Source organism: Erigeron canadensis, chromosome 9 (assembly GCF_010389155.1).
Source record: "Erigeron canadensis isolate Cc75 chromosome 9, C_canadensis_v1, whole genome shotgun sequence".
Lineage (NCBI taxonomy): Eukaryota > Viridiplantae > Streptophyta > Magnoliopsida > Asterales > Asteraceae > Erigeron > Erigeron canadensis.
This window is the reverse complement of record NC_057769.1, coordinates 15,086,534-15,158,622: the sequence shown is the minus strand read 5'-3', so window position 1 is coordinate 15,158,622 and position 72,089 is coordinate 15,086,534. Positions and strand designations below refer to the sequence as shown.

Sequence of the window (72,089 nt, the reverse complement as noted above, 5' to 3'; positions counted from 1 at the left end):
ACAGCCTAGACCTTGATGTGAGGCGTCATAGTACACCACAAAGTCTTCAGTGCCATCTGGTAAAGTTAGGACAGGTGCTTTACACAATTTGTCCTTTAAGGTTTGGAATGCTTGTTCTTGCTGATCACCCCAAATGAAATCTCGAGTCTTTTGCGTCAATTGTGTCAAGGGTAGTGCGATCTTAGAAAAATTTTCGATGAAACGACGATAATAACCAGCTAATCCGAGGAAACTACGAACTTCAGTGGGAGTTATCGGGGCCTCCCACTTCTTGATGGCTTCAATCTTGGCCGGATCAACATGAATGCCCTCCTCGTTTACAATGTGACCTAAGAACTGTACTTGGCGAAGCCAGAACTCGCACTTAGAAAATTTGGCATATAACTCTTCTTTTCGTAGGAGTTGAAGAACAGAACGTAAGTGTTGCTCATGGTCGGTCTTGTTTCGGGAGTATACGAGAATATCGTCAATGAACACGATCACAAATTTGTCTAAGAACGGACGACAGACACGATTCATCAAGTCCATGAAAATAGCTGGAGCATTAGTCAGACCAAATGGCATAACGAGGAACTCGTAATGACCATAGCGAGTACGAAAGGCTGTCTTTGGGACATCACCATCTTGAACACGAATCTGGTGATAGCCCGAACGTAGATCGATCTTAGAAAAGCACGAGGCACCATGCAATTGATCAAATAGATCGTCTATGCGAGGCAAAGGATACCGGTTCTTGATGGTTAGTTTGTTCAGTTCTCGATAGTCTATGCACATTCTCATTGAGCCATCTTTCTTTTTAACGAACAAGATCGGTGCACCCCAAGGGGATGAACTGGGACGGATAAAGCCTTTGCTCAAGAGTTCTTGTAATTGGTTGGACAGTTCTTGCATTTCAGGAGGAGCCAGACGATACGGTGCTTTAGCGACAGGTGATGCACCGGGAACAAGATCAATATTGAACTCGACTTGTCTCACAGGTGGCACACCTGGTAAATCGTCAGGAAAGACATCTGGAAAGTCCCGTACAATGGGGATGTCTTGAACTTTAAGTTCTTTAGCACTTTTGTCGATGACATGAGCTAAGTACACGAGATGGTCTTTCTTTTCTAAGTACTTGCGGAATTTCATGGCTGAGACAATCTTTAGCTCGTTCGTGGACTTATCGCCTTGTACTATCAGGATCTTACTGTTCTGGAGTGGTATGTGAACTGTTTTCTCATGGCAACAAATAGTCGCGTGGTGTTTGGATAGCCAGTCCATTCCCACGATAATATCAAAACTACTCAGTTCAACAGGAATTAGGTCAATCGTAAAAGTCTTGTCTACTAAAACCAAGGGACAATCTAGGCAATCTCATTAGTGTCGTACTGTTGGCCATTAGCGTACTCTACTACATACTTATCATTTAGTCTGCCAGTTTTCATGTCAGTCTTAGCTTTAAAGTCTAATGCAACAAAGCTACGTTCAGCACCGGAGTCAAATAGTGCTGAAGCGTAATGATCGTTCAGAAGAAAAGTACCTGTCACAACCCGTGGGTTCTGACGAGCTTCTTCAGCGTTCAGAGCGAAAACTCGAGCGTTAGCAGGGCCCTGTCGGTTTTGCTGGTGTTGGCGGTTCTGGTTCTGCTGTCTTGGTCCGCGTGGATGAGCATCACGCTGAACATGGGCGTTCTGAATCTGATTCTGATTTCTTTGAACTGGTGCAGGAGGTGGTGGAGGAAGTCTGTCATTCCTCATCTGAAGATTTCTGTTCATTGGCGGAGGATTAGCTCTGATCATGTTTGTCGACACAACATTGCAGTACTTAGCCAAGTGCCCAATGCCTTGGCACTTGTAACAGGTGGGACAAGCACCAGTGTGGTGAAGATAGCACTGGGAACACTTAGGAGCAGTTCCAGAATACCTAGGCGGCTCAGGTGCTGTTGTCACAGCATAATTCTTCAATATCTTCCCCTTCTTACTTGGGGGCTCAACTTTCTTCTCAACAACCTCTTCAGCTTTTCTCTTTCCCCTCTCAACACTCTCCAACACATCCCCGGATCTGATGATGTCCTTGGTCAAAGTCTTAGCCAATACAGTGGCTCTGGACATAGTCTTGGGACCCTTGCTAGTGAGAGCACGACGAACTTCCGGGATCAAACCCCAGATAAAGCGGTCAATCTTCTTCTCCTCAGTAGATGCTAGGTGTGGTACAAGTCTGGCAAGCTCATTGAACCTCAAGATATACTTCTCAATCTCCATTCCCTTCATCTTTAAGTCCCAAAACTCCTGCTCTAACTCTTGCAATGCATCCTTGGTGCAGAACTCAGCTCTCATCATCTTCTGGAGTTCTTCCCAAGTGTGAGCATATGCAGTCTTTCTGCCATCAGTAGAAACAACGCCAGTCCACCATGACCTGGCAGCACCATCGAACTGACTAGTGGCATGCTCAACCATCTTCTCCTCTGCAGTCTCAGTGTGATATAAAGCCTCCTCCATGTTCTCAAACCACATCAACAACTCCGAAGCTCCCTTTTCTCCGGTATAAACTGGGGGTTTGCACTGAGTGAAGGTTCTGAATGAACAACCTCTGCTGCGGGTAACTCTGCCCTCAGTAGCATCTTTGGTGTTAATCTGACTGGCACCTTCAGAATCACTGTGCCCTACTTGGTTCTGCTCTTGTTCTTCCTGCGTCTTCTTGGTGCCTTCAGTCAACGGGATCGCTAACATCTGAGCAACTTGAGTAGCAATGTTGGGTATCATCGCATTCATGCGGTTGGTGATAAGATCTGCTACATCTTCTAGAGTAAAGTTGATAGTAGTATTAGGTTGAGGCTCGGGCTCAACGACGGTTTCGGCAGTGGGTACGGCTCTTGGCTTTCTCCCTCTCTTAGGCGGCATTCTTCCTTATGCCCCTAAAAGATAGAAATAAGAACTTGATTACGATTCGTATAAGTCTGTAACTCCAAGCACGTGGTACGTATATACAATGATCATTGATAGCACGTTATATAAATAAGAACAGTCGTCGATCGTACGTCAAGGACCTATAATCGTATAAGCTCTAAGGCCTATAGATGATGTACTAGTACGTAAGTCTTTCAAGCACGAATGAACCAGAAGAGAACAAATGGACATGAACGATATTGAACAAAGTTCCTAATTGAGCTCTAAGAATTGGATGACACCCTCAATAACGCACCTTGAGGTCCTAGGTGCTTTTATCTTAGTTATATGTAGTTGATCAGGTTACATATAATTATGATAAAAGTACCTACTACTCAAACCGGTCGTCAAAGGATCACCTCAGAGTGGAATCAAGTTATAGCTCGAGTTTTCCTTAGGGAAAAACTCGGTGTTCACTATAACCATGGGCTCTGATACCAACTGTAACACCCAGCTAAAGCGGAATATACGGGATGCACAGACAAGTACAAATGCACACAGTACAAGTTCAACACAGCCATTAAGATTAATCAAAGATCAGGAGAACAAAGTCATTACGAATCATAATTAAGTCTAGATCAGAAGTACGAATGTTATTACAGAATATAACTGAATCAGGATAGTCAAATTCATGGGACAGAACAATTGTCTCATAGAACAGTACTTGAACTAGAATAGCAATAAGGCCTTCGCAGCTCCAGGACTTGTACGCACGAACCGTCACCAAAAGGATGCGCTTAGAACGGAAGACTCTTATGCTAAAGATCTAGTACCTAGCCTGAAAAGCATGTAAGTTCAAAGGTCAACTACGAAAGTAGTTGGTGAGATTCACATAAAGTACTTTATAAACATACATAATACCGGTATGTATAAAAGTCAAGTCATATAGTCTGTACGGCTGTCGAATGTACCTTGTTGTAATAACAATAGTTTAGAATCTATAATGTACTTAATATGTATGTCTATTATTACTGCTAATCCGCTTGGCCATAACGAGCTATGATAAATCAGGGAACTCATGTACTCAGATAATCTATAAGTACGAACTAGGTCAGAACCGGTGACCAGAACATGTGATCAGAACAGGTGATCAATAAGTCTAGGTAATATGCATTCTCCTGTCCCGAGGAGAATGAGGATGGGCCTACCCTAACAGCGCTGTCCATAATACCTACGGTCCATTCCCAGAACAGGTGGGAGATGAATTGATAGCAGTAAGTCTTAGGTCTCATACATAGACAATAAGTACATACAAGAATGTATTCAAGATCCTGCCCATTCAAGATCTAGAACACACATTTAGAAAATAAGTATCATAACATAAATAGTCTGTCTGTAAATAGTTTGTCTGTACATAGTCTGTCTGAAAATAGTCGGTACCTAAATAGTCTGTCTGTCTTAAGATAGTACGTAGTACAGTCAAGAAAATATATATATATATATATAAGTCTGTATATATATATATAAGTACAAAATAGTTTTCATGCTTTTCAGTCCCCGATAAAGAACTTTAAAAATGTACGAAAGGGGAAATAAGTGAACTCACAGTGATCTGGTACAATATAGAGAACTAGTACAGTGAACAAGTACAAAGATAGATAAGTATATCTATCGGGATCCAATTACGCCTTGCCGAACTCCTATGCACATAATAACCATATAGAAGTACATGTATTAGTCTAAGTGATTATTCAAATCACAAATGTCCTTGGTGAACTGATGATTTGGTCCTTTGAACATTTTGACTCAAAATAGTTTTAACTGAACTTTACGTACATGAACTGAGCGAAGGTGAGCCTTAAGTCTGTTTGAACTGAACTTGAACGAATTTAGACATTAAATTCGTTGGACTGAACAGAACGAAGTTAGACATTAAATTCGTTGGACTGAACTGAACGAAGTTAGACATTAAATTCGTTGGACTGAACTGAACGAAGTTAGACATTAAATTCGTTGGACTGAACTGAACGAAGTTAAACCTTAAGTTCGTTGGACTAAATTCGTTTTGAACAAGATAATTTCGTTTGATGCAGAAGGCATACGGACATAACACTGAACTTAACAAAATCACGAGTTTTGAAGATTAAGGCATGTTACGACCCAAATTTGATCGCCAAAACAGTTACTAGACTTATTTAAACATAAACCCATTGTTCTTTAACACGTTTTTGACATCAAAATCGACCAAATCATCAAGAACATATAGTTGAAAAGTTTGAACTTAATTTGATCAAAATCACAAAATACGTTGTTGTTACCTCAAAATCAGTTTCAGAAATATGTTTAGATGATTACAAGGAAGCTAATGATATCAACGATTCGATCTAACAATCACGAAATCAAAGAATTTCTTATGTGTGTGTTTCTTGGTGTGGTGAGTGTGTGGAGGTGATGAAGGTGGTGAAGAATAGAAATCTTTTTGGGTTTACACTTCTTTTTATACCTTACCATGAAAGTGCAAATTTCACAACTACAAGGACCATTTTGCAATTAAATTGAGCTGAGCTCTTTAACGATCTTGTGATATTTGTGAACCGAACTTACTATATTATTGAATGTAATCACAAACTCGTCGTACAATAACAATATTTAGATCAATTTGAAGTTCACATAAGCACATAATGAACATCTAAAGTACGTCTATAACTCATATAAATTAGACTGTCTGACCGATTTAGCGGCATATGTACATTTTTAAGAACTTAAATAGAACATTTCTGGGTCGGTTGTTACAAATGGACTTGGATCATGATGTTGCTGATTAGGCGGAAGATAATGGCCAACATGGCTCTGCAAAATATTTAGGTTTGAGGATATAAAAGAACTTTGTCGTGTTGGGTAACGGGTTGAATGGGTCCGAATAGAGACAAACTACATATATACAGTCCCAGAAGTGTAACAGAATACCAAAGTATAATGTACACAAATAGTTGTAGAGGGGGGTGAATACAACTATCATTTTTCCTTGGTTATATATTATGAAAATAGTTTTAAAGATTCAATTATATATATTTAGAGCATACTATAAAGACAAGAATCAATTAAAACAGTAAAGCAGAAAGGAAACATTCTTAGACACAGATTGCGTTTTTCAAATGTAATCCTTTATTAAGAAATGATCTATACAAAGAATTACAGGGTTGTTGCGGAAACAAGATAACCTACAATATCTAAACAACCCCTAAAAATGACAAACAACAATCAATAAGTTTCTTGCTTAAGAGAAGCAGCCCAAGCTGACTCCTCACAGGCTAAGCTATGTATAAGAGCAGAGAAACTTTCTGTGAAGAATGAATCAAAGGAATGTCACACATATGCCTTCAAGGATTGTAGCTTTTATAGGCGAAAGCTTCAGATTCTCTTGGTGTCCAAATAAGCTACGTCTTCAATTATGGTTGGACGATCAAAAGAATATAAGATTGTGCCTTCATCGTACTTGTGGTTCCAAACCAGTAGCACGATAATTTTGATCGTCCAATGAGAGTATGGACACGCATATGTAAATAGACCACCAACCTAGATTTAAGGAATCTTCCTTATCACGTCATACAACATTACTCAGCAACTCCAGGTTGTTATCTTCACTTGATTGTCAGACACAGATTGCTCGTTTGTCAAGAGCAAATCTATCTAAGTGTTCTCCAAGCTGACTACAATCCTAAGCTGACTTCCACTATCAGCTTGATCTTCTATCTTCAATCCTCCTCTTTGACTTGGATTGAATGCTATTCCCATTTGATGCAGCTTGAACAACACAGCTTCCATAAATTAAATAATTACAGAGTATGAAGCTTTATTCTGGGTCGTAAGCTGTGTCAGCTTCGACATACCCAGATTACAATACAAGAACCAAAATAAATTACAAGTGTTTACCTACAGATTTGTCAACAACATACGAAAATGGTTTTTGTCACGTTGAGGTTGAAACAGCTCTGCAGTGAATATTGTTTGTTTTCTTCGCATTTTTTTGATATGCGTACAGTTGTATTGTTCTTATAAGCGAATGTTGTAGTTTAGTTGTATATAAATAGGATGGAATATAGTTGTAATTTATGATTAGTTTACTGACTTTAATTTTGAATGATTTGTGGTTCTTTTAGTTTCTTCGTTTATGTGGAATAGAATTGGACTAGCAAGTCATAATTATATGGTCTATTGAACACAACGTAGAGGATATCACCAAAAAATGAATTTTTTTAGCTACACAATCATTGTTCATTTGTTACTTTTCATTGTACTTTTATTAGCTTCATTGTTAAACTTTATGTTTTTCTAGACATTTTGTTTTACTAGCTACTTAAATAAATGACATCAATAAGACTTTAGGAAAGTACTTTCACTAATATATGCCCTAATCAGTTTAATTGTGTGATGCGTCTAAACGGTAGAGGTGTGTATGCGAAGGTTGAGGTGATTAAGTGAGAATCTACTATTGGGAATGAAGAGGGTGTGGCAACCAAACAAGTGAGAAAATGATAGAAATTTTGTTACTTTTTATGTTTCTGTATGTTTTACTTCTTTTACTTTTTACCTTAATGTCTTCATATATTGTCTCTATATTTTATCAATATCATTAGACATCAATGCCTATTCATTCTAAATATTTATTTTTAACAATTTTGATACAGAAAGATCATTAATAATATATCAAGTATAAACTGTCGCGCATCGCGCAGGATAAAGACCTAATATATATATATATAGTAATCAGTAGGTCTAATATTAATAGAACCCTAGTAGGATTTGAAGGATTTCAGTTCTATCTAACGCAACGAAAGCATGCATAGCAATAACAATAGCATATTAAAATTTTCTAGCAACCGAAATCTATCCCATGGATCATCTCGTCAAACAAAAGCTCAAGAGAATGAATATAAGAAAACATACCCTTGAAGATTTCATTAATATGAAGATTAAAAGATTCAAGATAGAATCTTTCTATCCGGGGAGACACCCAAAGTTCCGATCTCAATCTTTAGCACCTTCCTTTAGATAAAACTTGAACTCTCCAAACACTTTTCTTACTTCTCCCAAAACCAACACCACAATCTATGTGTGTTAATTAATCTAAATCAAAATTAACCCTTTTGAAAAATGAACAAAAGGGTACTAGCAAAAATGCCAAAGGGGCTATTGATTGTTTTTGAGAGAGAGAGAGCCGAGAGAGAGTGAGTCAAGAGAGAGTGATTGAGTGTGTCCGTCTTGTGTCATGAAAATGACTTTTCTATAGTGCCTTTATTGTCTTGGGAAGAAACAAAAGAGCAACCTTTCATTTCCTCTTCAAAACCGTAAGACATATAATACCAAAATGTAGATGTCACTTTCAAAGACCAATCTTTTATTTATGTTTCAATAGTGCATATTATTATATATTTATAATATCTATACACTCATTCAAAATACATCAAATATATATATGGACATGTTTAATCAATCTCTAGTTAAACTTTTAACTAATTGATTAAACAAACACAAAATCACAAAATAATTAACTTAGACCATTAACATAATGTCTAGTTAATTAATCTCTCTCTTTAGAAGGTACATAAATCGATTATCGATCGGCCTTTGTGTGTGACCGAATAGGATAATGGACTTTATATATTATACATGTCATGGGCATATCTTTGAATCATAGTGCACCACGGTCAAACCTTTAGCCAACCCGTGTGCATATATCCAACAGACTCCCACTTGCACAGACATGATAATATAGGCGTGTCACAATGACATACCTAGTATAACGAATGCATTATCATTGTTATACTCCTATTAGTTTTCTTTCAACATTTATCCTTTGTTCTAGATATCTAATTGAACGTGTGATATGGTTAATATCAATCACAACCATTCAAGATTATTTTTCTCGATATAGATTTGTAGTGATCAAAATATACTGTAATCATCACGATTCAGTACTAGCATGGCCATGCATTTATTATCAGCACAAATCAACGAGGGGCCCAGAGATCTACCACACTTCATGTCATACCCAATCCCTTATGACTGGCATTTACGCACAGCGTTAGATGTAGGTCAAAGCATGACACTAGATGTGTCAAGATTCTCACATATCTCCACTCTAGGATAAAAGTGTTGCCATCTTAGAATTACTTTGTGACATAAACCATGAAGTAATTCCTAAGTTTGGTCACTCCAGAACCTTGAATCCATTATCAAGTTCCTCATGAATGTAGTGTCATATAAATCTATATACTATACTTCATTGCAGCCTTAAATCTATATACTATACTTCATTGCAGCCTTAATCTATGTACTATACTTCATTGCAGCCTTAATTCACTTGTGTCGACCCTACTAATGCCAATGTCCTTATCGGCAACAACTTGACGAACATAGTGATACTTTCGGAGTATGTGCCTTGTGCGCTTTTGAGATCTCGGTTCTTGAGCCAAGACAACCGCACTCATATTATCACAGAAAATCTCAACGGGATTAAGGATGGTAGGAACTACGCCTAGATCCCCGATGAATTTCTTAATCCACATGGCTTCTTTAGCTGCCTCGCAGACCACTATATACTCCAACTCTGTCGTCGAATCCGCAATGGTGCTTTGCTTGGAGCTTCTCCAAGTAACTGCGCCCCCATTTAGAGTGAACACAAACCAAATTGTGAAGAGCAATCATCTCTATCCGATTGGAAGCTAGCGTCCGAGTATCCTTTGATACTCAACACGTCTTCCCCTCCATAGACCAAGAACATCTCTTTAGTCCTCCTGAGATACTTTAGAATGTTCTTGACTGCTATCCAACGTGCCTCGCCAGGATCAGCCTGATAACGACTATTCATGCTTAAAGCATACGACACGTCAGGCCTAGTACATATCATGGCATACATGATCGATCCTATAGCCGAAGCATATGGGATACGACTCATCTTGGTCACTTCTCCATCAGAGGTAGGACAATGAGACTTGCTCAATGGTATGCCAGGGTTCATAGGAACACACCCCTTCTTAGAGTCTTGCATACTAAGTTTCTTTAGTATCTTATCTATGTATGTACTATGTCTTAGTCCGATTAGTCTCCTAGATCTATCACGGTAGATCTTTATTCCCAAAATATATGCTGCATCTCCTAAGTCTTTCATGGAGAAACATTTCCCTAGCCAAGCTTTGACATCTTTCAATGTCGTGATATCATTTCCCATGAGTAATATGTCATCGACATACAAGACTAGGAAGAGTACAACGCTCTCACTCGACCTGACATAGACACAAGGTTCATTTTCGCTTCTGATAAAACCAAATTCTTTGATTTTCTCATCAAAGCAAAGATTCCAACTACGAGAAGCTTGCTTAAGCCCATAAATGGACCTTTGAAGCTTGCACACACTATTAGGATACTTAGGATGTATAAAACCCTCAGGTTGTGTCATAAACACATCCTTAGTTAGTTTACCATTTAGGAAAGCAGTTTTAACATCCATTTGCCATATCTCATAGTCATAAAACGCAGCTATGGCAATCAGTATTCTAATGGATTTCAACATGGCCACTGGTGAAAAAGTTTCATCATAGTTTACACCATATCATTGTGTGTAACCCTTAGCCACCAGTCTGGCTTTAAATGTGTGTACATTCCCATCCATGTCAGTCTTCTTCTTGAAGACCCACTTACACTCAATGGTTTTCATACCTGGTGTACGATCAACCAAGCTCCAGACTTGGTTATCGTGCATGGATTGGATCTCGCTGTCCATAGCCTCCTGCCATTTAGCAGACTCAGGTCCTGCCATGGCTTCCTGATAAGAGATAGGTTCGTCAGAATCCATATGCGCTTCGTCACCCATAGATATGTTTAAATCAAGTCTTTCGGGTGCACGTCGCTCTCTATCAGACATGCGTACAGGTGATGGCTGTATGTCAACTTCCTCTTCAACAACAGGTTCGTCGACCTCTGGAAGAGAACTAGGGCTAACATCGGTTTCCATGTCAATTGGTTCTTGAATCTCTTCAAGATCAATAGGGCTCCCACTAACTTCTTTGGATATGATGTGCCTTTCAAGGAACACTTCTCTTCGAGACACAAAGACTCTGTTCTCTGAAGGGTTGTAAAACGAATATCCAAAACCATCAGCTGGGTAACCTACAAAGAACACCTTTTGTGATCTAGGTTCGAGCTTATCTTGAGTCTCACGACGAACATAAGCTTCGCAACCCCAGACTCTTAAATATGCCAACAAAACAGGCTTGCCATGCCATATTTCATGTGGTGTCTTGGAAACCTTCTTGGTTAGGAGGAGGTTAAGGATCCTTATGGCAGTTTCTAAAGCATAACCCCAGAAACTGATTGGAAGCGCCGCACGACTCATCATGGACCGAACCATATCAAGTAATGTTCGATTCCTCCTTTCTGACAAACCATTAAGTTGAGGTGTCCTTGGAGGAGCTAATTGTGAGATAATCCCACAACCCCTTAGATGATCGAGAAACTCTTGATTAAGATACTCACCGCCTCTATCAGATCGTAGAATCTTAATCTTCTTGCCCAGTTGGTTCTCTACTTCGTATTGGTACGTCTTAAACACTCCAAAAGTTTCAAACTTATGTTTAATCAAATAAACATAACCATATCGACTGACATCATCAGTAAATGTAACAAAGTATCGTTCACCGTGCCTAGTAGCCGATCTAAACGGACCACACACATCAGTGTGTACCAACTCCAATAGATCTTTGCCCCTTTTACAGTTTCCTTTGAAAGGTGCTTTTTTCATTTTCCCCAACAAACAAGATTCACAATCATCATGAGATGCAACATCAAATGATTCCAAACTACCGTCAGATTGGAGTTTGGCAATTCGTTTCTTGTTTATGTGGCCTAAACGACAATGCCATAGATACGACTTATCCAAACTATCTTTGGATGAACCAATATTATTGATTGAACTATAACTTGGTTTAACTGTGGTTTCTGATATGCCTCTACAAGGACTAGCCTTAAAATAAAATACATTATCCTTGTAAACGAGAATTGATCCATTATCAAACTTAAAGTCAAAACCATCATTAAACAAAGCATCAAAAGAGATAATGTTTCTTGCCATATCGGCACTGTAGGAAACATTTCTTAAAACAATACATAAACCAGAATCAAAAGAGAGCTCATAATCTCCAACCATTTCAACCCAAGACTTATTCTTGTTGCCCATGATTAGATCAAGCTCACCGGTCCTTAGCTTTCTACTTCTTGTGAGTCCCTGCACATTTGTACAAATGTGAGTACCACAACCTGTGTCCAATACCCAGGAATCAGAAGTAGATGTATTGTTAAGTTCAATCATGAACATACCTGAAGGGTCGACGACACCTTTGGCGCGAAGCTCCTTTAGGTCTTTCAAATACACCGGACAAGTACGCCTCCAATGTCCAATTTCCCCACAATGGAAACATTCGGCCTCCTTAAGATCTTTGGCTTGTGGGTTCTTGCGAGAAGAAGTAGAGGCTACGCCCTTAGGTTTGGGTTTGGCGTTAGGATTTCCAACCTTTACCTTACCCTTACCATTTGGTCCATTTTTCTTCTTCTTGCGTACCCCTCCTTCCTTGATGGTCAAGACAGCAATGGCAGTAGGTTTGGTCTTGGCCATGCCAGACTCGGTGGTCTTCAACATGCCATGAAGCTCCATTATTGTTTTCTCCATGTTATTCATGTTGTAGTTCAATACAAATGAATCAAACGCACTAGTCAACGAGTTAAGGATAAAATCCGCAGCAAGCTCTTGACTAATGGGAAAACCAAGGCGCTCCAATTGGTCTATGTACCCTTTCATCTTAAGTACATGGACACTTACACTACTGCCTGGTTCCATCTTGCAACAAACGAGAGCTTTGACAGTGTCAAATCGTTCTTGCTTTGCTTGCACTTGGAACATGTCCTTCAATTGTATAAGCATGTCGTACGCCCCAAGATTCTCCAAGCCCTTTTGGAGCTCGGGAGTCATGGTCGCCAACATCAAGCAAGCAACCTCATTCGACTCGGCACGACGTTTCTCAAACTCGTCCCTTGTCGCTTGAGCAGCTCTAGCATGTGGCTCTTCAGGAAGGGGTTCCTCTATTGCCGTGATCTTATCTTCCATCCTAAGAACAATTCTTAGGTTGCGAAGCCAGTCAATAAAGTTCAAGCCGGTAAGCTTATCCTTTTCAAGGAGACCCTTGAGGTAAAAGGTAGAAAGAGATGAGGAGGAAGAGTTTGCATTTGCAGCAAACATCTATCATATAAGTAGTAGATTGTATTAGTTAATTTGACATATTTAATCTTTGTTAAAATAATTACCCAAGTGTTTAAAGAAAAAAATATTATTTATAACAAGGTTAAGATCCATATTTCATTCATAGCAATGTCGGGTTTGCCGCGGAACATTAACTACAAGCTATTTAGGTAGGTACACTATATTACCAATTTCATCCATGATGAAACTCTTAAAATCTTGCGGGATTCTATTGATAATCCATTATATCAATGCATGTTTAATCCCTCCTACGCCAATCCTTTCTTGTGTCGGGTTCGCCGCGGAACACAAGTCCAGATTGTAAACCGTCCATGATAGCTACATGTGAGATACGGCCCAAGACTCTCGGGTTATCGCGAACCTCACCTCACTCTTGCCAACACCCAATTGTGATCTGGCCCGAGACTCTCGGGTTATCGCGAACCACAATAGGTCGGAGGTTTGAATGTGTGCACTACTCGTGGAAAGCGTAAAGTTTGCATTTTGAAAAAACGGGTTTTTGTTTTGTTATAGGCAAAAACATTTTATACAATTTTAAAACTTTTGCCGATATCTCATTGCGTTTGTTAATCCATTATAACCAAACCAATTTGATATTTATTTAAAATAATATATTGCGTTTGTTAATCCATTATAACAAACCAATATAGATGATTATTTTCATATGTTTTAAAACTATTTTCTTACAAGCATAGCCAAGACAAAAATATAAAACAAAATAATCATTACATACAAACATATCGGTAGTATGCCATAAATCCTATGTGTTTTCCATGTGAGCCACCACATGGAAAAACAAGGTCAATCTAAGGACATGGGTAAGTAGGAGCAGTGGCTCCCACTAAAATTACTATCCTTTTTTGACTCCCTTGTTGCTTGCACCCTCTTGACGATTCCATCTCCATGATGCTAATCTTCAAGTCTCTTTACATTTTACAAGAAATAAAATCTATAATACTTTCTATACTGTTACAAATACATAGAAGGAGAACGACACAAGTTGTCGTTTACATATACATTAGTAAAATGAAAAGACGACGTGCAAGCCGTTTGATTAATTATTATTACAGTCATCCTGAATAAATAATACACAATCAAATATTCAACACACAAGGGTCATTGGCATACTACTACCGATATCTCAATACAACATACCATCAAATGAGTGCCCACAATTTCATGTATCCAAAATATATATATAGACTAAAAGATTTAAAGAAATATGTCATACCGAAAGAAAAACTAGAAATGATGCAGCGCTGCTGCTTTCGAATTTGACCAAAATAAAAACGGCAGTAGCATGAAATTAAATCAAATAACCAAAAAGTCATTTGCCACATTAATTACTTGCTCTTATCAAAACGAGCAGCAAGCCGAAAAAAAACTTCCAAATTTCTAAGGGTTTTCTACTTTAAAATTTCAGCCGTATTCCTCTTATTTTATCAGCCCACAAAAATTGAATACATGCAAATCTAGGCAACTCATAAAAGGAAAAACTAGAGTTTACGAGGTGCCACTGAAGGATTTCGGTTCTATCTAACGCAACGAAAGCATGCATAGCAATAACAATAGCATATTAAAATTTTCTAGCAACCGAAATCTATCTCATGAATCATCTCGTCAAACAAAAGCTCAAGAGAATGAATATAAGAAAACATACCCTTGAAGATTTCCTTAATATGAAGATTAAAAGATTCAAGATAGAATCTCTCTATCCGGGGAGACACCCAAAGTTCCGATCTCAATCTTTAGCACCTTCCTTTAGATAAAACTTGAACTCTCCTAACACCTTTCTTACTTTTCCCAAAACCAACACCATAATCTATGTGTGTTAATTAATCTAAATCAAAATTAACCCTTTTGAAAAATGGACAAAAGGGTACTAGCAAAAATGCCAAAGGGGCTGTTGATTGTTTTTGAGAGAGAGAGCCAAGAGAGAGTGAGTCAAGAGAGAGTGATTGAATGTGTCCGTCTTTTGTCATGAAAATGACTTTTCTATAGTGCCTTTATTGTCTTGGGAAGAAACAAAAGAGCAACCTTTCATTTACTCTTCAAAACCGTAAGACATATAATACCAAAATGTAGATGTCACTTTCAAAGACCAATCTTTTATTTATGTTTCAATAGTGCATATTATTATATATTTATAATATCTATACACTCATTTGAAAATACATCAAATATATATATATATGGACATGTTTAATCAATCTCTAGTTAAACTTTTAACTAATTGATTAAACAAACACAAAATCACAAAATAATTAATTTAGACCATTAACATAATGTCTAATTAATTAATCTCTCTCTTTAGAAGGTACATAAATCGATTATTGATCGGTCTTTGTGTGTGATCGAATAGGATAATGAATTTTGTATATTATACATGTTATGAGCATATCTTTGAATCATAATGCATCACGGTTAAACTGTGCATATATCCAACTGTGCATATATCCAACAGGATTACTATTTGGTGACAAGAGACTATCTTTATATATAGTAATTGGTAGGTCTAATATTAATAGAACCCTAGTAGGATTACTGTTTGGTGACAAGAGACTATCTACCCTAGGAGGATTACTGTTTGGTGACAAGAGACTATCTCCAAAAGTTAAACAGGTTGCAAAGTGTCATGATTAATTGTTTTGAAAAAACATAGTTTGAAAAATAAGATAAGTCGTTTATTTCATGTGACTTGGAAGGAGTGCATGGGGTGCTATCCAGTCGGACCCACTCCTTAAAGGTCCAATCCCTTCACGCCAGAGATCGTATGAATAGAAGTTAACCATTGAATTAGCCTTCTGTGTTTGTTCTTGGTTAGGGACCGTTGACGTTGGGTAAACGTTAGCCAACGCAACCGCTCTCATCTTTTAAAGCTCTACATACAAATTTTGGAAATTAAATCAGTATACCTTCACATCATGGGTTCTGCATTCAAGGTAACTTACTTGATTAATCACCTTTCTTCATTTCTTTTTTAATCCAAAATGTTCAATCAATATATGATATAGCTACTGTAGTATCGATCCATGTAATTCTTCTATATCCTAGCTCTGCAATTCGTCTTTTTTCATGTAACTCTAAAAAAATAAAAAATGTAATTGGATGGAAACCCCTGATCCCATGTACCACTTGGTACCCACTAATCCCCCAATCTCAACCACTTAATAATTCCCCGATTATCTCAAGTTTGCCTTTGGGAAGACTCGTTCTTCATGTAACTCTATTGATAAGTTATTTTGTTCTTCAGCTAACTAGATGATTTACCTTTCAATTTTCATTTTCTTTTGTTATACTAATTTTACTCTAATTCGTTGCGTATCGAATTTTTTCATGCTGGTAAAACGTTTTTATAACTTCTTGTACTGTTTAATTTGTACCCAGTTTGGTAGGGTTTTTTTTTTGGCTAAAAGCTAATCGCAGTTTTCAAATTTGGATGATAGTGTAGGTTACACACTCTTTACTTGATGCCAATAACTAATGAGTTGGAGTCCAACTGTTGGACTATTATGAGAGTTTTGGTAGAGTACTTCTCAGCTACCTTATGTTATTTTCCTTGAAGAAGGGACTAATCTTCAACATCTGTGTAGTTATAGTGGTCCCGAATCAAATATTGGTCAAGGACTGATAATTGAGATATCGGTTATTGCGGGATAGTGATAGTTTTAATATTATGCAATATATATGTGTGTGTGTGTGTGTATCTTAATATTTGATACTTCATTGAAATTTCAAAAGTCAAGCTTAAAACGTCAATATTTGAAACATGATATAATTAAGTTACAAGTCTTGACTAGCTTCCTCTGAGTCCACATCAACCAAGGCTTAATATTTGCAAAAATTAGTGTTTACTATGTTCTGTTTATGTGTGTGAAAAAAAACCTCTGAAAAACCGCTATAGCACCGCTATTTGAACCGATATTTTAACTGATATCGGTAAATATAACCGCTAATAGTATTTGGACCGCTATTTCGGAGGAGCACCTATAGCCGCTATCCCATTACTATCACTACACAGTGCAACATATAGTTATGCAAAGTTAAGCCTTTTCTTTTATTTGTCTAGAAAGCTATTAGTGTTAGCCTAATAGCCTCTAGAGTTTAGCCTAGTTGTTTATGACGACAGGGGCATATAGGAAGTATCATGGTTCACCCCCCATGCCCCACCAAAGAATCAGTGAGGACCCCGGATCTATTGCAAGAGTTCCTTGGTGAAGGTGGATGGCTATTGGGCAAAATCTGAGCGGGTCTCTAGGTGAGCTTGATTTAACACTCATGTGATGGGCATGGGGTAGCTTGGCGTGGGGTGGTTGTTGTTTTTGTAAAATCAAGTTTTTTGAAAGTTCCGAGTGTTCACATTAGAGCGTAGTAACTCGCGTTCTTAAAATTGAGCATAATGGTATTAAACCTTTATGATGAATCATTTAGAATGTAACAGTCCCATGGCCATCCTCCTGAGTGTGATGTGTCATAATGTTTCTCTTGATTGAGAAATATAAGTATGTGACTGATGAATCATTTTTATTTAAACTAGAGTAATACCAGCGCGATGCAGTGGCGGTAGCGGTGATGGGTGGTGGCAGTGGTGGTGGTGGCAATGGTTGTGGCGGTGGTAGTAGCATCTGTTATTATGTAAATTAATTGATGTAAAAAAGGGTAGTGTAGTTATTTTAAACTAGTGAATCAAGGAGAGAGGTTATTTGGGTAAATAGTGGTTAGAAAATATTTCGGGGATATATTGGGTAGATCTAGTGTGTGGGTTGAGAAATAGTTAAAAGTTGAGAGGTAATTTAGGTATATTAAAGGCTGGAAAGTGGAAAGTTGAAAAGGAGGGAGGGGGTTTGTTTTATAAGTGAGTAAAGATACATGACTTATAACCATTTGAATAAAACAGGTATGTTTGTTTGTTTTATAAGTGAGTAAAGATACATGACTTATAACCATTTGAATAAAACAGGTATGTTTATATTTACTTTGCTAAATTGTTGTAGGTACATCAACAAAATTTGCAACATATTCTGCATCTAAGAAGTACCAGAGGAAGAGACAGCTAAATTGCTTGAACTTCTATAATGAACCTTAAAAATTATTAAAAGTAGGTCTGCACAGTTTGTGTGATTCGAGTAATATACATATAGGTTTAGGTTGTTGCTGCTTGAGTTTTTTTTTTTTATATATTTACTTTGTTCTCTTTTCTTTTTGGTGTCCCAATTATTTAAATAAACCATCTAGTAAGTTTTACGCATTCAAAGTACACTTTTGGAATCATTTGACGAGTTTCGCCTATCTGACCCGTTTCTTTTTTTGCTAAACTATACATTTTACGAGTTTGACCGTTTCAGGTTGAGCATTAGACAATTGGAGGACATAGGTTGAAATGCCACATCTCTTTAGAAGCAGTGTATTTAGCTGATTTTGATTTGATTTTAATAGGATGACCATGAGGAAGTCATTCAGGCATGGTATATGGACGATAGTAATGAAGATCAAAGACTTCCACATCACAAGCACCCAAAGGAATTTGTATCTCTTGACAAACTTGCAGGCAAGGCCTCTGAATAACAATTTTTTATGGTCATGAAATGCAGAACTTCAGTTGACTCATTAAATGAATCATTATGCCAAATTTCACAGAACTTGGGGTACTTAGTTGGCGGTTGGATGCTGATAACTATGAAACTGATGAAGAATTGAAGAAGATACGTGAATCTCGTGGATACTCTTACATGGTCCGTTTGATATCATGTTTCTTATCTCCTTGTTATGCCTACAGTCATAGTTCACCTGAAGAGGCAGTTCTATAGTGTAAATGTGGCAAATAGATTGGACGGGCATGTTGAAACATATACTCTTTTTTTTACCATCAAGTCATGTTCGGCTGCCCTGTAAACACCTTTTTTATAATTTTAATATTTTAACATGCTCAAAGACTTCGATTAAAGAATTATTTTTTATTATTATACTAATGATCTACATCTAAATCTTTAATCAAAGCATTTTAGAAGTCTTGATGCATTTGAATACATCTTGGATGAGTTTTAACCTGTTTTACAAGCTTCCATTTGACCGATTTATTCCATTTCCCTTTTTAGTTAAATCCTAGCTAACATAAGCTTAATCAATCCTTCTTTGTAGTTATATATATTGGTCAGAATTGCCACCTCTACTCACGCACGAAGGATAGGCTTGTAGATAGATGTATTTTCGTGACCCATCGTTCTAAAAGGAATTTGGTAATTTTCAGGACTTTTGTGAAGTTTGCCCAGAAAAGCTGCCGAATTATGAGGAGAAGATCAAAAACTTTTTTGAAGAGCATCTTCATACTGATGAGGAGATTCGTTATGCTGTTGCTGGAAGTGGTAAGAGTAATTTCTGTCAGCTTAGAAGTGCCTACAAGGCTACAAGTAATGGGGTGTTTAGATGTGTATTTCGAAAGTGATTTTACCATTTTGAATTATCAGAATTAGACAACCTGTTGTAGTAAATAGTGCTTGGATGTTGTTCCCTTATTTGGAGTTGTAAGAATCAGGTGTTTGGGAAATGCTGATCATCTACAAAATCGATATATGAAATGAACAAATAGGACATGTTTGTAAGAAAAGGTAGAAATGGTATTCTGAAATGTAAATAGACCTTTCTCGAGAAAACAAGTGGTAAATAATTAGTTTTTATTCAATTAAATTAGGATCCACGTGTGTTTGGAGATAAGAATATCAACGCTTAAATACTGACCATTTTTTAGGACGAGCTGACAGGAAACTCATTTCTTTGACTCCCTAGATGATTAGTAGCATCTTCAAGTCACATTAATTATGCAATCACTTTTACAATGCAAATTTAAACACCTGATAATATTCAAATGTTACTAAACATCAACTTTTTGAAGGGTACTTTGATGTGAGAGATCGTAATGAGGCTTGGATACGTGTTTGGGTGAAGAAAGGGGCCATGATCGTATTACCTGCTGGTATATATCACCGCTTCACGCTTGATACAAACAACTACATCAAGGTACTTTGTTAAAAAGTGTCACTGATAACTTGATGCTCTTTTCATCTTTGTATTTAGTTTATTAAATACATATGAAACAATCGACACCTCTCATGTTAAGACATGAGGTAGTTGATGTCTTCTAATTGCTACCCAGCAGTCACACAACTGTTTATGTAGAACATTAGAAAGAGTGTCGGAAACATCAGTCCAGTGTAATCAGGGGCCCACAGGGTTCTAAAAAGCAACATTAATATAGTTGATTTTTGTTTTTGTATCGACAGTGTGTCTCTCACATCTATCAAGTATTTATTGCTAGTTTTTAAGGATGAAAGTACATTTTGGTAGATGACTTTGTCATCCCTAATTATTTTTAACTTTGGTGGCAGGCCATGCGGCTTTTTGTTGGTGATCCAATTTGGACTCCTTTTAATCGACCACATGATCACCTGCCTGCAAGGTATTTCTCGTTTCTATTTCTGCTTGAACCACACCTTTTTGTGACTTTACTTATTTGACGACTTGTTCTTAAAAATCGCGTGACTGCTATAGTGCTATATGAAGTCCAGAACAAATACTGGTATAATAAATTAGTTGTGTCGAGTTATTTTTGCAACTAACAAGTTTAAAAGGGCCTTTACAATATCAACTATAGGTAGCAATTTCATATTTTATGCTTTTGAATGGATTGCTTTTGATAGTGTTTGATCTGTAATGGGTCAAAGAAAATATTAAGCTGAATGGAGATCCGGTCAAACGGGTGAAAAATCGCCGTAAGTTTATTTTCCATTGAAGATTAAGATAATAGTACGATGTTCATGTATGCATTAATCATTTGTAAATAGTAATATATTTGAAAGAAAAAAAGCAAGTGTTTGCTTGACAGGGCATTGCACCCTGATGCAGCTACTAAAACTACGACTATTTAGCCCTAATCCAGTTTTGCCTACCCGCCCATATTGTCACCTCTAATAGTGTCTATGTTCGTAATGTTTTTAAGAGTGATCCTTTATTCTTATTCTTGTTGTTCTTTTTTTTTTTTTTTTTTTTTTGTAGGAAAGAGTATCTTGAAGATTTTGTTCACAAGGAGGATTCTGCTGTTGATGCAGCTGCTTGAGACACTAATAAGTAACAAGAATCTTCATATTAGTTGACAACTATATATAATAAGCAGCAGCAGGTTTATGAACCAAAATATTGCCTTGTGCTGTAACTCGGTCTTAACCCAAGTATTTGTGTTACGTATAAGTTATACCAAAATCTTATGTATATGGTGGTTGTGAGCGACACACTCGCAGCACCACTTAATACCAACAAGTTAGGTCTGGTCAGGAGTTCAAGAGGTGGTAAATTTGAACAGCTTAGATATATAGCTATTTAAAGTGCAGTAACCAGTTGCTTCAGATTGTATGAACATGATTTAAAAATTAATTATTGAACAAATAAACCTAATCAAGTTGGTAAAATATAACATAACGAATAGATGGGGTCGAAACTTGAAAGTAACCTGCCTGCTGATGACTGATGAACGGCCCATGTTGCTTTAAAATAGATTGTTTCGTCTTTTTTCTATGTTTGAAATAGTTTTGCTCTTTTGAACGCCATATGTTTAAAATAAGTGCGAAGAGGATCTATGTATTACCAAAGCATTTACGATTTACAACTTTTTATGAAATTTCTTACAATCTAAGAATAGATAGGAAGGTGTGTTGATACGACCCATGTAACAGTTGACCCGGTATCCATCACAACTAATGACCCAGTCAACAAGTCCACCACTTAAGGAGCATGAACTCTTCAAAGTTGTTATTATTCCTATTTGATTTCCCAATTGTTCGAATCTTGATTCCGGCCACCACTTGTTACGGGACACTTTTTGTGTCTTTCGGCATCTTGCCAAAGTTTTCTTTTTAATACTCAGAAAAAAAATAAACACAAACATTCATCATAGTATTTCAGCATTCATAATTAACTAAGAGGTTCTACTTGTTCGGGTAATGGCAAGCCATGTGTTTATGCAACTTTGATATATTCTGAAGCCGCAAAAAGATAATGTTGAGCACTTAAGCCATATATAGATGAGCTAAGTTTGAGATTGTGGTTTAAGTATCTGATGAGCAATGTTTTCCATGGAGAAAGCTTCATATCCAAAATTACCTGTTTACAAATTATAAGCGCAAAATAAAACAAATTTTTGTATGAAATGAAGACTACGATCTATTGTTGAAACTTTCATATTATACTTTACTTCATCAAAATTAATGAGAAAAACAAAACCAAAATTCCCCTTCTTAATCTGTATAAGACATGTTTACAGAATAGAAAGCAGCCATATTGTTTTAAATGAAATCAAGCTAAGTTTCTAAACCGAGTATACCATGCCATCTCTTTTGTGCACGAAGCAGATATATCTCTTTTATTTCCAGTTTTCCTTCGATGATCTAAAAAGACCATAGAACTTGAAAACTGCAAATGGTGCTTCACAGTTCTTACTTCTTACAAAAAGCCTTCTGGTCATTTACGCCTGAGATAAGATTCGAGGGGTAGGTTGTTGATTTTTGCAGCGAGTATGAAATCATTTTCAGTGAGGCCACCTGCAAAAGTCGGGATAATGTTGGCACCTAGTCACTAGCTTTACCATACAAGTTTTAGAAATTATTCAGGAAAATCTTTTGAGAAGACTATAACTTTCTCAGTTTAGAAAATTAATAATTGTTATGGACATAAAATATCATCCAATTTATAATTTTGTATGGATTAAAAAATGATCCAAAATTTCTGATCACTGATTTATATAATGGATGCAAGAAGACTAGAGCCATATCTTAGATTTAATTCTTACCACAAGCATGTGTCCATATCTCGACTGTCACATTATTCCATCCGACAAGATGAAGATCTGGATGATGACCTGTAGTTAGACAATATCACATATAAGCCTTGGTAAGTATGATCTCACCACTTCTCAGATGCATCTTACATAATTCGAATCATAGTTTGTGAACTCTTGATAAACTGTGATTAGGTGATATATAATATTCATATACCATTCCTGCAACGGTTGTAACTGTTCATAACCATATGATGTTCCCTGAATTTAGAAAACAGTTTGACCTTTTTATTGGTCAAGTACTTTAAGCTTTGTGTTAATAACTGATTACTCATAGATCCCTTTTGTTTCTCCCGTAAATCTAATCACGCAGCTACATGGGAGCCTGGTCTACAATTTATTTCAACTTTTAGGTATTGCTGGCAGGAAGAGTTCTAAAACAATTTGAAGGGCCTTCCAGCACTTAATGACTTAAACTAACTTAACTTGAAGAAATGGAACAACAAGTCTGCATATCCAAAATAGATTAAGAAAATGACGTTTTTAACATAGTAATTTCAAGTTTTCAATATGCACTGGGCAGGTTATGATGGTTGAACAGGTCTTACCAGTTGGGCAGGTCTATAATCTTATAAGTAGAAAAAAATATATTGGTAGGATGTGCATTCGCAAGGGAATACATGTAAATGCATCTGCTTTCGCTACTCTTTATAACCATTTGAGTGGTCAATTGGCCATACAATACCCATTAACAGAATCAGGATTCTTTTACCCCTCTTTGTAGAAAGCTAATAATGGCCATTAACTACTCCAACATCTTTTTTACCAAGAGCTTATTATTAAATAACTTTACAAAAATTTAAGTGGTCACTAATCTAGTAATCTAGTATTTTAAATTTCAGCCAAATATTTAATCTTCCAGTAATCTAGTACTGTTTGTAAGGGAAGAAAAATAAAGTTTAACATATATTGACCAACCATTAAATGCAAATCACAGAATATAGGCAACCTATGGAAATTTGGAAACCATCCAGTTAACCACTCTAAGAGAAAAATGTTTTTTGTCAGGCAATGCTAATATGAAAAAACAAAACGCTAAGATTATTGCTCCAGTCATAGCTCAACATCAGTGCAAGGAAAGGGATGTATATATATATATATATAGAGAGAGAGAGAGAGAGAGACCTTCAGCTTCAGCCAAGTCACCAACAACCTTAAAGAACTCCAAGCCTTGAAGAAAATTCTTAACTTTCCACTTCCGGCAGAGCTTCATCACACCACCATCAATTAGCAACTCCCATTCAGGCACCTAAATCATGATCAACATCAAGTAACTTTTGGAAACTCCAGAAAAAAAAAAATACAATACAAAAAACTAATAAGAAAACCTTGGGTTTCAACACATTGGCATTCTGTTCCGTCATAGGCTTTAAATCCTTCCTATTGCACGGCACACATTTCTGAAGTGATAAATCTGTAATGCATAAAACACTTGATAAAACTACATATAAATCAACTTTTTAGAGATGGCAGTGCACAATAATTTTTTTAAACAATGAAATAATCTGCAAGACTGATGCTTCTCTATCTATATTTATGCAACACCAGCTTAGTCTAACACATATGCACTAAGGTAAATGCGTTCAGCTGGTATGTCAGTTGAACACAATGTGCAAGTTGTGGGTTAAATCTTATTACCTCATGTATCATTATACGGCTGAAATTTAAAACATACAGTTGTCTTGGCTTATTAAATATGAAAGGCAAGGTGACTTAAGTATATCCACACGCACCTGAGAATGCCCTAAATCCATTAAGTATGCGTCTATTTGATGCACTATCCACAACATCGGGAAGTAACTGAGCTAAACGAGTACTTGAGCTGTATCCACAAAAAGTTCTTTTTCTTTATATTAATCTTGATATTAAGTGTGGAAAATAGCTACTCATACAAAAACATTACATCAAAGTGTTAACTAGGAATGCGTTTATATTAATACTAAAACAAGAAAAAAACACCTATAAGTTTTAGATAATACTTATACACCAAATGAATACAGCTAATCGGTAAGTGAAAACCTCTATAGCTTTAATAGGAAAACTGCACAAAAATATACCGAACCTTCACCAAATTGCCATCGTAGGTGATCTATATCTATACTTATACTGCATTATAAACCATTTGAACATGGGTCTTATAACTTTTAAAGAATTTAAGTAAAGCAAAGTGACTATTTTGCTCCTGAACATACATACAAGTTAAATTAAATAATCTTATATTAATAGATATAAATACAATATTTGAGCATAAAATGGAAACAGTATGAGGTGAGGATCGAACCCTCAAGTAATATATTTTTCCTTTTATTCAGTAAATCAGTATAGAGATTATTATTTTATAAAAGAAGAAAAATTACCGTCCATGACGTCGAAATAAGCTGCTTATTATTGGTGATGATTTCAGTGACACCTAAATTATAAGAATGATAATAATAATTTCAAGATGCAAAAACAAACACAAAAATAGGCAGGGTAATTAATAATGGAGAAAAAAAAATAAATAAAAGAAAAAGAAGAGTACGTAAGCGAGTGGACGAATGGAAAGCATAGATACAAAGAGAGGTGGGAGTCTCCTACTCCTGTAACAAAGTCGATTTAGAGGACCCCCTCCCTATAACTTAGTTTGCAAGTGAAAATTAATTTTAGGGTGTTTGGTGTCAAACCTTTTATTTGTAGGAATGCAAATGAAAGAGACCTCATTTCGATTGCGGTTGTAACTAAAAAAATTCATTTTGTGTAATGTATTTTTTCCAAAAATGGTTCAAATTCATTTTGTAAGTACGAAAATCTCATATTGACTTTCTTTCGCCCGTGGAGCGGCTTTTTTCAAAAAGATGAGGGGGAAAGTCAGTAAGATGTGATGAGTTTGTTTGAAAAAATACAAGCATGGTGTCCACACGTTGTGGCGGTGATCAAACGGTGTTGATGGTGTTGATAGTGGCGGTGGAGATGGAAGGCGGTGGTGGAAGGGTCGGGTGTGTGTTACGATTAGTAAGAAACGGGGGAAAGAGGTTAACTTTATTTTAAGTAAGGGTATTTTTGAAAGAAAAAGAAATGCTTAATGTCTTAATTCATATCCTCTTTATAAGGGACGAGAGTAAGTACCCGCGCGTTGTGGCGGTGAGATGGTGGGATGATAAGTCATAAAGTGTGATAGTCAAAGGCCTTAACCGTACGGGTTCTGCCCTCAGATTTAAAAATTCGTCGAAAGTACATCGAATGACATCTCTAATTGAAGAACATGAAATTTTAAGAACACCCATATAATTTTTATAATTTATCGATGTTTTGTTTATTGATTACATATTATTATTTTGGGTCCTTTGTTTATACCAAGCCTTTGTTTTATAAACTAAATACATAGACTTTGCGAGTTGGTGAAAGCTGTTTCAAACCAAACATTCGTGTAGAAATGTTGATAGCATAGTAATTCATCTGTCTTATTAAATGTATCATATTTTGAATTTTCAAAGTTAACATTTATAAACTGACTTTAAAAATTTTAATTTGTGTTATATAATATTTGATGAAAGTTATATCAATAAAATATAAATTTAAAACTCAATCAATTCATATAACTTTCATAAAATACTATATAACGCAAATCAAAATATTAAGGTCAAAATTTATAAAGGAAAGACGTTAAAATTAAAAATAGGACATAGTTAATGGGACTAATTATAAATTGTAAGTTATACTAAATAAAATTGATTATTATACAAATACAAAGTAATTACATAAGAAAAAAGTTTGAATATGATTAATAAATCAATATGGGTATTATAGTTTTACGAGTATAACTGTATGAGTAAGATAGTATGTTGTTTTAAAAAAAACAAATTAAAAAAACTAATGTTGAAGAACAATTTAAACATTTTAACTCATTCTATTTTAAAAAAGAAAATGTATTATAGATTAAAGATGTTAGATCAACATTTAAACCGTTATATAATATATCTCTCGTTTAAAAATATGTGAGAAAGATATGTACCATGCTAGCTGCTGCTAACAATACTTTTGTTTTTCCCTATAAATATATCCAAAAGAAAAAAGATATTATCTTTAATAGTTTTATCATAGCATGATTTTATATTTATACGTATTATTAGATTCTAAAAATTTTATATGAATGAAGAAAAAGAAATAACAAAATAGGTTGATTGGCATTTATTATCATTTATAAAATGGAGTCCTATATGCTATGTTCTGCTTGATATCTTCTAAGGTGTTTTATGTTGTTTGTTATATGTTATTCTACTATATTTTTAATGTAGTCATGTGTTACTTAGACTAGTTAATATGGTTATTTACCACTTACTACTATTTGTTCTTTAGTCTTTTGACTAAATGTTCTTGTGGAAGTAGTTATTTTACCTTTAGATAGAAACAAGATTTTTTACATAACACTTCTTCTAAACCCTGCTTATGAAAAGATTGGATACTATTGTACTCAAGACCAAAAAGATATTTTGATTATACTTTTTGAGTATGCACCCAAACCAGAAAATAACTTGCTAATTTATCCAACTATATGCCTTACTTTTAACTTTTAAGGGAGTGTTATTTATTTTTCCTGATTTTTATAAATTTTTGAAGAATGACTTGTTCTAGTTGGAGAATGTCAGAGATAAAAGTTAAGGAGATGAAGGGACGACCGGACGAAGATAGGTATGAGACTGTGGATGGACGACCTCCTAGAGGAGATGGATTGGAGACTTAAATTTTTAATAGGTAGATAATACATGACTAACACTAATATTTGGACATCGAGACACGACTAAAGCTTAATAGCATCTTCCTTGGTCCAAATGGAGAAACAAGATGAAGCAGGATTATCCGAAGAGAAATGTATCCTAATTTGTTGGATTCCAACAAAGATCCAAACCATTGATTTACCGCAAAAGAATGTCTACTGTGCGGGCAAAAATATTTCAATAGTAGAACATGGGCCATTAAAATATACTTTTACTACACCAGGACCAACGTCTTTTATCAAGAAGCAGACCAAGGTATGTCAAGGGGTAATTTGGATGATGCCTTCTAATTCGAGAACCTGCAACCAAAGTGTGGCGCGGTAAATGGAACTTTTTTGTGCTTCATAATGGCGGTCTTTTAAGTTTTGATGAGCATTCACTAGTTTTTGACATTTCATTCAATTTAGATAATTTATATCACCAACCATGAAGACTCTAATTTTACACCAAGACTAGCATATAATCATCTATACGACTTGGGCAAGCGATAGCCAGTCATGACTATTTTGTCAGCAAACATCTTCCCAGTCTTTGGCATAACGTGCCAATGCAATGTCAAGTTGAAATCTCGTTCACGGAGATTACTTCCCTGCACATAAGATGCATATAATTAGCAGTCAATGACAAAAGGGAAAGTAGGAGCAGAATCTCATATACTCCTCCATGTATTCGATTGTCGGGTGTCTACTACATTTATTTTTGTATGTTGATGTTGATTATAAAGATGGTCAGACGGTCGAGCGGTTCAATTGAGTTGACAATGTTTTCCTTTTTCTGTTCAAAAGATAACCCGAAGTATGATTCAAATGATATCAGTCTCTTATTTGTTTCTTTAAACAAAATGGATGAAAATTTGTTAGTATGACCTTTTACAAACATATCTAGTACATTAACTATCTAATAAGCTCAAAAATTATAAATTAAAAATATGCCGGTCGACCCAACCCATTTTTTACCAGCATATTGTTAGAATATATCAGGTCCATAGGCTGGTCGGGTTTTCCGGGGTTTCTTTATAGATTAGGGTTTCATATGTATATATATATATATGTATATTGTATCACCGTAAATCATCTAGTGCAATTAACCCTCAAATCCAATAAATCTACTATTACTTAATATGGCATTTTTATCTATAGTATCAGGGCACTAGAAGATGTTTTCGTCGTCTGTTTACGGCATTCCCGCCGCATACAGCATATGACTTCTGGGAACCCGAACCTTAGATATGACTTTTCAGTTATGACATTTTCACATATCTTCCAATTCTCGAACATTCAAGTATCACTGCCTATACCAAAACACTAAATGAAATTCTAATCAAAACTGAAGTTTTCCACGCCATCCCCATTGCACTCAGCCGCTACAGTTGCCAGAACCTTTAAGACTTGTGAATTCTAATGAAAACTGAAGTTTTTCAGGCCATCCCATTGCATCCACCGCTACAGTTGCCAGAAACCTGCCAGAACCTTTAAGACTTGTGAATTCAGATAAATTCACGCTTTAATTTACTCTTTCAGTTTTATGTTCGAACTTCTTTATTTGGTGTTTTTATCAATCTAAGCATGCTTGAGAACATACATCCAAAGAGTAGTAATAGCACTTCATAGTCTCAGCCTTTGACCATGACTAGTCTTCACTATAGCACCTCCGAAAGTTGACATCATATGCTAATATTCGCTCTAATTATCTCTCATGGGGCTTTATCTGTTAAATATGGTTATGTGATTCAAAGGCCAAAACCAACTTGATCACTTAACCAAAAAGTAATCAGGGTGTGCTAAAGCCCAATTACCCAAGCTTATGTGCGGATGTATTGACCCATCTCTTCTGCAACTGTTTCAGCTATTCGAGACAGGCTCTGATGTGTGGACTGAAGCCTTTAAATGTTATACTAATGACATTTAATAAAAGAGTCGATTCTCTATTTTCTCTTGTACACACTGATGTGTGGGGTCCCATTCTAGTCGAACTACTGTGGTTTTCATTACTTAGTTACATTTATTATTCATATTCACGATGTACTAAGAGTTTCTTAATGAAACATACAAACTTATTCAAAATTCCAAAGCATTTCAAGAAGTTTGTGTGAAGTGAAAACTCTGTGTGGTGCAACTATTCGTAAATACTTCTGGTCCTTTATAGATGGCATGGCATCTCCGAGGCATGTTACATCATTCTTCTTGCCCTATAACGCATCAGCACTAAAGAGGAAAAATCGCCATCTTATTGACACTACATGCACTTCATTTTTGCATACAAAGCTTCCACTCAAGTTTTGGGCTAACACTATTCTCACTAATCTTGCATGCAAAAGGTCCACTTAATGTTTAGGCTAACACTGTTTGTTACTCATCAGTGTCAATAACCAAGTTCCCATGTCCATTTTATTTCCAAACCAACCAATTTATCATCTTCCTCTTCATCCATTTGGGTGTGTTTGTTTCGTTTATAGATCCTGAATGACATAGTTTAGCACCTAAAGCCTTAAAATACGTCTGATACAAATTCTGATCTATTAGTATCTAATGACCAAAGACCCAGAATTATGCATGTGTATTCTAGAAGGAACCAGAAGGGAATTCAGGAAGTTAGCTATTAATTTACTTTAATGAAGTGAGAGAGAGTGGGGTGTATAAAATGGAATGGGGAGGGACATTGTAGACAGGTTAAATATTTTCTCTATGTATTGGCTCTTAGCTTTGCTTTGAGAGAGGGAATCATCCCTGGGACCTTTTGGTTTTCCTATTATCTTCATTAATAAAAAACCTTCCTTATTTCATCTCTATTTCTTTCATTTACTATTTGTTTTTGGTTCTGAATCTCCATCATTGGTCCGACCTGCCAGCGACCTGCCGTTTTTCTTCTTGTTTATTTGTTTACAATGGAAACTCGATCTGTTCAAAGCCGTTTGGAACAACAGGAGGAACAAATTCATTAATGCGTTAGTATTTGACACTGGAGATCTGGATGTGGTGTTGGGTATGGATTGGTTGAAGTCATTAGGGGAAGTGACTCACAATTGGCAGGATTTGTGGATGCGTTTTGTACATAATGGTGAATGGGTTACTCTTAATGGAGTTGGTTCTTCCCTTCATCAAGTTGCGTTCCATCAATGGTTATCTTGTCCTGATCAGGTTCGTTCAGGCAGTTTCTCTCACTCTTTGTTGACAGCTGTGTCAGTTGGGTTGTCGTTATCACAAGAGCAAGAATTACAGAATGTTTTGAATAGTTGCAGGGCTGTTTTCAAGGCGTTGTCAGGAATGCCCCCAATTCGTTCTCATGATCATAGTATTGTACTTTTGAATCCTAATGAACTCATTTGTGTGCGCCCATATCGGTATCCTCATGCTCAAAAGGCCGAGATTGAGAAACAAGTTCAGGAGCTTCTTTCTTTGGGCATGATTCGTCCCAGCAAAAGTGCTTTTTCTAGTCCTGTAATTTTGGTTCGAAAGAAAGATCAAACTTGGAGGATGTGCGTTGATTATCGAGCTCTTAACAAAACTACCGTTCCTGATAAATTTCCAATTCCAGTGGTGGAGGAACTTTTAGACGAGTTACACGGAGCACGATTTTTCTCTAAGTTAGACCTGAAATCAGGTGATTCGTATGCACCCTGAAAGCATTGAGAGAACTGCGTTTCGTACACATGATGGGCACTATGAATACTTAGTAATGCCTTTATGAACGCACCTGCTACATTCCAAGCTGTTATGAATGATATCTTTCGTCCATTGTTATGTCAAAAGGTAGTCATCTTCTTCGATGATATCTTAATTTACAGCCCGAGTTGGGAAGCCCGAGTTGGGAAACTCATCTGAAAGATTTGCAGCAAGTTCGTGAAATTTTATTACAACATCAATTCATGGTTAATCAAAAGAAGTGTTATTTCGGTCAGACTTCGGTGGAATACCTTGGTCACATAATTTCTGAGGAAGGGGTGTCAATGGATTCAAGTAAAGTTACTGCAGTTATGGATTGGCCTGTTCCGAAACAAGTTAAAGAACTTCGTGGCTTTCTTGGTCTTACGGGATACTATCGAAAATTTGTGAAAAATTATGGTAGTATTGCCCGACCATTAACTGATTTAACAAAAAAAGATGCTTTCCATTGGAATGATGACGCTCAACAAGCCTTTGAGGCTTTAAAACAAGCCTTGAGTTCAGCCCCTGTTTTGGCTTTACCAGATTTCAGTCTTCCTTTTGTTGTTGAATGTGATGCATCGGGCCATGGAATTGGAGTTGTTTTAATGCAACACGGAAAACCTATTGCTTATTATAGTAAAGCTTTAAGTGACCAGAACTTTTCTAATTCAGCTTATTAAATCAGCTTATGAACGGGAGATAATGGCATTGGTCTTAGCAGTGCAACACTGGCGTTCATATTTGTTGGGCACCACATTTGTGGTATATACCGACCAGAGAAGCTTAAAGTATTTGTTACAGCAGTGAATTACTACCCCAGACCAACAGAATTGGGTAGCAAAGTTGCTTGGCTACAACTTTGACATTCTCTATAAGCCAGGAAGGGAAAATAGGGTAGCGGATGCGTTATCACATAAAGCAGATTCGGGGGAATTTTCAACACTTGTGTCAGAACCTTTATGGTTGCAAGGTGCCCAAATGGTGGAAGAAGCCCAAAAGGATGCAGAGATTGAAACACTTATGCAGGCCTGTTTGGAAGGAACTAAGGTACCTCTTGGTTTCTCGCTACATCAGGGGGTCTTATATTATAAGAATAGATTGGTAATTGCTCGTACTTCTAAATTTATTCCTGCTTTGTTGCGAGAGTTTCATACTTCTGCTTTGGGAGGACATTCTGGCTATTACCGTACTTATCAAAGGCTAGCAGCCAATCTCTATTGGCCAGGAATGTTAAAGGATGTCAAGAAATTTGTGCGGGAATGTGACATATGTCAACGTTGCAAAACAAGTTCCACCGCTCTTGGTGGGCTTTTACAACCCTTAGACATCCCAGAAGCAATTTGGGAGCATTTTTCTATGGATTTTATTTTGGGGCTTTTATTTTGGGGCTGCCTAAGTCAAAGGGGTACGATGCTTTGTTAGTAGTGGTTGATAGACTTTCAAAGTATAGCCATTTTGTGTTGCTTAAACATCCGTACACAGCAAAGACAGTGGCTGAAATTTTCGTGAAAGAAATTGTGCGTCATCATGGAATTCCCAAGTCGATAATTAGTGATCGTGACCCATTGTTTATCAGTAGATTTTGGCAAGAGATCTTTCGTGCCCAGGGAACAGAGTTACACATGAGTTCTGCTTATCATCCGGAAACGGATGGTGAAACTGAGGTGATTAATCGTTGTTTAGAGACATACTTAAGATGCTTTGCTACTGACCATCCCCGTAATTGGTCAGCTTGGATCCCTTGGGCAGAGTTCTGGTATAATTCAACATTTCATAGTTCTACCGGAGTAACCCCTTTTGAAATCGTGTATGGACGGAAACCCCCATCTGTTATACATTTTATTCCGGGAGAGGTACGAGTTCAGACAGTTGCTCAAGAGTTGCAAGACCGGGATGAAGCTTTAAAGCAATTAAAGCAACATCTCTTGCATGCTCAATCTACAATGAAAGCACAGGCTGATAAGAAGAGGAGAGATGTCAATTTTTTGGTTGGGGAATGGGTTTATGTTAAGCTGAAACCTTATCGCCAAACTTCTGTTGCAAGTCGCATTCATCAGAAGCTATCTGCTAAGTTTTTTGGCCCTTTCAAGATCATAGACAAGCTTGGACCCATGGCTTACAAGTTGGATCTTCCTCCCACATCGAAAATTCATCCCGTCTTCCATGTATCACTTCTTAAGAAGGCTATCTCCGCAACTGTTGAACAGAGTCTACCACCAGAATTGGAGTTGGGTGCTTCTGATCTGTTGACTCCTTTGGCAGTTTTAGTACGACGTTCTATCAAGACTTTTCAAGAACCAATGGAGCAGTGGTTAAATTCATTGGAAGGGACAATCAGAAGAAGAAGCTACTTGGGAAGACGCTGCAACTATTAAGAGTCAATTTTCTTATGCAAGTCTTGAGGACAAGACTTTGTTAGAAGGCGGGAGTAATGATACAAATTCTGATCTATTAGTATCTAATGACCAAAGACCCAGAATTATGCATGTGTATTCTAGAAGGAACCAGAAGGGAATTCAGGAAGTTGGCTATTAATTTACTTTAATGAAGTGAGAGAAAGTGAGGTGTATAAAATGGAATGGGGAGGGACATTGTAGACAGGTTAAATATTTTCTCTATGTATTGGCTCTTAGCTTTGCTTTGAGAGAGGGATTCATCCCTGGGACCTTTTGGTTTTCCTATTATCTTCATTAATAAAAAACCTTCCCTATTTCATCTCTATTTCTTCCATTTACTATTTGTTTTTGGGTCTGAATCTCCATCAACATCTTCCTAGGTTATCCTCGTCTTCATAAAGGCTAAAATTGCTATTCTCCAATCTCAATAAATATTTCATGACTGCTGATTTCACGTTGTGTTCATGACTGCTGATTTCATATTGTGTAACCAGCAAAACTATTTCCGTCTTAATCAACAAGACTCATCTAGCCATTCAAAAAATTGAGAATTTTCTTGTAAATGGCTAGTTTCTTGCTAGCATTTTTTTTAATAAAATTCCAATGCCGTTCAAAAAAAAAAAAAAACAAGACTCATCTAGCCTTGACCAAGTCTTTCCTTTTCCAATCTACATGCATGTATCCACTAAGAACACTAAAAACAGATATTTCACCTACCGTTACTAATCCAGATACCACCACTGCAAACTTACCGTCGACAATAACGGAAACAAACTCAAGCTCCAACTGCCAACAATTCGCAGATCCCTCTGACTCTTCACCTTTGCCAGCTACTCCTGCTCCAGTTCTGCAAGCAGGCGATCTTCCTATCGCACAAGAAAACGGTATACTATCTACTGCTAGTCCCTTTCTCATATACACGTATAATAAGTCAAGATCGTACATCACCTGCCTATTCTAAGTGTATTGTCTTGCATCTGTTCCTCTTCCTAAAATGGTAAGAGATATTTTACGCCTTCATGGCTAGCATCAGGCTATGATCGAAGAGACGACAGCATTACCCATAAATAGTACATGGGATTTAGTTCCCCTGCCTTCAGGGAATATAATTATTGGGTGTTTGTTGGATTTTCACTCCCAAAATAGGACCTGATGGTAAACTTGATTGTCTTAAGGCTCATTTTGTTTCAAAAGGTTACAAAGATATTTAGTCTGGATTACTGAGATACATTTTCTCATGTTGCCAACATGGTAGTATACGCATTACATTATCTGCGGAAGCTATAGGATTTCAGTCTCATCATCAGCTTAATATCAAAAATGATTTCCTTCATGGAGCAATCTCCTGGGTTTGTTACTTAGGGAGAGTCGGGATTAGTATGCAAACTTCACAAAGCTCTCTATGGCCTTTAGCAATCACCTAGAGCATGGTTTGGCCGATTCAGAACCGTAGTCAAAGAATTCGGGATGATACAAAGTGAGGCAGATCATTCAGTTTTCTACAGACATTCAGGGACATGTTGCATCTACTTGGTTGTTTATGATGATGATGATGCTATCATAATCAATTGAGATGATCACATCAGTATCTAACAACTCAATGATCATATTTTCAAACATTTTCCGACCAAGGATATGGGAACAATCAGATACTTTCTAGGTATTGAAGTTGCACAATTTACAAATGGAATATCGATATCCCACCGTAAGCATGCTCTTGATACTCTTGATGAAGCTGGGCTAGTAAATTGCAAGCTAGTTGACATCATAATGAATCCTAGTGCTAAGCTTCTACCAGGACAGGGGAGCCTCTTGCGGATCAACTGGAATATCAAAAACTAGTTGGCAGACTCAACTACATTTAGTAACTTGACCCGATTTCTCAATGGATACGAGTGTAGTCAGTCGGATCTTAAATTCTCCCTGTAACTCACCTTTTATTGGGGAACTGCACTACATATTCAAAGATATATTAAACAAGCACCTGGGAAAGGCTTATTGTATGAGTGTACAGGTTATAGGGAAGTTAATGTGATTCAGTTGTCGATTGTGATGGATGTCCATTTAGTCAATGGTCAACCACAGGATTTTGTGTCTTATTGGGAGGTAATCTAGATTCTTGGAAAACGAAGAAGTTCTAACACAACCTGGCCAAGCTAAAAACTGGATTTGCTGAAGTATGCATGCATGTTGGCTAAATACTAGAAAAAGTATGTGCTTAACAAGGATAATTAAAGTGTAAGTATATACTATGTTCGTGGCCAACCAACCCCAAATGACATTACAAAAAAATCAAGAAAAGAAACCAAGAACGATGGATATATGAATACAAATAAAAAAACCACTTAAAGAACTAAATGACCTAAAAAGTCTTTAAGCTAAATGTAGACGTAATATTCCTTAAGTAACACTTACCTGATCTACAAAACGGTATTTGTTGGTTGTATGGATGTAGAACTTCGCATGTTCTTTAGCAGGAATGATACCATCCCACAAGGATACCTGTCATCCCATGTTTTGAGGTCAAATACAAATATTTTCAAGTTCAGAAGCACTAAAGCGTTAAATTACAAAGTTTTGCTGTTTATGTAAGGGATTAGTGCGCAGGAATGCAACAAACTATGCCCAAAAGGTTATAGTGTGCATGAACTAACGTTTTTTTCTATTGTATGCATAAACTTAGTAAAAATGTTCAAATCATGCAATGTGTATACGTGGCAGCCCGTATGAGCTGCCACGTGTAAATTTTTTTTTTTTTAACAGGCCACGTGTAAGGGTTTTTATTGGTCGGTCACAAAAAGTTGCATGATATAAACTTTTTTATTAAGTTTATGCATACAATAAAGAAAAACGTTAGTTCATGCACACTATAACCTTTTGGGCATTGTTTGTTGCATTCCGGCGCACTAAACCCTTTATGTAATGGTTGCTTCTATTTTTCACACTGTTGGTCATTTGGTAGTGGCGGAATAGTTGTAGCATTTGTCTGTATTCCCTAAACTTGGTTAGTCGTTTGTAGTCTTGAGCACTCCAGATTAAATTTCTAATGTCCCACTTTCACTTGCTTTTAACTATTATGGAACTTTTTAAGTGTCACTGCTTTTACACTCTTTTAAATTAGCAACTCTAACAACAGTATTTCTAATGTCCCACTTTCACTTGCTTTTAACTATTATGGAACTTTTTAAGTGTCACTGCTTTTACACTCTTTTAAATTAGCAACTCTAACAACAGTATTTACCAGTCACATATGCATGCTCTTACAAGTAATTCAATTATACCTATCTTGGCTAATTTTAGTTGACATCCCAGACATGATTACATGAATGAGCAACTTGGAAGACGAGAGCAGGCCAATCTGACACAGAGGGCATCAAGTGGCACAAGTTCTGACACGGAAAGCAGAAGAAAAATCATTTTTGGGGCCTTTTCCCCTATATATTTATCTCCTTCAAATAATACCTTTTGTTGACAAGATCCATGGGTTTGCATAACTATCAAGCCACAGAAAGATGCATCATCTACCTAAGAGTTTGTACAAGGCACAAAGTACATATAGCTCAAACGACTACCTCTCATATTCACAATATATGGCTTTAACTTATTTTTCTATGAAGAACAGAAAAGTACATATATGGCAGGTTTCAAATGATACTCGGACAATAATACTTACCTGATTTAATGAATTTTGTGGAGTTCCATACTCGGCTGCCAGGAACACGAACACCTGCAACACAAAGCATATAACTTCTTTTATTTAAAAAAGCACCAACATATCACAGTTAACTAAGAGATAGAGCTACCAAAATATAAGCTCATCAGTCATCATTATTATATAGTGAAGAAAAATAAAATAACATCATTGCATGACGACAAGCATGTTAAGCAACTAATTGGAAGCATAACATTGCTTACACTATTTGAAGACAAGGACAGATGTCGAACTTTCCTTGTGAAGTTCTGGTAGCTAGAACATTTTCTTCATACGATATATTGTTTGGCAGAACGATGATATATTTGCTAGAAAATTTTAAATATCGACCACATGGAATGATATTCACGACTTCTGATGAGATTGTTACTTTAATTCCCGAGTCTGTTAAAACACAAGAGACTAATGCTCAAGAGAAAATCAAGATCTTGAAATCATTCAAAGAAAAAAGGGGGAAAAGGAAGAAATTAATATTTCATCAAGGTTATCAGGACAGATCAGTTGTAATCAGAAACAAGGAAGGTAACTCAGAAAAGCCTGATATAGTTGTTGAAAGATTGTGTACAGGTATACAAATGGACCTTCTCAGACATGAGTGCCAAAAGGCATAGCAAAGCATAAGTTAAATGCCGATAAGACAAAAACCTTCGTTTGCCAACAGAAGCACAGCTACTCAAAACGAAAATAATGGATTAAGCACCTAGCATAGAAGAGTATCCAATCCGGTCATGGTACTGATCCAGTAGACTTGAAGGACATAGAAAAATTGACAATGCATACCCAATCCGGTCATGGTACTGATCCAGTAGACTTGAAGGACATAGAAAAATTGACAATGCATGCCAAAAAGACTATAATCCTTTAAATAAATTTGAAAATACAATCACCATCCAGATACGAATACCAATGTTTTCAGGACGTACAAAGAATATCACTGGATTAGTATGGCGGTAATTAACGAGGAATAGACAAGTTTCCATACCTCTACACAATTTAAAATAATTGCTAGAATGCACATGTCAGCATGTAGTAGACACGTTTTTTTACAAAAAAGATCGAAACATTGAAGAATGTATAGATGATTTGGTCATCAAGAGTAGAACAGAAGAAACAATGTTACAGGATACACATGAGACATTCAAAAAAGTAAGAAGAATTAACATGATGTACCCTAAGAAATGCACATTCAGAGTGGAGTCTGGAAAGATTTTTAAGACAATTTATAAATACAACCAGGTGGAATTGAAGCTCATCCAAAAAAAGGTGTGCCACATTTCCATAATAATGGAACCAAAAACAATTTAAGAGGTTGTGAAACTAGTGGGCATAGAGAGCTTCTAGGACAACTGGGCAAAAAGTCACTGCCATTTTAAGAAGTACTTAACACATGTATGGAGGAAAAATCGTCAAATGGAGTGAGGCAACCAAAAATGCTTTCCAGCAAATGAACAAATGTATCAAGAATTTTCCAACCCTAAGTCTTAGCGAGACACTCAGTATGTACTTTGGTATAGCAAATTAGACCATTGGTGCCATATTGTTGGCAGAGTGTGTTTCATTTAATCAAGCTTTCCGGAGCCCGGAAATCCAAAACGACCCAATGGTGGCGTATTGGCATTGGCGCGGTGATATGATCCCACATCGGCCAAGTATTGGATTGGTTGGTGGTTTATAAGCCTAGGTGTCCCCTCCTCCTTTAGCTATCTTTTGGGAGTGAGTTCTACACTTAGCTTATGGCATGATGCGAGCCTATTATGGGATGGGTTCGTATCAATTGGTATCAGAGCCATCCCTACCTTTCGAGGTTCCAACGCTCGGAGTGGTGGCCTATGGAGTGGTGGCTTGGACCCAAGGAGAGGGGTGCCAACCGTGACCAACATAGCCGTGACCAACGAGGACGTTGGCTCTTCAAAGGGTGGGGTATTGATATGATCCCACATCGGCCAAGTATGGGATTGGTTGGTGGTTTATAAGCCTAGGTGTCCCCTCCCCCTTTCAGCTAGCTTTTGGGAGTGAGTTCTACACTTAGCTTATGGCATGATGCGAGCCTATTATGGGATGGGTTCGTATCACGCGGATAAATGTTGCACGAGGTATCATACATATTTCTAGACTCGTCTTATCATGGTTTATGGAGAACCTTGATGTCAAGTGCCACATATTCCAGATAGGTCCACATGGCTGTTCAAATGAGTCATTGGGCTTGATGAACACGATACTTCTTTTCTCCTTAGATTATTGATATAGCGGGCCGGACTGATAAGCTGCACTGGCTGGTAATACGAATCAGATGAAGTGTCACGGGTCCAGCTATACTGACAAGTTTTGGTGAATAAGGATATATCCTGGGCCAAACCGACAAATAGGCCATTTTATAATTGTTTTAGAACATGTCATCCATAAAGTATACTCATTACATACTTTCTTATATTTTATAATTGTTTTAGAACATGTCACCCTTAAGCAGCATGGTTTGGATCAGTGGTAAACACCATGGCCTCTGGAGAGTGGAGACAGAGGTCACAAGTTCAATCATCATCCCATGCAAAGGTTGGAGGGCCTTTTCTACCATTAAGGTAGAAAATGGAAGCATCCTCTCTATTTAGGTAGAGGTAAGGTCTGCCTACATCTTAACCTCCCCATACACCGTCGAGGTATTGGGGCTCAAAACCCACGGAAGGCGGCACTGAGGAGTTTCTTTCTTTTTACATACTTTCTTATATTTTACTGTACTCGTCACAAGCATTAATCCATATTTCATTTCAGGCACAATTCAGACCATCAAGTCCAGACCAGTTCACGTCATTCAGTCATCTGATGTGTGCCTTACCCACGATCTATGCATAATATTAGGAGTGGAGTTTATATTCTGCATGTTTCCTATTAATGTTTGCGTTTTTGTCTGATTGTCTCCCACGTTGCCATTACCCCACTAATTTAGGATTGCATATTAGTATATTACCTATATTTACTATATAAGTAATTGTTGGTTTTTGTTAATAGATATAAATGAAATGAATTAAGTCTAAGTCTCCCTCTATTTTCTATCTGGTTTCTGTCTATTTTACTATGGCCAACAAATTGATTGTTGGAACCACATCATCATCGTACAATATTCTTGGTAGTATCATTAATCCACAAAGAAGCTTGAGAGGAACTGTTTTGTTTGTTGCTTTGCTTTTAGTTTAATGGTTCATCCCTCCTATATGGAAATGCATAATTTATGTATTATTCTAGTAAGTCTCGCCATTTATTTAACAATCTAGAGTGTCAAATTGTTGTCTTCAATGTTCAGATATTATCATATTAAAACCAATTTGCTAAGTTCGTGACAATCATGTTAAACAAAGAAGATACAACAATTTTGGTTTACTAGCGTAGGCATTCACCACCTTCGACTTTCAAGAGCTAGCATAGTTATCGCTTCTTTTGTTTTCGTTGTTTTCTTAAATACTTAACTTACATTTTGACCAACTTAGAACTTTTATCAATTTGGAGGCTTGTATAACTAAATTACAAGGGTACATTGGTGTAAAAATTACATCACAAACAAAATTAATCTCTATTCATAAACAATTCAATTTACACGATATATCTTCATGAAGATTGATCATGGATCCGATTTGGAAAAATGATAAAGGGTTTACATAATAAAGGCAATACCTTGTTATCTTTATCTCTATCACTACTACATTATAAAGCACGAGAGCAAGTACCCGCGCGTTGCGGCGGTGAGATGGTGAGGGTGATAGGTCATAGGAGGTGATATGTCATAGAGTGTCATAGCCAAATGTCTTAGCCGTACGGGCTTCGCCCTTGGATTTAAAAATTCGTCGAAAGTATATCGAATGACATCTCTAATGAAAGAGCATGAAATTTTAAGAACACCCATATAATTTTTATAAATTATCGATGTACGGTTTTTGAGATAAAATATTTTGAAACAATTAGAGGAATAAAATGATTTATGGAGGAGAGAGAAAGTTTTAGGCATTAATGTATTGTACATTTTGTATTATCATGTGTACATTGTTGAAAGTTGAAAGTTGAAACCCTATTTGCTTTATAACATAGTATAGAAGTATAGATTTGTTCCCTCCATTTTTTCAACTTTACACAAGTGAAAACCCCAAAATACCCCTATCACTTATTCATAATATCCTTGTAATAAATCTCAATCACTCATTTTTTTCTCTCTCCTCAAATCTCAACCACTCATTTTTCTCTCTCCTCCATAAATTTTCTAATTCATTTGAAATCTTTTATCTCAAAAACCGTAAATCGATAAATTATAAAAAATATATGGGTGTTCTTGAAATTTCATGCTCTTTCATTAAAGATGTCATTCGATATACTTTCGACGATTTTTTAAATCCGAGGGTGGAGCCCGTCGGCTAAGGCATTTGGCTATCACACTCTATGACATATCACAACCTATAACCTATCACCCTACCATCTTACCGCCGCAACGCGCAGGTACTTACTCTCGTAATATTATAAGTATCCCCATCCCAAAAAAAAAATATAACTTACATTAATAAAATATATTATTATTAAAATAACAGTGTGCTAAAACAAATATTTCTTACAATATTTTAGTTTCACTATGATTCCCTTTGTGAAATCCATGATACATACTTTTAAAGGTTACTTTATTATTACTATCCATATTAGACCTCCCTAGCTACCAAAATACACTTAGACGGATAGATAATTAGTTTTATACATCAACATAATTTGCAAACACTACCTACTCAAACACTACCAAAACACACTTAGACTTGAACACTTCCAATAAGAATAGAAAACTACGCTAACAAATCAAGTTACTAATTTACTATAGGGGTTTTTTTATGATCATATGTTAGAATAAGGTCATCTCGGGCTCTCAGAAAGTACTAATGACCAGACTTCAATTCCTATTAATAGAAATAGACACAAATCGCATGATACGGTGGGTGTAGTGACTAGTGACCGTAGTCAGCTAATGCACATCTTAAAAAATCCAAGAGTAACACAATTGTGTAATGGTAGATTAGTCTATGTATCCTGCTCTTTTTCATCTTCAACCTTCCAGGTCTTGCCCCTAATAGTTAAGAGCTATATGTTACTAGTTTCAGACTGGTTCCTAACCCTTATGTACGACCAAGAATTCCTCTTTTCTTGCATGCAACTTTACAAGCATTAAAGTAATCAAAGGGAAGATTTGACAACCAAATCATAGCTCTTACAGCAAACCCATGCTCAAATCAATAGTTCTTATCCTGCTTAATGGATTCCAGTTCAGCCTCTTAGCATCTTTGTTTATTAACCATATATGATTCCAAATTTGATGTATTCATGTTCCTTAGACCAACACTAAAAAACAAAACCAATATCAAAAACAATTATCTTCCTAATGAGAAAAGGTATGCACTAGTTTCTTTATTTGAATTTCGGCCCGCTAGAAAAAGATACAAAAAATGCCTCATGTATCTATAAAATCACATAGAAGGTACTAAAAATATATCAATGAAAGATTAAATTAACTAAAAAGAAAAGAAAATTTTAAGTGAACCCAACCTGTTTCGTATTCCAGGTAAACAATGATTGCAAGTTGGCTGATATATTCATTGTCATGCTAACCTGTACAAAAAAAGTTATATCTCCGTTAACGAATGTTGGTTTACTATAACATACAGAACATACAGAAATGCCGTTCAAAAAAAAGATAATACAGAAATACAAGGTACAACATTCGAGACAATATCCTCTACAGTTTTCTTTATTCACCAGAATATCGTAAATCGAGAAAATATAATATGGCAAAATTCCATAAACTTGAAAATACAAGGGAATTCAGGTTAAACTTTACTACGAGTTACTAGAGCGTGGAGTACATGCTCGTTTGAGTTAGTTCGATTTACTAAAACGAAGGGTTAGGTTATCCCATGCGAAAAGTTTAACCTTTTTCATGATCTACATATTCAGGAACTTTGTCCTCAAACTAGATACAAAACCTTTTTCATGAAAGGTATTTATCTGGTATTTCCCAATCCCAAATTTCAACAATGATTTGTATTCTCATAGTTACAACAATCAGTGACATTTATTTATATTTATATCAAAATAAAAGATGTTGATAGTAGCGTTTTTATACCTCATCGTCGCCATCCGGCTTATTTCTGAACCAATTGATGTTCAAAACCTAAACAAAAGGTCACAAAATGAAAAAAGAAATCAATGGATTAGTTGAAAAGTTGTACATATATGAAATGAAAAAAAAAAAAAAATAGTACCTGGACTTGAGAAGTGGGAGAAGGGGAGTTGAAATTATCTGAAAAGGAAGCGATAGCACACATAACAGCTAGGATAGTGATCGAGAATGTCAGCAAAGCGTTGGCTCTGTATCCGAATGAATGCATTTTTGGTTGCAGCAGGAGGGAGGAGGAAGAGGGTTGGTTTTGGGTTTGAGTCAACAATATGCAACTTATGTTTCTCCTTTTTCTCTCTTCCTTTTTTTTTTTTTAACTCTCGGCCATGTTTGCCACAAGGTTTTTAAGAGCTTTCAAAATGCTTTAGTTTTTAATTTTAAACTAAAAGTATTAAAATATTAAAAGTTTTGTTCGGATGGAACTAGATTTAATTTTTATTTGAAATAAAAAATTTCAAAAGCTAGTTGAAGTAGCGTTTCAGAAACTTTAGCTTTTCGATGAAGTTTTTATTCTTTAAAAGTTACGCAAATACCTCTTAAAGTTGCAGCTACAGTTATCATACCAAACACTTTCAAAAAATAAAAGCTACCGTTTAAAGTTCAAACTAAAAGCTACAACTTCAACTAAAAGCTACAACTATTTTTACCAAAACATACTCTTAATAGCTAAATAAATTAATTACGAGTATTTTTCTACTTTCTCTTGAGTTTGATATATGTTTATTTTTCTACTTTCTCTAGAGTTTGATATAATGTTTCATGCGTATATATATACGCTGTATAGACCATAGTCGTCGACTCGTAATTTTTGACTCAACTCGAAAACATGATTTTTGACTCGTGACTCAAAACGTGACTCGACTCGTAAGAGTCAGAACATTTTTAAATACTCCATAATATAACATAATTTTATGTATGTGACGTATTTATAAACAAAATTTAAGTTCGTTGTCTTAATAGATTTATCAAAATATTGCATATTCAATAGTTTTGAGTCATAAACTTATAATTTATCTTCAAATTCGCAATAAAAAGATCAAAACTACATGTATTACACAAAAAATAATGTACCAATAAATATAAGATATAACATATATAATCATATTATCAAGTTACAATAATTATAAGTTTGCGACTCGTGACTCGGTCTAAGTTCGCACAGCGACTCGTAAGAGTCTGGACAAAAACGAGTCAACTAACGAGTCGACTCGTTTTTGGTACAAGTCCTCATGACTCGTAAAAGTTTAACAACTATGGTATAGACTATAGATTAAGTAAGTAAGCCCCCAAATGCCATCTTCCTTTTTGATTTTAATATCTTCACAGTGTATGAGTTAAATTAAGATGTAAATAGCTTTACCCCTACCATAACAGTTCAATTTCTTCTTTGGCTTTTTGTAATGGTGTGATATTCTCAAATCCCGACCCGAGAAGAAGATTCTTCTTGTCAATTTTTGACTTGTTGAAATAGGCAGTGAAATCCAAGAGAGGATTTTTGCTCAACTTTATATAACTTTTCTTGATAGAAAAGTATATTCTTTTTAAATTCTTCAACTTGTTTTTCAAGATTCTCAACCTCAATGCCTTTTAGAAAACAATTATGATTTAGGTCAGAAATCTTTCTTTCGAGTTCAACATTGTTTGGTTTAGCATCTTTGAGCTTTTTATTAAGAATATCAACATCCATTTGTCTAGCATTTGCCCGAAGCCATTCATTGGTCTTTTGAGTTTCAAGATCTTGATTGGCTTTTTCAAGATCATGAATGGTCTTTTCAAGATTGTGACATTTTTGTAATAACTTAGAATCAGGAGAGGCATTCAACTCACATTCTTTAACTTTATCTTTATATGTTTGAAAATTTTGTTTAATAGCATCATGTTCAAAAAGTAATTTTGAATGTTCTTCAAGAAGTTTTGAAAATTCACTTTTAGAAAATGAAATAATATTTTTCAATTTTTTGTTAGTTTTGGCTAAAGATTTGATATGAGTTGTCAAGTTTGACAAAGCTAATCTACAGGACTCTTTATCTTTAATCAATGAAAAAGTAGAGTCAAGATTTACCTCATCATCTGGATATTCATCATCAGTGCTTTCTGCTTCAAAGACTTTGTCCTTGGCCAACCTCGCCATAAAGCAAACATTAGCAGAGAGATCTTCATTCTCATCATCTGAGAGCAATAGCCATTTGTCATCTTCAGCGAGCAATGCATGTCCTGCTTCAACTTGTTTGGCTAACAGCATCTTCTGCTTGTAATACTCGTAATTCCACTTTCGAGGTTGTTTGCAATCAATAGCAAAATGGCCAGAAATACCACAGTTGTAGCACTTTTTGTCTGATGCCTTACCCTTCTCAACAACTTGTTTCTCATTAGCTTCCTTCTTTTCACCATGCTTTGATCCACTTGCTTCACCTTGCTCATTACTCTTGGGATGATAGTGTTCCTTCTTGGGAAATGCACTTGTAGAAGAAGTGCGAAGATTGTTGTTTGTTGGCCTCGCTTTGTAAATTTTCTTCTTGAAATGCTTTGTTACCGCGACAAGAGCTTGATATAGTTCATCTGAAACACCATCTCTTGTAGCCATCATATCATCTCCCTCCTCATCTGACGAAGAAAGAACTACCATTTGCCTCTTAAGAGCTTCAAAAACTTTCTTCTCAACAATCAACACCAAAGGATTAGAAGATACAACTTCTGGCATTTTGCTTGATGAAGCTTTGTTTAGAACTTGGTTTTCATTGAGTTTGAAAGATTCATAAAGAGTATGAATGGTGAACTTGGTTAGATTTTGATGTTGTTTAATTTGTGTTCCAAAATCTTCCCATTCTGGACCAAGAGCTTTGATTAATTTGATGTTTAACTCAATCTTTGTTTTCTTGACATTGTTCTTCCTCAGTTCATTTATGACATGCAGAACCTACAGTAGACAGCCTCAAGAGATTCATTTGGCAATTTGCTGAAGTTATCAAACTCAGTCAAAACATTGGTCAATCTTATTGTCGAAGTCATGTCAGCTCCTTCCATCTGTCTGGCCACCTCATCCCATATCTCCTTGGCTGTATCATAAGAATCAACTGAGCCATAGATTTCATCTGGTAGTGCTTTGTATAAGCATGATCTAGCTCTGTTATCTGCAGCTGTTCGATCTTTTTGTTCAGCATTCAAAAGATCAAGAGTTAGTATTGCACCAGTAGTGGGATGGCGATGAACTGCAAGTCTATTAAGGATGGAATCTTTAAGCATGTGACCATTTGTTTGACATTCCACATAGTCCATAAATCTTTTCTTCCATAGTCCATAGGAACCACGGTAGAGAACTGGAGGTCTTGTATCTGAACCCAATGTCAATGCTTCACGAGAAGCCATTTGAAATTGATTTGATATAAAAATTGGATTGAATTAAGAGTTGAAGAAAACATGAATTAAAATGATCTAGATAAGATCGTCCTAGAGGAGATTGTCTTAGATTGAAGGAAAGGTGAGATGATTTGAAAGAGATCGTCTTGGAGTATTTAGTGGAATTTGACTAAGTAATAAATGAAACTGAAATTGAAGTTTGTTTATGGATTGAAGTTAAGGAAATAAAATGAACAAAAGAGATCGTTTTAATGTTCTTTGAGTTGAAGAATTTTCTAAGTATTTTGGAAAGATTTGGACAGTGTAACAGTATGTAATGGAAGGAAAGAAATTTGAGCAAAACCAATCTATAAGATCAGTTACCCAAAAAGTGTATGATTCCCAATCACAACAACTTCAAATGTTCAACCAAAACACACCAACTTTCAAGGAAAACTTGAAACGATCTTGTTAGAATCGTCTTAAGTTCAGTGTGCTGGGACAATCTTGATGAGATCGTCCTAGCTTTCTGTCCCAACACTTTCAAGTGTAAACACTTTCCAAGTGTTTGAATTGACCAAACCAATCCTTACGGATTAATTAGCCACAAACAAACATTTCACCACACACAAATTCACTTGTCAGAACGATCTAGAGGAGATCATCCTACAAGCCACAAAGCACAATTATGAAAAATGAGAGTTCAAAGGCTGAGACGATCTCCACAAGATCGTCCTAGCCAAAACCATCCTGAGGTCATGTTCTTCATCAACACCTCAGTTTTAAACACAAACTCCATTAACGACTTCAAAAAGCTTCAATAACTTTCGAATTACTAGGAGTTATAACTTGAAATCACTTGCAAATTGCTTGTTTTCAATTCAGCTACACATCTACGAACATAATTCAACACAAAACACAACAAATTTGAATCCCAAAAATTCGCGCTAAAACTCTAAAATTCAAACTCGAGATTTAGAACGAATTAGAACTTGAAACTTGACAGGATTATGTTATTAACTACTACGAATTTATTGGTAAACAAATAACTGTGATTTTATGTGATTTGAGATATGAAAAATTAAAGAACAGTGAATAAAAAAAATGACGAACATAAATGTTTATATTTTTGATGAATTTGTGACTGAATTCAGTTATGGATCGATATTAGAATGATGTTTTGCTCTGATACCACATGATATAACACGATTTCTATACCGAATTCACATCATCAATGGCGGTTTTGAAGTGTGTGTGTTCTTGGTGTGAGTGTGAGTGTTTGAGAGAGAAAGTGTGTGTGTTAGGAAAGTGGCTGATTGGAATTAATTGAGTTGTGAAGGTTACAAGGATTATGAGAGTGATCAAGATTATGATTACTAAGGAGTTAGGGGTATTTATAGTCTAAATACTCACATATGCTAAATATCACATTTAGCCCATCAACCTTAGTAATCATTTACCTATGACTTAACTAGAATAAAGTTCACTAATCTAAATTACAATTTATCACTATTTTTGGATTTCTAACAGTTGCAGACAAAAGTAGTGCATACCTCTCCAAAGCTGAAAGAATGTCGACTTTCTCTACTGTGCCCAAAACCATGGTATCAAAAACTACAATTTCTACATGCTTAAACAACACTATGTCGATACGCCATTCCGTATCAGAAAATATTCACAGCATTCTCCAAACTTGCAAGTGGTAATCTTGACAGGCTATTCGCGACACACCTATTTCGATACGCCAAGTGTGTTGTTCCATGTGGTTTTCATATATATCTTGAATAATGGAGGTATGAAATGTAAATGATGAAGTTGTAAATGTAATAATATTTACATGAAAAGTTCAATGGTATAATAAAAAGACTCGACTATAATGCATATATCTGTCTAAATGGAATTTTGGTTTGTAAAACTTGTATAAATTTGGATACCTTAGTCATCGACTAAAAAACCCAATAATGATCTAGAGTATGGTGCTACTATCATTTATAAAATCTAATAAAGATTATCGGAAAATCCGCATGATTTAGCAGATGACCACAATAGATACCCCCAAAATAACATTTCCTATCACAAAGATATCAAGGTTTTGAACCGTCATAAACAAACTTAAGGCATTGATCAAAACATAATTAGACAATAGAAGGTAGCACTACAAATTTAACCAGTTGAAGAAAGAGATGATGAATAATAGCAATAACAATACCTTCATACATACGATGTTCTTTTCGAAATACAATGTATGATGAATTGGTTCCTATATCAAATAACGGGTGACTTATATTAGAAGCATTATAGTCAAACGTTCAAGAAAAGATAAAAAAAAATGAAATCTTTAGAATCCGTCAAGGAACCTGCTCCGGATCCGTCACTCCTACTTAGAATGACACAAAACCCTTCCTACTTAATCAGAAAGAAAGTAATACGGTCATATAGATAATGCTTGAACCGGTACTGGTTCGTAATCTTGGTTGAGTATCCCCTGTTCTACATGTCCAAATTCATTATTTGCCCCTGAAACGACACGACTCGATTTTAAGGTTTTTTTTTAACCCAGGTGTGCCACACACATATATGCATGTGCCACATCTTTGAGTTAAAATCAAATCAGAAGCAAATATGTGCCACATGCATAATTTCATGTGCCACATATCCTAACTTCAGTTACAATGTGCCACACTCAAAGTGTGTATGCCACACAAAAGACCCTAAATCCGAACAAGACCTAAAATGTGGCACATTACTTTCTGTACGTGCCACATATTTGATGCTGAACAACAAAATGACCAAATTTGATACTTGACTCAACTTGTAACTTCTCCAACTCAAAACCAAACCTCATATTACACCAAAAGTACCAAGAGCCAAGAGGGGAGGGATATCTAAGTCTCTACACCAAAAGATAGTCATTCACCCAAGAATGACCTTAATACCTTCAAGGCTTCCAAAACCAACTTCAAGCTCTAATCCAACTTCCTCCAACTCAACAACACTAGTTCCTTCTTCCGGAACTACCTATAAGAGGTAAACATCTAAAAATATAAGCAAAAGCTTAGTGAATATACTTGCATACATTTACGATTACGAAGGAGGGCAAAGTACAAAGACTATTGCAAGTAACCTATAACATCGCCATGTTACATTCACTTGCTCACCTTGCACACTAAACACATATATGGATCCATACAAGCCAATCAATTACCACACATGGACTATCAAACTTCAACATGGTGGTCTTTCCACACATAGATAAATAACTTCAACATGGTGGTCTTTCCACACATGGACAATCAAACTTCAACATGGTGGTCTTTCCACACATGGACAATCAAACTTCAACATGGTGGTCTTTCCACACATGGACAATCAAACTTCAACATGGTGGTCTTTCCACACGTGGACAATCAAACTTCAACATGGTGGTCAATTGACCCAACATAAACATAAAGGTATGCAAATATACTCACCTCCTCCGCAACTTCAATATTAACGCTAAAACGATAATGCACACACACAAGCTTCAACCTATGATCATAACATACAAGTATAAGCTCATATTCACAACTTGACTAGTTCAACCTAGTCATTCTCAATCACTAGCCTTCCTACACCCAAAACCCAACCCATTTGTCATTGAGTCTCACTTTCTTCAACAATAATACTAGGTAGTTCAACCTACCATTTTCATCAATAATTCAATAACTAGTCAAAACTCATCTTTTCTCAAGAACTAAAATTTTCATATGAACTTATCAATTTCATAGTCAAACTTAACATATAACTCAATGACAAACTAGGTTATCTAAGGTATTGGGGAAAAATAATCATAATATAATTTCTATCAAAAATCTCTAAATTGGTTCACTCCATGAACCCTAATTTCAAAACAAAGATGAAAACTAAGTTAGGGAAAATCAATACCTCAACCACAAAGAGCTAATTCAAGACTTAGATTGGAAATTCTTCTTCTTCCCTCTTTTCTTTGAATAATTTGGCCACCACCACCACACCTCAAAACCCTAACTTTTTAATTACTTGATTGAAGATTATTGATGGTGAAGATTTTTATGAATGTTCTTATTCTTGAATTAAAGGGAGAATTGCTTTGATTATTGAAAGGAATAAGTTGAACTTGCATGAAGAAAAATGGTGGAGAAAAGAAAAGAGTGAGTGGAAGATGACTCCAAGCAAAATTGGATGGCTGACACATTTTGGGGGTGCCACGACCCACTTCTAATTTTGTGGGTATTTTACCCGCTATCCGTTAAAGTTCCAACTAAATTAACCCCATATCCAAAAATAAAATACTAGGAATTTAATTTAATGTCAAAACTATGAAAAGCGGTTAATTTCTTTTACCTTAATAATCTTTGGGGTGTTACAGCCCCAAGCCCCAACTGCAATCAACTTAACTTTCTCGAGACCTTGGACTCAAACTGGTGTCGAAATTTGTTGTCGACATATGAAGTATAATATCAGTTACCCAGCCTGAGCAAAAAAATCAAATCAAATCAAAATAAATGGGAAGACTCAAGTGTGTATAAATGAAAATCTAATGAGTAATGAACACATTTATACTTGAAAGAAGGAATGAAATCTTTTGAAGGAATTGAAATCTGAAAGAATGGAATTTGACGGAATGTTTATGATTTTTTGAGAATTCAAGTGACGGAAGAAATGAAATTCCTTCCTCCATCCCCAAGGAATGGAGATTCCATCAAATGATGGAATGTTTACATTCCTACGGAATGAGATTCCTCCTTCTTTGAACAACCAAACGCACTAAGAAATGGAATTCATTTCCAATTCCACTAGATTCCATTAAATTCTGTGAAACAAACGCGACCTGAAAGTACTATGGTTTCCTATGGAAATGGAATGAGAATCACTTCTCTTGTTTGATTATATAAAAGAATGGAAATGAAGAGGTAGAAGGGGGAATCATTTCCATTCTTATGATTCCCCCCAAAATGGTAAAAAATGATGAGAATGGAATCAAGTTACATTTTTTTCTGTTTTTTCCTCATGTATTTAATTATTAATTTTAATTATTTATATCATGATACTATAAGTAGTTTTTGTTAAAAAAAAAAAAATTCATATTAATTTGTTTATTTTTTATATTTCTCTTATGTTCATTCTCTATTGTTACCAAACAATGTAATTATTCTCTTTTCAAATATTCATTCTCTTTCCTACTATTTCCTTTCTTTATTACGTTTTCATTCTCTATGACTCCCTCCTACCAAACGCCCCCTAAATTCTTCTCCATGACTCCATGTCATCATACTAAGTATATCTGATATTCTGGTATTACACTATTAGAATAATCAACAACAAATCTACTTTTACCATCTACCTGATTTTCTTTTCACTTAAGTGTACCGATGCAATCAAGCATTTTTTTAAAAGTGCAAATGTCATTGTCCGTAACTCTTCACAATGACAACCTATAAGGTGATCCCCTTTGGTCATCAAATTAATAGCTATTTCCATGATGGCATATTAACATACATTTGACTAAGCAGATTCAAGATTAGATAATAATTCAGTATATAAAAAGATTGAAGGAAAAAAACATACCTCTTTTATGATATGGAAAATCAAAGAAGTACTTCTAGGTCGGCAGATTAGCTAAAATTGAAATTGGAATAAAAAATAAAATATTCATTCATCGAAACTATAATATAGTATAAGATGCATGTAATTAAATTACTTGTTTTGTAAACCTCCATCAAGTGTAAGGTCAGAAAAACCAACCGCCTCTCTTCAGCTTTATTGCTCTTAGGCTTTTCATCCAAGACTTTTCAACTACATGAAACAGTTTCATTATTTAATTATCTCATACCATCATTATCTGCAAAATATACTGCAACAGTCCATAATTATCTCCAATTTACCACAATCCAAGCACCACCAATACGAATTTAATCACAATAAATTATTTAAAAAGCCTAATTAATTCTTAATCCTTAGCATTGATATCAATCTTACAACTTATATATAATACTAGAGTGAAGGCCCGTGCGTTGCACGGCCGGGCTTCATGGGTTTTTTGTACGTTTGTAAGATTGTCTTATTTTGAGGTTTTTTATTGTTTAGTTCGAGTTTGATGTCTGTGCGATCACCATTAGTATATGACGGTTTAGAATGTGAAAGGTTAGAATTTACTCTATGTTTGGATGTTATTAATTGTTGAATGATCACCATTAGTATATGACGGTTTAGTTAGTGAAAGGTTAGCATTAACTCTAAGTTTGTATTCCTATAAGTACTGAGTTGGGTTGGTTTTTTTTTCGTAAACAGGTTCTTCAAAAATGTCAAGTTTACATAAAAAGTTGTTTGTAAGGTTAAGTGGGGAAGTATATTTGATTAATGGGTCCGAAAGTTGGTATTTTGTGGTGGTTCATTATAGAGAGTTTAGAGCGTATGTGTGTTGGATGGACAGATGGTAAGAAGTCTGAGCATAATGTGGAGGAAGTGGTATTGTCGGATAATATTGAATGGATGGAAGAGTTAGTGCAAGTTGTACCGGATAATCTCTATTCTAGTAGTTTTTTTAGGGCTTTTGTACGTATATTCAGGAAAGAGTTGTTGTCTTAAAGGAAGATAAAATTACTGTGTCTGGTAGTTGATGCAGCTGAGAAGGCAAAGGTAGAAGAAGAGGTTGTTTCGGATTCAGCGACGGTTGTTGATGATAATAGTAGTGGAAATTAATGATTTTGTTTTCAAACTTTTGGACGGTTGGTTTAGTGAACGCTCTGTTTTTGCACTCACCGGTTGTTGGAGGTCAAAAGGATCAAGACTTATATAACTTTTAGCCACCAAAAACTTATTATTGTGACAACAACTGACCAAAGTAAAACTTACTTCCCTGCCGATAACAAAAAACCAAAGCAAGTCTTAAAGAAACAGTAAAGTATGTTGAAACATTTGGGATGAAAACTGAAATGTGTCACACTAAAGGGGATTGTTTGGCATACTTGATTAAATTGCATTGAGTATCATGGATTTCTTAGTACTAATATATTGCAATACATATGTTGTTCCAAAAAAAAATACATATAGGGTAACATGAAAGATAAACATTAAAAACGAAAAAGCTAAAACAAATCATACCTCAAGCTTACGAAATGCTACCAATAGATTACAATACACTGATCTCGTCATTCATAAATCGACAAATTAGAAATAATTATTAATCAACCTTGACTATACCTTGCTATATTCTGGAATTGACTTGGTAACTTTGTAGATCTGCTCCCAATGAAAATTCAGCCATGATTAAGTGCTTTAATCAGCAAGGTCATGAGATGGTAACTGTGAAGCATAGCATACTCGATCCATTATATATGGCTGGCCAGCCTCAAGCTGCACAAAACACACATCACATACTCGTTCTGTGTTTGTAAGACAAAACTTTATAGGCAGCAAGCTTACTTAGCACCCTACTTGAAGCATGACTAAACCAAATGTAACTATTCTTTCCAGATGCCCAATAAATCATTTTGATCATCATATCACCAAATTAGTTCCATTTTAAACTATATTCTGCGTCGCGTTAACTACAAAGGATTCAATAGAAATGTCAACTTAATCATTCTTCTTAGTTCTAATATCAACTACACTAACAACGTCAAAATTTAACCAATGCTTAACCTAAAAAAAACCCACATCAAGATTAAAGATTATTACCTGACCAAAATAATTCCTAGATTTACATTAGCTCCATTATCGAGCAACAATGCACCAACCTACAAATTACCCACAACCCATAAATCACTGAACTTTATGACAAAAAAGAAAGCTACGTAAAATATAAAATAGTGTAATTTAATTATCAGATATATACATATATTGAAAAAAGATAAAACTATATATATATACACATCATTATGGCTTTAGGAGCTGCAAAATGAAGAAGTGAATTAAGCCCACCAAAAGTTGGATATTTAGCTAATCATTAATTACCATCAAGCAACAAAAGAACATCGAGCAAGAAGGAAAGTAGTTTCGCCATCTGAAACAAAAGAACATATTTCACCAAATCTATCAACCTCACTTCAAGAAAGCTCGATATTGCACGACAAACCTGATAATCATGTCGATTATGCCCTGCAATTGGGGTGCAAACCAAACCAGCCTTTCTTTGAAAGCCGGTAAAGCAACTGCAACACGTCTTGGGACCCACAACCTCCAAAGCAACTCATCGAATATGATAGCTAGCTCGCCCTACATGTTCAATTCTCTTTCTTAATGATTTTCAAACTCTAAATCGATTAGTCTAAAGGAACAATTATCCGGAATCAGAAACAATAATTGCATCAAACTAAATCAATGGAGTGTGCGACTAATTAATGATATTAGAATCTTATTAGACATTTTAAGTTATATCATGATTGCCATATAATCATCTTAAAGAGCCTGAAGACAAACAATAACAGAAATAAACATCAATAAATAAAATAACAATAACAAGAATCTGGAAATTAAATGATAAATTGGTAACCAAGGTTTGTTTGAAAATTTTAATAAAAACCTAACCTTAATATTGTTTTTAGATATTCAGATTTATGATAAATTCAATCTTTATGTCCTGCAACAAAAATTCCAAAAAAGTGAATTAAAAAATGACGAATCAACGAATGAAAGGAGAGTAATTAAGAGAAACTGAAAAGAATCAAGAGAAATAAAAAAGAAAATGTTAGATATCAAATAGTTACAGAGGACGATTTGTATTTCTATTTGATCCATCATAATACCCTTTAAGCAGCGTGGTTTGGATCGGTGGTAAACACCCTGACCCCTGGAGACAGAGGTCAAGGGTTCAATCTCATCCCACGCAAAGGCCGGAGGTCCTTTTCTATCATTTAGGTAGAAACTGGAAGCAGCCTCTCTACCTTGGTAGGGGTAAGGTCTGCCTACATCTTAACCTCCCCCATACACCGTCGAGGTATTGGGGCTCAAAATCCGCGGAAGGCGGCACTAAGCAGTTACTTCTACTTCCATCATAATACCCTTTATTCATTATCTTTGAAACCATATGTCAAAATCAGTCGGCAAGAGAAAACGAAGATTACCTCAATAAATCAACAATAGATATAAAGAAAAAAATATCACAAATTAAAACTACAAAGATAAGCATAAGATCGAAGATAAAGAAAATACATACATACATTCATGATATAGTGGCATGAAAATGATGTAAACAAATCCTGATCAATAACGATATGAAGATTCACCTGCAATTAACATCAACCCAATTGTAAAACTAATCATAAAAAATACTAATTAAACTAATAGAAATCAACACTACACAAAATTATGTTTACAAATATGAAACTATCTAGTTAGTGAAATACGAATGCAAAAACAGAAGAGAGTGTGATAAGAAAACTAAAAGAAGATGGCGTTCATCAAGAAAATCATTAAATTCATATTACATTATTACCTCACTTAATGTTGCATCTTAACACATCTCCTTTGTCCTTCAAACGTCCCTTGGGCTTCCATTCTAAACCGGCTGGACTATGAACACCCAAAAGTTATAATTATTATATTAAGATGATTGAGTTTTATAATAAAACCATAAACAAATTTTGTTTTTTAAAAAATCGGCAGCCTGTTTCGATGAAGGAAAGAGAAGAGGAAAGGGTTTTTTATTTTTTTGTAATTTTAATCAAGGGATTTTTGTTTTTTTTAAAAAAAAAATCGGCAGCCTGTTTGGGTTGGGCACGACTAACACATGAATGAATGAATGGGCTTTGGGCAGCAAATTAGATGATGGGCCTTTAACAACACAATCAACGAATTATTATGAAATAAAGAAAACCATATCAAATAATTAACCCTTATTAAGTATACAACACCATGAACTAATTATGTGTACATATCAAATAATTAACCCTCATTAAGTACCCTAATAAGTACCATCGATGAAACGATAGAAATCGATAAAATTTCTTACTCTCATGATACGATGTAAGATACTCGTATTATATAACTAGAGAACCCATACATATTATGATTTACTCGTTTGAGTGTGCTGAGTCTGTTTAATTTTGGTCATGGTCCATTAACAAAAAACACATTCCAGCCCAAAATTCCATAAAAGTCCATCACTAGTCATTAGGGCATCTTTATTTTATCTTCTTCTCCCTCCCTCACGGCTCACACAGTACAAAGTACAAACCCACACACAGAAAGTAAAAATGGTAATGGTGTAACGATTTAAACAGAAAAAAAAAAAAAGAAAATAGCCGTTGCACACTCCAACGGTCACAAAGCACGCGGCCTTCAATCGCGTGGAAATTCCACTCAAATCTCATCACGCGTGGGTGGAAACACACACGCGGCTGGTGATGCCAACACCCTAAGAATAAGAATAAGTTCCTTTACGTCTTTACCTTTCTATCAAAGTTCAAATAATCATCTCCGATTCTCCGTTTGTAAAAAAGCAGCCAGAAACCTCACCTCCCCTAAACCCTAAAAATGTCCACTTCAATGGAGTCACTGATCCTCCAGCTCCACGAAATCTCAGCCGTGAAATTCGGCAACTTCAAATTAAAATCAGGAATCTCATCACCAATATACATCGACCTCCGTCTAATCGTCTCATACCCAAAACTCCTCCGTCTCATTTCCGATACAATCATCTCATCTCTTCCATCAACAACTACCTATGACGTCATCTGCGGTGTACCGTACACCGCTCTTCCAATAGCGACAGTCATTTCCACCACTTCAGACACCCCGATGTTAATGCGTCGCAAAGAAATTAAAGATTATGGCACTTCGAAAGCCATCGAAGGAGCATTTCAAGCTAATCAAACTTGCTTAATTGTTGAGGATTTAGTCACTAGCGGGACTTCTGTTCTTGAAACAGCCGCACCCTTACGTGCGGCTGGGCTCAAGGTTACTGACGTTGTTGTCTTGATTGACAGAGAACAAGGTGGTCGGGCGAATCTTGAAGCCAATGGGATCACCCTTCATTCTATGATTAAATTGACTGATATGGTCCGGGTTTTGAGACTTAAAGGGAGGGTAAGTGAGGAAACTGAAGCTATGGTGTTGAAGTTTTTAGATGAGAATAATAAAGTTGCGGCGGTTGGTGGTACGGTCGGGAAAAATGTCGGTAGGGTTTCGTATGGGAAACGGGCTGAGTTGGCTAAAAATCCAACTGGGAAAAGGTTGTTTGAGATTATGGTGAACAAGGAAAGTAATTTGTGCCTTTCTGCTGATGTTAACACTGCTTCTGAGCTATTAGCACTTGCTGAAAAGGTGTGTGATTTATATATTGTTGCTTATTTGTTTTCAAAATTTTTTGATTTATTGTTTGTGATTTTATAGTATTGCTTATTTGTTGTCTAGATGATTTGATTTATTGTTTTCATTGATGACAAGTAGGTAGTATGTTACAAGGAAAAAGACAACATGTCGGTTAAGGAAATAGAAATTTGTTTTATGTGAATTGAATCCATTTAGCAATACAAGTATGGTGTTTTCATCCCCTGTTTTGTTGGCTACTTTTCTATAGACTAAAGGGCTTATGATTAGCGGTATGGTGAGTTAGCCCACCAACCAAGAAGGGAAAGATAATGAGTGTCTTGCCTTTCTATAAAAATGAATTTTTTTTTCTGTATTTTCTATGTGGCTTATCTGATTAGTATTCCTGGTCAATCTGCTCAATATTGGTTTCTCTGTTTATTGCCTTTTACAGATTGGACCGGAGATTTGTATGTTAAAGACTCATGTGGACATACTGCCTGATTTCACCCCTGATTTTGGATCCAAGCTTCGTGCGGTATACTTCTAAACTCTTGAAGGTTCTGACTTTTGAAGAAGATTATGTGATATTGAATAATCAAATGCAGTAAACCTGGTTTTTGAAATGCTATTTGAACTTTGTAATAATAAATATACTCAGATGCATGGCATTGACTATTTTTGGTTACTTTAGGGATTATTTTTGAAATGGCATTGTTTACTATTTCATGTTATATTAAAATCATGATATTAGTTTTGTTTTATCTTTGGTTTTGCTGACATTGCTTGCGTCTTCTCAAGATTGCAGACAAACATAATTTTCTTATCTTTGAAGATCGTAAATTTGCTGACATTGGCAACACAGTTACAATGCAATATGAAGGGTGAGTACATTCCATGCCCTGAGTAACTTGTAACTTAATAGTAATCCTTCCTATTGATTTAATGCTTCCCACTTGCTGAATATATCTTGTCACATCTTTCTTTTTACAATATAATTTAAAAAATGAAATGTTAAATCACCTGCCAAAAACTAACCGTCTCTTCAACTTTTGCAGAGGCATCTTTCATATATTGGAGTGGGCAGATATAGTTAACTGTCACATTATCTCAGGTCCCGGAATTGTTGATGGGTTGAAATTGAAGGTTTGCATCTACATGTCTCTTCATTTATGTCCACATCAGAAGTTATTGACTAATTTTTATGACTTCTGATTGGTTTAGGGTTTACCTTGTGGAAGGGGATTGTTGCTGCTTGCAGAAATGAGTTCTGCTGGTAACTTTGCCAAGGGAGATTACACAGCTGCAGCAGTGAAAATTGCTGAAGATCATTCAGATTTTGTGATTGGATTTATCTCGGTTAACCCAGCTTCATGGCCCGGGGCTCCATCAAATCCTGCCTTTATTCATGCAACCCCTGGAGTTCAGTTGGTTAAAGGTGGCGATGATTTAGGCCAGCAATATAATACCCCAATTTCTGTAAGTTCTGTGACTTTCACTCTTGTAGAGGAAGTGCATCTTGTTCCAACTAGCCCGTAAAGTCCATATGCAAGTTAATAGCATTTGTCAGTGAGCATGAGACCTACAAGTTGCAAAATGCTCTTGTTGGGGAAAATTGGTCCATAGGGTTAACTTTAAGTTCTGTTTGATTTGATTTAGCTCGGTCATACACCTTTTGTTCAGATGTTTGAAGTAGAGGTTTTTTGGTTGACTATGAGTAAAATACTATATTACGATACTCTCTTTTTAATAAAGGAATGTAGGAGGTTGTCTACATTAAAATTACAATTTAAGAGAATAGAAGACTTGAACCTGTTCTTCTGCTTTGGATTTTAGTCAACGTTTTTAATTTACTCTATTTGACTGTTTAAAATAAATTAGAAGCATCCTGAATCAACCTATTAAATGCAATTGACTTGATATAATCATCCCTAGGGAGCCCTTATAATTCAAGGTCTTAAGTCTTGCTACCCTGCCAGATAAGTCCTTAAATCAGTGTTGCGTTTTGGTATTATTACTTAAGATTCTATTTCCTACAGCTACATGTTAAACTACATATAAAATATCAACAATTTAAGAAAGGGGTCGGTGACGGTGTATATAAGAAGCCATACATGCAATAGATATACATGAACACATTACCTTCATGCAGAGGATTCTGCATTAAAGTCTTATCGATACGCGTTGTCTTGTTCTATAAGTTATTCATATTCTGTTTTATCAAAGTGTAATGACAAGTAGCATTTGTAAATAAGTAGTTGTCTTTGTCAGTTGTAACCTTTGTAGTACAATGGTCAATGGTGGATCCTTAAGGGAATTTGAATTTCATTTAGCACCCTTTTATAATATAAAAGGTGGATCCTTTTAGCAATGTGAATTTTTGATATACATTTTAGACCCCTTTATAATATAATTCAAGGTCTTAAGTCTTGCTACCCTGCCAGATAAGTCCTTAAATCAGTGTTGCGTTTTGGTATTATTACTTAAGATTCTATTTCCTACAGCTGCATGTTAAACTACATATTAAATATCAACAATTTAAGAAAGGGGTTGGTGACGGTGTATATAAGAAGCCATACATGCAATAGATACACATGAACACATTACCTTCATGCAGAGGATTCTGCATTAAAGTCTTATCGATACTCGTTGTCTTGTTCTATATGTTATTCATATTCTGTTTTATCAAAGTGGAATGACAAGTAGCATTTGTAAATTAGTAGTTGCCTTTGTCAGTTGTAACCTTTGTAGTACAATGGTGGATCCTTAAGGGAATTTGAATTTCATTTAGCACCCTTTTATAATATAAAAGGTGGATCCTTTTAGCAATGTGAATTTTTGATATACATTTTAGACCCCTTTATAATATAATGGTGGATCCTTTTGGGAACTTGAATTTTCGTATACATTTTGTTACCTGAAATGCTTAAAATCACTTTGTTCGTTCTGGATTAATGATCTCACAAATGCACATTTCGTTCTAGGTAATTTCTGAAAGAGGCAGTGATATCATCATTGTGGGTCGTGGGATCATAAAGGCAGCTAATCCTGTTGATGCCGCTCGGGAGTACCGATTACAAGGTTGGAATGCATATTCAGTTTGTTGCAAGTGAGTGATTTCAAATGAAATTGTGATCTTTCTGTGATGGTTATGACCATGTGTTTAAAATATCGTCATAAATTTATGTGAGGTGCTCTATAATGCATCACATAAACCTAGGCCTTTGTCATCAAATATTAAGTGGATTTTGATCTATTTGCTAGTTTAACGTAATCTGCATTAAGATATCGAGGCTAAAACCACTTGTAACAAAATTCTTCTGAGTCGTTTCTCATGGCAAACAACACTGCAGCCTGCAGGTTGTTAAAAATCCAAAAATAAAGTACCTCTTCTGTATCAAGGAAACTTAGATTAATGCATTTCATCATTGGAGAACAATAAACAATATGTATTCTCTGTAAGAAATTGCATTTACGGGAATGTGCATCATATCGTACCAGTATTTGAAGTCTATTCTGGATCAACCAAAAAGATAAAATAGTTAGACATACAACAACGGGAAATTGCAAGACAAATGGTGTACATTTCTTGTAGTCATAACATGGTCCCGTTTTGATCAGTTTCCACTGCGTAACAAACAAGTAGCAAGGTTTTTGCTAGTTTCACTTGTTTTTATTACGTTTAAAAATATCTCAAACTAGAGTGCAGCCCCCGATGCATGACCAAGTAAAAACATTTGTGACACATGTTGTGAATCCATCTTACATCGAGAAGTAATGCAATGTCACACGGATGAAAAAATTCCAATAGTTATGGTTATTGAGGACATATTATTAGTTTTGCTTCTGTTTACATCAACTAATAGCATAAATGAAAGCACGATAAGCTTCATTTGTCCAAATTGCAAAGCAGCCCTGGTATAGTTTTAAAGCTCGTGGTCACGGATGAACTTCCGTGGAATTGCCTGAGAAAAGAAAGAAAATGTTAGCCGCCTGCAACTTATTTGTATCATGTGTATTGCGTATGTCAACAAAGGAAAATTAGTGCACAATAAGATAATAATTGTAATTACCAGCCTATGGGTGCTCATAGAGAGGTAATCAAAAGGGCAATTAAGTTATCATTTTTGTATTCGCGCTGGCTCAGTAGCCAAACAAACTGGGGCGGTAATTCATAGAAGGTGCGATGATTATGAAATATACTACCTCTTGTCCTACAAAATGTGTCTTATTTTAAATTTTTAAAGTTTTTTTTATAAATTTTGACTTTAAATATTTTAATTGTGTTATATAATATTTGGTTAAAGTTATATGAATTGATTGAGTTTTAAATGTATTTTTTAAATGTATTTGATGAAATTCACACCCACCCACACACTAAAATCCCCAAATTTCTAGCAACATAGAGGTTATTATTATTGTTATTGATTTATCAGAGTTTTTCTTTGATTTTGGATGTAAGCAAGAACACACTAAAATCCCCAAAACCACATCTGATAGCGTTGTTTGATACCAGCTTCTTTAAAATAGAGTGAATAATGATACTTTGGAATAACATATTATAGTTTGATAGTTTGACTCATACACAGAACTTTAAATTGCAATAACATTAGACATTTTCGATATGACTGTTGTTTAAGGGTAAAGTTACACTTAAATTAAGAGAGGTTTAATCTTGTATGAGAAAATAATAATAAGTGTTTAGTAGGATGAAAATAGATAGTTTTATACTTGTTGGCGGTTCCCTAATGGTGTGAAGGATTAGCCTCACGCCACCAAGTGTTTAATTGAGAGTGTTTGTGTATGTGAGAATGCATTAGGGTTTTAGGTGAATCCTTTGCGGGGTATTTATAGGCCCCCAAGGAAAGATCCAGAAGCTGGAGGGTCAACGGTAACGTTAGACACGTAGCCGTTATCGTTTGGACAGCTGTGTCACTATCTTTGGCCCGAAGGCGTATGTACACGTCGTACACATTGGTGCACGTTCTGAATTGTATTATTTGTTTGCTGGCTAGCTGCAACCTTTGTAACTAGGCGTCGGAGGCTCCGGCTTAGGCTATTGATACTTGGGCTTCAGGCCTCCCCTTCATAAAGGTTTTAGCCCTTAACTAATGTATGTAATCCGTAGAGTTCAGAGGATTAAGGATGGTACATCATCAAGCCCCCCAGCCTAGCATTATGTCTTTTCATAATGGTGGGGTAAAGCTAAGAATGTTTCGAAAATTTATAAGAATTTTACATTATGGCGGAGACTACAATCCGTAGCCTCTCGTGTATTATTATACACTGCTTCTCCCGAAAAATACGAAAAATAACTAAAATAAAATGAACTGGGTAAAAATGAAATTGTGTTAGTTTGTTTTGTTTTATACTCATTATGGCAGTATACACGTGGTGTATCCGGAAAGTCCCACATAAATGTTCCCGATTTCGAAAGTTAGTGGGATACATGTGCTCGTTTCTGATGTTGCGTCGTTTCGGTGTGTCCCATCATGGGACTACTGTAGCATTTTCTATTTCCTATAAATACCCGTTATCCTTCCTCATTTTTCACTTTTCTCAATTCAGTCAAAAACTTTTGCTCTCTTTTCTCTGGTCCGCAGTTTTCGTAGCCTCTCAAGCGTTTTCTCACTCTTCTTCTTTTTGTTGGTATCCTCCGCAGGTGGGTGTTTTTAGCTTCCGTTTTTAAAGTTGTACCATGGGTAATAGGAGAGATTTATGTATTAGTTTTTGTAACGTTAAAAAGGATGAACTAGTGCAATTTTTGTCCGAGTATAGGTTTCCTGTAGGATACCATTACATTGTTCCACGCCCCTCCGACAATGCGAGGATGGTTCCGGCTGGTAAAATAGTTTTGTATATGGCTATGTTTGAGATTGCTAATGTCCGTTTGCCCTTTACCACCTTTTTCTGGAGGTTTTGAAACATTTTAAATGTCATGTTTCCCAAATGACCCCTTTCGGAGCCCTTAGGATAACCATGTTTGAGGCTACCTATTGCGCTTTGAATGCGGGGCCTTCGGTAGATAATTTTTGCAAATTTTACTGCCTGGGAATGGATGGGGATTGGTTCACTATTCAAAAGAGGCCTGGATCGAAGTTGCCGGAGTGTATATACGGCGTGACTGCTTCCATAAAGGGATGGAAGAATAGATTTTTTTACGTGGATTCTAATGTTGTGCCTTCCGCGTATCCATCTTTATTAAGCATGAAAGGTAACGCCCGCGGAACCTTAGCAGATACTTCGACGAAAATTGAATTTGATCCAGATGTGGTGGAAAGGCTATGCAAGCCTCCGATATTGAGCCGTACCCTTCCGGAGGCTGTTTTATACTTCGCCAAGTTGAGTTCGGTCTGGTCATACCATCCGGCTGTTCCCCGTCTTGTGGATAAAGAAGGGAGGGGTATAGAGCTTTTGACCCTTCTCCTTTGGCCTTCGAGATATTTAATTATTATTTTATCGTTGGTCGTAGCCTTGTTGTGTTGTTTCCTCTTCTCTCTCTTTTTTTTTTTACATCTTTATTCTCTAGTTGTATGGATTTTGATATTTTCTAACTTTTCTTTTCAGTAATGGATTTCTTGTCGTACATGGGGAGTAGCTTGGAGGATATCGATGCAATTCCGGATCTTCCAGAGGAGTAGGTTGCGCAAGAGGTTCCACGCATTTCTCACGAGAAAGACGTCGTGACTTTGAAGGATACTCCGGAGAGTATCGCTCGGCGGAAGGAAATTGAGGAGGATTATGCAAGACAATTGTTGGCTAAGAAGGGTGACAAGGAGGAGACTGCCACTAGCGGAGCATCCGGAAAAAAAGCTAACAAAAAGAGAAAATCTCAAAAGAAGGGTACAACCAAATCTCGCAAAAGGGTTAAAGCACCCATCGACATGACATTAGATGGATATGAAGATGATCAAAATGCTAAGGAAGGGGAGTTTGTCGCGGAGCATCCCAGACATGGGGCCGGGAAAAGCCCTATGCCTGTGAGGAAGATGAGGAAGGGTGCTTGTCAAGAAACTCACGAGGTTGATGGCTCTAACGATGGGGCCTCCGGCACTGGTGGTAACGAGGTGGAGCCGTCTGGAGATGATCATCTTCCATCCTTGGGTATTCCACGGGTTTCGAATTCTAAAGCTCTGTTCAAAGTTATTTTCCCTGGGATTCCATGCGACAGTTATTTGGATAAAGATGAGGAGAAAGAAGAGTATATTGCACGGGCAATGGTTCCAGCCCGTCTTCAAGATGTGGCCTTACTCTCTATTCAGAAGTTTAGGAGCTCAACCAATGAAACATCTATCCTCCATTCATCGGAGCAAGTAAGTTTTCGAATCCTTTTCTTTGGCTCATACACCCTTTTGTCAAAATTTTAATAGCACTTATTATTATTATTATTATTATTATTATTATTATTATTATTATTATTATTATATTTAGAATGATTTTTGGAGGCGTTGGGATCTAATGGAGGCCGAGATGGAGGATTTAAGAGAAAAGAACAAGGAGTATCGGCGGAAAATCCAAAAGTTCGAAGTTCAGGATCTGGAGCTACAAACTCAGAAAGTGGCCGACATGGAGGCAGAAAATGTAGTCCTGAAGAACCAAGCGGAGATGGCGGAGCTTGAGGTAGCTGCCCATCGGAAAAAAATTGAGGAGCTGATGGAGGAGAAGACAAAGTTGAGTGACAACTTATATGAGGAGAGGATGAAAGTTTAGCAACTAACATTGGAAGTGAATGATTGTAAGATTGTGGAGAGGGAATTGTGTGACAAACTGCAGGAGAAAGATGAGGATATGTAGAGAGTTACAACGGACCAGGCGGAGCTTATAAGGGGCATCCCTTCAATATTTGATAAGCTCCGCTCAAGCGGAGAGTTTGCAAAGGAGATGGGGGTCGTGCAAAGTTGTGCTCTGGTAGTTGGTTTTAACAAAGCCCTTGGAAAGGTTAAAACGCAGGTGTCGGAGCTTGACATTACGCAGTTTGAGAGATACCAGCGAGGGAGTGTCGCAGCCTTAAAGGAAGTAGCACGAAAGTTTGGTGAAAAAAGATTTGAGTATTTGAATGTGCTTGCTTCCGACGCCGACCTCTCTGCTGCAGAAATCCTTACCACTCCTGCTCCCGGCGCTTCCGCTTATGTTCAAGCTACTACATCTTCCGCTGCACCCTCCGGTTCCATCGTCCAGAATCCCTAAATGATTGGTTGGGTTGTGTTTGTGAACAATTTGCTACTTTATTTGTAAAAGCCTTTGTTGGCCATATACATTTTATTCTCATCATTTGGTCTGTAAAGCCTTTGTTGGCTGGTACAATATTCTCTCTTTCCTTCTTAACTATCCGTGGGTTACGACTTGCAATTGATATGTCGTAGCTTAAAACAATCCTTTTTTATGTATATTCGCTTGCTTGCATTGCCATATGCGTGCTACTTATAATGCATTACGTTAAAAAAGGTTGTCTAGTGGAGTTGGCGTAGCCTCCGTGGAGTTCGTTTGCTTAACAAGCCTTTTGTTTGCTAGGCGTTAAACTACTATAGTTGATAGAGCATTTTTAGTTTTGTGTACATGATATTTTTCCTCTACAAGACTATTGGGGTCTTGCGATGCAAGGTTGCGAGCCTGTACGTTTGCTTGCGGAGACTAAAAGGTAGCCGTAGCGTGTTTGATTTACATTAGTTAGAAAAACTTCTAAATTTTATGAGTGCTTGATGAGTGTCATGTTGCATAGGCTCCGAATGTCGTAGCGTATTTTACTCGGCATGGTTTTTAAAGTGTACCTATTAAAGTTTACACGGCGTAGGCTTTGGTTAGAAAAATTTTCTAAGGTTTTCAACCATGGCTTTTCGTGCATTATGCAGCGTAGGCTCCGCTTGGTCGTAGCATTTTTTATGTATATACTTAGAAAAAAAGTTTCTAAGGTTTTTCTTCACCAACTTGTGGGTATCGTATAGCGCAGGCTCTGATTATTCGTAGCATCTGCTATCCATACGTGGTAATGCTTAGAAATATACTTTTCCAGAATTTTTACTAGTGTTACACTGCGTAGGCTCCGATTAGCCGTAGCGTGTTTTGTCTTTTATAAATACTTAGAAAAAATATTCTAAGGTTTACTTGTATAATTCTTCACAAGTGTCAAACTGCGTAGGTGTGGTTGGCCGTAGCATTTATTTTTTTATATTGATTGATTCAATTGGCTGTAGCCCATTTACATGATGGGAGGTCGCAACCTCATTTAATGAGAAAAAGAAGTTTACATATAGCATTTTTTTCAACTGTGAACCATTCCATGTTCATGGAAGGTCTTTTCCTTGAGGTGTGGCAAGTTTGTAGGATCCGTTGCCACAAGCTTCTATCACTTGATATGGGCCCTCCCATTGGAGTTCCAACTTTCCAACTTTTTCGGTCTTGCTTGCATTGTTATTTCTAAAAACATATTCTCCTGGCATGAAGGTTTCTTTCTTGACCCTTTGATCATAATATTTCTTGATTTATGCTTTATAGGTTGCTTCAATGATGGAGGCTATTTCCCTTCTTTCTTCAAGTAGTTCCAAGTTCTGTCTAAGTTGTTCTTCATTTCTCCTTCATTATTGAACCTATGGATGGTTGGGACGCAGGCTTCGGCCGGGATCATGGCTTCGGAGCCATATACCAGACTAAATGGTGTTTCTCCATTACTCGTTTTCGGGGTTGTTCGTAAAGCCCATAGCACCTGGTGAAGTTCATCCAACCATCCGTTCTGACATCTTCCTAATCTTGCTTTGATTCCATGAACGATTTGCTTGTTCATTGCTTCCACTTGTCTATTAGCCTGCGGATGGGCTACAAATGTGAATCTTTGTTGAATCTCCAAATTCTTACAAAACTGGGGGAAGATCCCTTGGCTAAACTGCTTTCCATTGTCACTGATGATCACTTGTGGGATTCCAAATCTTGTTACTACTTGCTCCCACACAAACTTTTCCATCTGTTTCCCTGAAATGGTGGCTAGAGGCTTGGCTTTGACCCACTTTGTAAAATAATTAATAGCTACAACTAGAAATTTGAGTTTGCTCGGAGCCTGGGGGAAAGGTCCGGCGATGTTAATGCCCCATTTTGAGAAAGGCCAAGCTGATGTGACGGGGATGAGCTTAGTTTTCGGAGCCTTCGGGACCGTTGCATGATTCTGGCAAGAGTCACAAACTTGAATTTCTTTAAGAGTGTCACTATGCATGGATGGCCAATAATAACCCATTTTGGTGATTTTTTCTACTACCATTTTGGGTCCTGCGTAGGCTCCGCAACACCCTTGGTGTATTTCTTGGATTATGGCTTTTGCTTGATTTGGGCCAACACATCTTAGTAATGGTCCTAGATATGATTTTCTATAGAGGCCTTCATCTCGGAGGGTATATTGTGGAGCTTTGATTCTAATCTTTCTTACTTCCTCTTTGCTTGCTGGCAACAAACCGCTTGTCAGATATTCTATGATGGGTGTCATCCAAGTTGGTCCTTCCTCCTCTATAGGTGCTATAACTACTTCTTCTTCAAAAGAACTTTTTTGTAAAGTTTCAACAAGAACTTCCTTGGTTAAATGAACGAAGGATGTGGAGGCTAGCTTGCTCAGAGCATCTGCATTTTTGTTTTGGCTCCAGCTAACATTTTGTATTCGGAAGACTTTAAATTTTTGCCTTATCTGTCTTACCTTTTCCAAGTATTTCTTCATTGCCGGCTCCTTTGCCTCATACGTCCCATCTACTTGAAACGCCACTATTTGGGAGTCTACGCAGACATGAATGTGTTCTACCTTCATCTGTGCTGCGATCCGTAGGCCTGCCAACAATGCTTCGTATTCTGCGGCATTGTTCGAAGCTTTGAATTCGAAACGCAGAGCATAAGTAAACTCTTGCCTTCTGGACTTGTTAAGATGAGGCCTGCTCCGGAGCCATCTGCACTAGAGGCTCCGTTGGTGAAGATCTTCCATGTTTCGCTGTTTTCCAATTCTTCCGACTCTTCCTTTTTTACTATACTTTCAGCTTTCCTTTTGTTTCTCGAGTCTGTGCTCGGGACTTCCGCAATGAAATCTGCTAAAATTTGTCCTTTGATTGAATTTCTTGGCTTGAATTCTATTTCATGTTCCCCTAGTTCAACTGCCCACTTTGCCAGCCTTCAAGAAAGCTCCGGTCTAGTTAAAACTTGCTTCATCAGTTTATCTGTCAAGACCTGGATCGGGTGTGCTTGGAAGTATCGCCGAAGCCTTTTGGTTGCATGAATTAGGGCTAGGGTTAATTTTTCAAATTCAGGATATCTTGTTTCCGGAGGCTGCAAAACTTTACTGACGTACTATATTGGTTGTTGAACTCCCTTTCTACTAGCTATCAAAACTTCACTTATGGTTTCGCTGGAGGCTGCCAGGTACATTTGGAAGGTTTCACCAGGTGTCGGAGCCGTCATAGTTGGCAGTTGGCATAAGTAATTTTTCAGCTCTATAAAGGCCTTCTGAGCTTCCTCCGTCCATCTGAACTTCTGAAGTGTTATTTTTCCAAGCAACCTTTTAATGTTTGAAAGAAAGACAAGGATCTGTCCGTCGATTTTGATAAAAAACGATGAAGAGCTGCCAGTTTGCCGTTGAGGCTTTGGACTTCCTTGAGAGCCTGCGGCTCCTTCATGTTTTGAATATCTTTGATTTTTTCTGGATATGCCTTAAACCCTTCCTTTGTAATGATATGACCTAGGAATTGGCCTTCTTCTACTCCAAAAGAACATTTTTTTGGGGTTTAACTTCATGTTGATACAGCGGAGAGTCCGGAGGGTTTCTTCAATATCTAAGAGCATGTCTTCATCCTTTCTGATTTTAATGACCATGTCATCTACGTAGGCCTCCAGGTTTCTTCCAATTTGTCTGGCAAAAACTTTATCCACACTACAAGAAAAAAGGCCTTCAGAGACTGAAAAATCAGTCGTTGTTGATTATTTAGTTACGGAAGCTTAGTCGTAGAAAGTACCAGCCTATAGAAAACAGGAAAATCAGTCTCTATTTTTCAGTCTCTAAAGACCTGTTTTTTTGTAGTGCCACTAATCTTTCTCCAACATTCTTTAGGCCAAAAGGCATCTTCTTGTAGCAATAAATTCCTTCGGACGTGTAGAAGGTTTTCTTATCTTCATCGTCCGGATGCATTTGTATTTGGCGGTAGCCTTTGTAGGCATCTAGAAAACATTTTAGGCGGAAGCCTACAAGTGACTCAACTTTCTAATCTATTTATGGGAGAGGATAACAGTCTTTAGGACATGCTTTATTGATATCGGTGAAATCGACACACGTTCTCCATCCTCCGTCATGTTTCTTTACCATCACTGGTTAGCTACCCAACTTTGGTACTTTACTTCTCTGAGAATGCCCGCTTTTACCAAATCTTCCACTTGCTCCTTCACAGCTTTATTTCTGTCCGGAACTAGGCTTCGATGCTTTTGTTTGATAGGCTCCATATGTGGTCTTGTATTTAGGCGGTGTTGAGTGTCGAAAATTTCACCATTTATCTTCAATTCTCTAAGGACACCAGTCATGTCTGCGGGCGTCCAAGCAAAAACATCTTTGTTTCTATCCAAGATTTCCTTCAATCTTCTTTTGTATTCAGTGGGTAATTGTTTACCAATCATGATATGTTGGTCCGGATATTTGTTGTTGATGAATAATTTTTCTGTCTCCATTTCAAGATTTTCATTTTCATTGGAACATTCTCCAGCCTCCGAAGCCCTGATCTGAGAGCATTGCACCTCCGGCCGGGCTTCAGTTTTAATGGAACCTACGCCTTTCGGAGTTGGAAATTTATCTATTGCGTGGACTGGGGATGGTACCATGCCCAACTTCCTCATTGCTGGTCGACCAAATATGATGTTGTATGGTGATTCTGCTCGCACTATTACGAAAGTTAGGGCTTCAGATCTTGTCCGCGGAGCCTCACCAACAGTAACATTAAGTGTGACTTCTCCTAGTGACCATGTTCTTTCATTCGAAAATCCTACCAGGGGGCTTATATTGTCTTTTCTCTTTTTCCTTAATGCAACTTTTAACTTAAAAAAACAATGTTCATACATTATTTCGCATCGACTTCCAGTGTCCAAATGAATTCTTTTTACCGGGTGATTCCCAACAATGGCTCCGATTATGATTGGTGCTTCTGATGCTTCTTCATTTTCCACCGGGGGAAAATTTATGGCAACCTTCTTCTAAGCTTCACTTCTGGTAACTGGTTTTTCTGGTGTCAGACGTTCCGGAAAGACCGCAACAATCAAGGGTTCCGCTTTAGCTTCCGGAGCCTCGATCATTGGATTTTTGTCATTGTTTTGTCTTGGCCCTGGCTCTTTGATACCTTTCAACAACAATGATTATTTTCCAGATTTCATGGCTTCTTCAACTTTATGTTTGAACACTTTGCATTCATTTGTCTCATGGCCATAACGATTGTGAAATTCACAAAATTTAGACATGTCTTTGTTCCGGGGATTGCCTCTCGCCGGAGCCTTTTCCTTAGCTAGAATAACAAGAGCATTTTTTGGGGCGTAATGTGGGGTGGAGTTGCTTCCGGAGGCTCCCCTGTGTGATCTATTGAATGGTGTTGTTCTGAACCTTTCATGTCTAAAGTTTCAATTTCTTCTATTTCTATCCAGATCTTTTCCGTAGCCTGGTCCTGTGACTCCGCCTGCTGTTTCTTTACCCACTAGGAAAGTGTAAGTCTTGTCCATTAACACCGTGTATTCTT

The 72,089-nt window shown here is 36.5% G+C and overlaps 4 protein-coding genes and 1 long non-coding RNA gene across 5 annotated transcripts; 2 read left to right on the top strand and 3 right to left on the bottom strand.

The window, feature by feature from the left end:
- Positions 1 to 15,843: 15,843 nt before the first annotated feature.
- LOC122582183 (1,2-dihydroxy-3-keto-5-methylthiopentene dioxygenase 2) lies at positions 15,844 to 21,619 on the top strand. Its single transcript, XM_043754542.1, has 7 exons — positions 15,844 to 16,118; positions 18,613 to 18,724; positions 18,814 to 18,908; positions 19,424 to 19,538; positions 20,066 to 20,190; positions 20,559 to 20,629; positions 21,226 to 21,619. Exons 1-7 carry the CDS (start codon positions 16,101 to 16,103, stop codon positions 21,284 to 21,286), a joined length of 597 nt encoding a protein of 198 aa, XP_043610477.1. The 5' UTR covers positions 15,844 to 16,100; the 3' UTR covers positions 21,287 to 21,619.
- Positions 21,620 to 22,387: 768 nt separating this feature from the next.
- LOC122581983 (pterin-4-alpha-carbinolamine dehydratase 2, mitochondrial) lies at positions 22,388 to 25,708 on the bottom strand. Its single transcript, XM_043754317.1, has 7 exons — positions 25,581 to 25,708; positions 25,417 to 25,469; positions 24,793 to 24,881; positions 24,388 to 24,473; positions 24,185 to 24,308; positions 23,012 to 23,080; positions 22,388 to 22,763 (listed from the first exon to the last, which is right to left on the bottom strand). Exons 1-7 carry the CDS (start codon positions 25,605 to 25,607, stop codon positions 22,684 to 22,686), a joined length of 528 nt encoding a protein of 175 aa, XP_043610252.1. The 5' UTR covers positions 25,608 to 25,708; the 3' UTR covers positions 22,388 to 22,683.
- Positions 25,709 to 28,071: 2,363 nt separating this feature from the next.
- On the bottom strand, positions 28,072 to 44,079 carry LOC122581637 (signal peptidase complex subunit 3B-like). The gene is made up of 6 exons (XM_043753882.1): positions 43,844 to 44,079; positions 43,705 to 43,752; positions 43,128 to 43,190; positions 37,527 to 37,580; positions 36,269 to 36,355; positions 28,072 to 28,402 (listed from the first exon to the last, which is right to left on the bottom strand). Exons 1-6 carry the CDS (start codon positions 43,967 to 43,969, stop codon positions 28,277 to 28,279), a joined length of 504 nt encoding a protein of 167 aa, XP_043609817.1. The 5' UTR covers positions 43,970 to 44,079; the 3' UTR covers positions 28,072 to 28,276.
- Positions 44,080 to 55,193: 11,114 nt separating this feature from the next.
- Positions 55,194 to 55,859, bottom strand: LOC122581000. Its single transcript, XR_006320944.1, has 3 exons — positions 55,821 to 55,859; positions 55,642 to 55,693; positions 55,194 to 55,329 (listed from the first exon to the last, which is right to left on the bottom strand). It is a non-coding gene; the product is annotated as an uncharacterized LOC122581000 (long non-coding RNA).
- A 1,392-nt stretch (positions 55,860 to 57,251) lies between these two features.
- LOC122581445 (uridine 5'-monophosphate synthase-like) lies at positions 57,252 to 61,763 on the top strand. The gene is made up of 6 exons (XM_043753677.1): positions 57,252 to 58,377; positions 58,817 to 58,900; positions 59,164 to 59,246; positions 59,421 to 59,508; positions 59,587 to 59,841; positions 61,347 to 61,763. The coding sequence occupies exons 1-6, from the start codon at positions 57,589 to 57,591 to the stop codon at positions 61,473 to 61,475; spliced, it is 1,428 nt and encodes a 475-aa protein (XP_043609612.1). The 5' UTR covers positions 57,252 to 57,588; the 3' UTR covers positions 61,476 to 61,763.
- The last annotated feature ends 10,326 nt before the right edge of the window (positions 61,764 to 72,089 follow it).

Bases quoted from the DNA above. Each gene is read 5' to 3' on its own strand.
- LOC122582183 (XM_043754542.1), top strand. The intron at 18,725-18,813 runs GCAAGGCCTCTG...CAAATTTCACAG, and splicing joins ATCTCTTGACAAACTTGCAG to AACTTGGGGTACTTAGTTGG. The intron at 19,539-20,065 runs GTAAGAGTAATT...AACTTTTTGAAG, and splicing joins TTATGCTGTTGCTGGAAGTG to GGTACTTTGATGTGAGAGAT.
- LOC122581637 (XM_043753882.1), bottom strand. From the start codon at position 43,969: ATGCATTCATTCGGATACAGAGCCAACGCTTTGCTGACATTCTCGATC. The intron at 43,753-43,843 runs GTACTATTTTTT...CCTTTTGTTTAG, and splicing joins CTCCCACTTCTCAAGTCCAG to GTTTTGAACATCAATTGGTT. The intron at 36,356-37,526 runs GTAAGTATTATT...ATGGGATGACAG, and splicing joins CACAAAATTCATTAAATCAG to GTATCCTTGTGGGATGGTAT.
- LOC122581983 (XM_043754317.1), bottom strand. From the start codon at position 25,607: ATGCTTTCCATTCGTCCACTCGCTTAC. The intron at 24,882-25,416 runs GTAATTTTTCTT...TTGTGGATACAG, and splicing joins TTATTTCGACGTCATGGACG to CTCAAGTACTCGTTTAGCTC. The intron at 23,081-24,184 runs GTCTCTCTCTCT...GTCTAACTACAG, and splicing joins TGACTTGGCTGAAGCTGAAG to GTCATCATCCAGATCTTCAT.
- LOC122581445 (XM_043753677.1), top strand. From the start codon at position 57,589: ATGTCCACTTCAATGGAGTCACTGATCCTCCAGCTCCACGAAATCTCA. The intron at 58,901-59,163 runs GTATACTTCTAA...CGTCTTCTCAAG, and splicing joins TTGGATCCAAGCTTCGTGCG to ATTGCAGACAAACATAATTT. The intron at 59,842-61,346 runs GTAAGTTCTGTG...ATTTCGTTCTAG, and splicing joins AATATAATACCCCAATTTCT to GTAATTTCTGAAAGAGGCAG.